Raw genomic sequence first — 60,948 nt, forward strand, 5'->3', positions numbered from 1 at the left:
TTGCAAAAATCTCTCTTGCCAGGTCAGACTGACACTCCGACAGCGTCACACTTAACAACGCTGGGCTTTGTTTGGGAAAAAGGATAGGAAAATAATAAGAATTAGTGACTATGTTATATAACCACGATTATAAATGAGAAGAAAGGTTCGGAAAAGGATTAGAAAGACGTGATTGTTGTCCTAGTGGACTTCTATAAAAGAAAGAAGCTTCAAACAGCATTGCACTGAGATCTGAGGGAGTAGGATATGGCCCGTAGTTCAACAAACGAATGGCGGATAAATTAACAATTAAGATTGTAAGGCTTTTCAAACATCTAGTTGGCGAAAAAAGGTGTGCAGTCTATTACCTTCTCTAAAGAGGTCCTCCTGTGCACTAATGAAGTTTCCTCAAGGTCAGCAGGGAAAGCCCGGCAACACTGCAAAAAATCTCTTTGCCCAGTCAGACTGACACTCTGCATAGCTCACTTTAAACCGGGCTTCTTTGGGAAAAAGTAGGGAAAATAATAATTAGTGACTTTATTAAACCAGATCAATATGAGAATGTAAAGTTTGGAAAGGTTAGAACACGTGATTGTTCCTAGTGATTATTAAAAGAAAAGAAGCTCAAAACACATTGCACTGCAGTGAGATAAGGTAATCGTCTAGTTCAAAAAATGAAATGGGATATTACAAGATAGAATTTGGTAAAGGCTTTTCAAACATTATTGTGGAGAAAGCAAGGTTGCATTCTTATTTACCTTCTCTAGAATGGTCCTCTGTGCCCTAATGAAGTTTCCTCAAGGTCAGCAGGGAAAGCCCGGCAACTGCAAATGCTTCTTTGCAAGTCAGCCACTGACACTCTGCAAGCTCACTTGTACCGGAGGGGGCTCTGGTTTGGGGAAAAGATAGGAAAAATGAATAAATTACTGGACTGTTATTATAACCAGATCAATATGAGGAAGAAGTTTCGGAAGAGATTAGAACACCGTGATTGGCTAGTGGGACTTTTAAAAGAAGAGCTTCAACCACATTCAGCCTGGATGAGGAGTAAGGATATGAGTACTGGTGTCAAAATACAAATGGGATATTACAAGAAGATGTAAGGCCCCTGCAAACATCTGTTGAAGAAACAAGGGTTGCATCTATTTTAACCTTCTCATAAGAATGGTCCTCTGTGCCCTTATGAAGTTTCCTCAGGTTCAACAAGGGAAAGCCCGCAACACTGGCAGTCTCCTTTGCCAGTCAGACTGACACTTCTGGCCAATGGTCTCACTTTAACCGGGACGCGGGCTCTGTTGGGAAAAGAATAGGCGAAAAAATATAAATTAGGACCTTTATTAGAACCAGAGTCATAATGAGAAGAAAGTTTGGAAAAGGATTAGAAAACAGCGGGATTTTTCCTAGTCGGAATTAAATAAGAGCTTGAAACACATGCACTGCGATGATGAAGTAAGGATAGGTGGTCTGTGTTCAAAAATGAATGGGGAGAGAGTTACCGAAGAATAGTTAGAAGGCTCAAAACATCTATTGAGAAAGCAAGGGTCATTCTATTTAACCTTTCTAGATGGTCCCTACTGTGGCCCTAATGAAGTATCCTCAAGTCCAGCAGGGCAAAGCCCGCACACTGCAATATCTCTTTGTCAGTCAGACGACAAGCTACTGGCAGCTCAACTTTACCAGGGGCCTTTTGGGAAAAAGATAGGAAAATCATAAATAGTGACTTTAACCAGATCATATGAGAAGAAAGTTCGGAAAAGGATTAGAACACGTGATCAGGGGCCGCCATTAGAATCACGGGCCCGTAACAACAAAATTTTCAAGGGCCCCCTGGGACCCCGCCCACCCCAGATCCCGCCCCTTCACCACCCAGAATCACAGCACTAAAAAAGGTAACCCCCCCACACACAAGTTATAAAAGCTATTGATGGTCAGGGCCCTTTTTATAAGTTAAAAAAACTGTGGCACCAGGGCCCCCAAAAAGTTTTTTTTAAAAAAAAATTGGTGTCAGGGCCCCCCTACAAGTTAAAATAAATATTTGGTGACCAGGGCCCCCCAATAAGTTAAAAAAAATTGGCGCCAGGGCCCCCATAAAAGTTTTTTTTTAAAAAAACATTGGGCCCCCTTACATGTTAAAAAAAATTGGGGCCCCAGAGAAATTTTTTTTAAAAAACATTGGTGGCAGGGGCCTATAGAGTATTACAATAATACATTGGCAGGCAGGGGATTTAAAAAAAAAAAATTGGTGTTCCGTATTAAATCGTGGCTTCAGGACTTCAACTTCTTTCGTGACTTCGGGTCTTTTCGCTGCTTCAGGACTTTGGGTCTTTTTCGCCGATTTTCAGGACTTCAGCTATTCGGCTTTTCAGATGGAAGAGGTGGCTCGGCTTCACCGTGGTCAAGGGGGGCCCTGCTATTTCAAAAAGTGGCTCCAATGGGCATCCACACATAGGCAGGGTCAGAGTGGCCCCGGCGGGACACCATGAAAAAAACCTGGTGGGCCCCCATCGGGTCAGATCCCCCTTCTCCCAATCCCAATTTGAAAATAAACATTTCCTGACGTGCGGCAACTGGCGCGCATGCACAGTGATGCACGGTGTGCTGGGCAGCGATGTCAGCGTTTGTGCGCCCCGGTGGCCCTGCGATAGGTGAGGAGGGGTAGGGGGGCCTGGATGGCAGTCCTGTTGGGCCCCAGGCCCAGCAGTCCAACCCTGGGCACTGCAATAAGTGAGATGGGGAGGAAGGGAGGCGAGGGGGGTTGGACGGCCGGCGGGGGGGCCCTGGATGGCAGTCCCGGTGGTCCTCCCCAGTCCGGCCCTATACATAGGGGCAAAAGGGGGGGGCACTTGTCCCCCCCGTGGATGTGCCTTGAGTGTGTGAGGCAGAGAGAGGAAGGAGGAGGGATGAGTGGGGGAGACCCTGGGCTCACATTTTGGGACATTGGGAGAACAGACGCCCCGGCTGCTGCACTCTCTCTCCTAAGGAAAAAATACAGAATCGCCTTTACTCACTGATTTAAGTGGCTGCAGTGACGGCTCCGTCCGTGCTGCAAATACTTGTTGAGTTGCAAACTCCCCTCTCGCTCGATCCTCCCTCCTAAGCCCTCAGCCCCTCCCTCCTCAGCTCAGCCCCTCCCCTCTTAGCCCTCCTCCGTGCTCAAGGCTGACATGAAAACCCTAGCTCATAAGCTAAACACAGAGCACGGAGGAGGGCTAAGAGGGGAGGGCTGAGCTGAGGGGGGAGGGGCTGAGGGCTAAGGAGGGAGGATCGAGCGAGGGGGGAGTTTGCAACTCAACAAGTATTTGTAGCACGGACGGAGCTGTCACTGCAGCCTCTTAAATCAGTGAGTAGAGCGAGTCTGCATTTCTTCCTTAGGAGAGCGCACGCAGCCGGAGCGTCTGTTCTCCCCCACTGAAAATTTTTCTGCGGACGCCTCTGCGGGCCCCCCTTCAGGTCCGGGCCCGGTACAGTAGTACCCTCTGTGCCCCCCTGATGGCGGCCATGCACGTGATTGTTCCTAGTGGATTTTAAAAGAAGAGCTTCAAACACATTGCACTGGATGAGGAGTAAGGATATAGTCTAGTTCAAAAATGAATGGGATATTACAAGATAGATTGTAAGGCTCTGCAAACATCTACTGGAGAAACAAGGGTTGCATCTATTTACCTTCTATAGATGGTCCTCTGTACCCTAATGAAGTATCCTCAGGTCAGCAGGGAAAGCCCGGCACACTGCAAATCTCTTTGCCAGTCAGACTGACACTCGGCAGCTCACTTTACCGGGCTCTGTTTGGGAAAAAGATAGGGAAAAATATAAATTAGTGACTTTATTATAACCAGATCAAATAAGAAGAAAGTTTGGAAAAGGATTCGAAAACGGGATTTTTCCTAGTAGGATTTTAAAAGGAGAGCTTCAAACACATTGCACTGGACGAGGAGTAAGGATATGGTCTGTAGTTCAAAAATGAATGGGATATGACAAGATAGATTGTAAGGCTCTTGCAAACATCTATTGGAGAACAAGGGTTGCATCTATTTACCTTCTCTAGAAGGTCCACTGTGCCCTTATGAAGATTCCTCAGGTCAGCAGGGAAAGCCCGGCACACTGCAAATCTCTTTGCCAGTCAGACTGACACTCTGCAGCTCACTTTAGCGGGCTCTGTTTGGGGAAAAGATAGGGAAAATTATAAATTAGTGACTTTATTAAAACCAGATCATATGAAAAGAAAATTCGAAAAAGTTTTGTGTGTGGCTGAGCTATCCACAGAAGAGGAGAAGACATATGGATTTAAGGGTATATATTAATATGTTGTAATGAACTTCTTGTATATGAGTGATATCTCTAAAGTGAGCACCAACCATTTTCTGTTGTCTGGTTTGCTGCAGCCATTAATGTGGATACAGTCTTAGGTTCTTGTGGTAACATGGATGTTCTTTAAAGTAGGTGTGGTTGAAAAACAGGGAGTGGCCAACACTCACTTCCATTATTGGCTCTCCTTCACACATTCCAGATAAATTCTGGCCCTTGCTACCACAGAAATTGGACAGAATTGTCCTAAAGTAATGTCACAATTTCCCACTTGCTACAGTACACCTGAATTAATATTAGCCATACCACAAACATGTTTATAAACCTCAGCTGTGGTTGTGATCTGGTGGTGAAATGGGCCACGGCAAATCTGAAAACAAAATTCTACATATTTCATCAGTCATGTGAAATAAATTGTATTAAATATGCATTCAACAGCATGGGCAACATTTCTATAATACATTTATTTGAGAAAACTGGATCCTTTAGGAAAACTTGAAAGAAAAGCTCTTGACCTTGGTGTCATTGGAGGGATTAAAAACTAGTGATCAGCTTCTGTATAGGTTTTGGGGTTCATGCAGTTATGGCTGCAGGGCATATTTTGTACCAGGGTGCAAGGCTACCATATACTATTACTTATGGTGTATATCTTTAAAGGTGTTAAGTAGTTTATAACTTAAAGTGGGTTGTACAACATATGTAAACTGCAAAGCTACACTAACAAAATGTAACAAACAACAATGCAAGCACAAAACTATGATACAATCACAAAAATCAAATCCAATCAGGCAAACTAATAACATAACAAAATATCCAATCAGACAATATGGTTAGCTGTCAGAATACAAAGTAAAATGATAAAATGAAGAACTAAAAAAAGAATACATTTGTTTTTGTGGATGCATGTGTGTGTGTGTATCTAAGGAAAAAAGCGTGTGAATGTGTGTATAGGTGTATGTGTATAAATATGTGCAAAAAGTGTGCAAAAAATATAAAAACTTTAAGATTAGTAAAATGTTCAGTGTATGTGTGTAAATGCATGTATGTGTCTGTGTGTGTAAATGCATTTTGTATAGTCTGCCATGGAGACAATGGAGTGAAATGATGTTTGTATTGACCTTTTCTTCTTTTCCCTAAAGGTTACTGATGTTGATAAAGGAATATATAATTATGATCACCATAAGCTTGACCTTGATGTAGTATGGTGACTTGACAATTTTAAAGGTCTGGCCTTGGGCTAGTACAGTTCCCAAAACATAATCATCAACATTTCTAGCCTATTTCTTTGCTCATCTTTACTTCTCCTTTAAGACTTTTAATTACATACCCTGAATATTTCTAAGGAGCATTAAGAATAGCTTATAGTTTCAATTAGCTCAACCTCAGGACAGGATAATAAAATGTTTTGTTATATAAAGTCTGGTTGCTAGGGTCAAATTACCCTAGCAACTATTCACTGACTTGAATAAGTGACTGGAATACAAATAGGAGATGGCCTGAAGAGAATGATGATTAATACAAATTAACAATGTCAATAAATGTATAGCTTTAGCGTATTTGCTTTTTTAGATGGGGTCAGTGAAAAGTTGCTTAGAATTTGCTATAACATAGTAAAAGTTAACTAAAAGGTGAACCACCCCTTCAAGATGCTATAGGTAAAAAACTAGAAGTCAATAAATCACAAAAGAACAATTTCAAACTAGATGGTGTCGTTTCTGAAGAAACCACAAGATGTTGGCTTTGAAACGCAAGAGGTGTTGGGGACAGTCACCCCTGGTGTATAGAGAGTACACAAAGTTGGTAGAATCTGGTTTAAAACTGTGAAAATTGAAGCAGATCAAATTGTACCATTAAAATCAATCCAAAAACCTGATTGGCTGTTTTTGGCTCCACCCACTTTTAAAATTTGAATCCCAGTCTCCCTGTGACCGACTGTGCCAAGTTTGATGTCCCTGCCATTAACTGTCTAAGAATGGCAGCAACTTATATATTGACATTGATTAGCAATAGGTAACATTTGATTGGCTGTTTTAGGCTCCACCCAGTTTTCTGAATTTTAACCCCAGTCACCCAGTCATGGTCTGTACCAAGTTTGGGGCCTCTGGCTTTAAAACTGTGAGAATGGCAGTATTTGAAACTTTGACATTGAAGTCAATAGGTAAAATCTGATTGGCTGTTATTGGCTCCACCCATTTTTCCTAAATTTTGACCACAGTCACCCAGTGAGTTATTGTGCTGAGTTTGGGACACTTGGCATTGACGCCGTAATAATAGCAGCAATTTGGCGTTTTTCATTAGGGTCAATGGCTGAAATCCGATTGGCTGTTGTTGCCCCGCCCCCTTTTTTTCCTAATTCTGAACCAGAGTCACCAAGTGACTAACACTTTAAGGTTTCGGAATCATGACATTTAACATGTAAAAATGGCAGCAATTTTATGTTTTTCTATTGAAAATCAATGAATGACATTTGATTGGTTGTTGGTGGCTCCACCCACTTTTCCTAACTTTGAAGTGCAAACACCCAGTGACCACATTTGTGATATTCGAGGCCCATGACATCAATAACGTGCAAATGGCAGCAATTTTAATTTTTCCCATTGAAATCATCAAAGAAATCTGATTGGTTGTTTTTGGCTCCACCCACTTTTCCAGATTTTGATCCCGGTCCTCCAGTGACCAACTGTGCCAAGTTTGAGGACCCTCCCAATAACAATCTAAGAGCGGCGACAGTTGTAACTTTTCCCATTGAAACAAATGGCTAATATTTCATAGGCTGGGGTAGACTCCGCCCACTTTTCAAAATTTTAACCCCAGTGACCCATGGTGCCAAGTTTGGGGTCTCTGGCTTTCACACTGTGGGAATGACAGTGTTTGACATTTTCTCATTGAAGTCAATAGGGAAAATCTGATTGGCTGTTTGTTGCTCCGCCCACTTTTTGGAGTCCCCAAAATGTGACAGAACTCTTCAGGTTGACCCCATGACTAAGTGACCCAAGTTTGGTGAGTGTAACTTTAATGCTGTACGAGTGGCAAAAGTTTCAAATTTTCCAATGAAAGTCTATGGGAAAAAATGGGGTCTTTGGGGGGCCGCCACAGGGCCATGGAGGGTGGGATTGCTTAACAGACCACAAGCAACCTATTCGGGTATGAGCTGAACAAGTGTGCAAAGTTTCATAATTGTACTCCTAAAACTCTGGGAGGAGTAGCGTTTAGAAAATTGCTAAAATTTCATTGGCTCTTGGTAGCTCCGCCCCCCTTGGGGTGGCACCAACAATACGTGTTCCGAGTTTGGGGAGTGTAGCTTCAAAACTGTACGAGCGGCAGCGATTTGAAGATTTTCCCTGTCAAAGTCAATACGAAAAAAAGGCGTCTTCAGTGGGTGGGATCGCTTACTAAAGCACAAGCATCGTACTTTGCTATAAGTCGAATAGGTGTGGAAAGTTTGGCGCTTGTACCCCTAAAACTGTAGGAGGAGTAGCGTATAGAAAATGGGGGGGCGCTAATAAGAAGAAGAATAAGAACGAGCTGAACTAGTAGATCAATATGTTGGCTTCTTCAAAGCCAACATAATAAGAACCTTCTTAAACATAAAAGAATGGAATTGGTTTACTATGATGCCAAAAAAATGTCTTATGAGATGAGCAGGTCATTTCTCATGGTCACTGTTACCAATGCCATTAAAGGTATTGGACCTGTTATCCAGAATGCTTGGGACCTGGGGTTTTATGTCTAATGGCTCTTTTCATAATATAGATCTTGATCCCTTAAGCCTACTAGAAAATCATGTAAACAATAAATAAACTCAATTGGTTGTTTTGCTTTCAATAAGGATTAATTATATATTAATTTGGATTAAGTAAAAGAGAAAAAGGAAATCATTTTTAAAGATGTGGATTATTTGGATAATAATAGAGTCTATAAGAGATGGCCTTTCCGTAATTCAAAGCTTTCTGGATAGCGGCTTTCCAGATAATGGATCCCATACCTGTACTATTCTTTCCAATATCTGTTCAGCATGACACCTAATTCCTTTACGCCAGCTCATCATGACCTAGTTCACAATTGTCGATAATCATTCATACAATGTCATTGTTGCACCTTAGTTATGTCACAATAGATAATCATTCATACAATGTCATTGTTGCACATTAGTTATGTCACAATAGGAAAGCTGCATTTGTTTGTACTTTGTCTTAGGTGTGCTTATAGCATATTGTTTCATTGTGAGTGAGACAGGCTTTTACAAGAAAGACAATTAGGTTCTACAGACACTTGGAAAAGAGATTTGATCAATGTACCTTCACTGGAGGGTCCATAGTGCCTGGATTTCGTTTGGATTTCAATCTTTCTTTACCTCAGAAGGCAAGGTCTCACACAATGCAGATCTCTTTGTCAGTTTAACTGACGCTCTGCAGCTCACTTTACCAGGCTCTGTTTGGGAGAGCCTGGTAAAAGTTCAGCTTCTGCAGAATCTGTATGCAACAACCCCTATTGGGCCATTTCTGCCCCACCCGCCCCTCCAATACAATAAGATTGCCCTATTTTTCATTTTGTTCTTACCTCTTAGTGAAGAAAACACCTTCAGTTATTCTGAGCCAGCCCAACTGTCAAAGGGTCCCTAACATCCTAGAAGCTGACTGAAGCCAGTTCATTCCAGTCAACAGGAAGTGAGTTTGATTCACAGCTGTTCAGTCAACAGGCAGCACTTTATGACATCATAGTCACCTACAGTGACTAGGGCATTGTAGTCTTTATATAGTTATATATCAATAACAATAAATGTGTAGCCTTACAGAGCATGTGTATATTAGGAAGGGTCAATAACCCCCATTCAAAAGCAAGAAGAAGAGGAGTCAGAAGAACAAGACAAATAGTTTAAAAAAAAGGTCAATTGCAAAATTGCTTAGACTTGGTATAACATACTACAGGTATGGGATCCTTTATTCAGAAAGCTCAGAATTAAGGAAAGGCCGTCTCCTATAGACAAAGTCAGACTGGGGGGCCCGGGCGTGTGTGCACTGCACTGCCCCCCAGCCAGCGTCACACGCGACCCTGCCCATAGACTTTATTTTATCCAAATAATCCACATTTTTAAAAATGATTTCCTTTTTGTGTGTAGTAATAATAAAACAGTAACTTGTACTTGATCCAAACTAAGATGAAAGCTAAACCAGCCTATTGGGTTTATTTAATGTTTACATGATTTTCTGGTAGATTTAAGGCATGAAGATCCAAATTACAGAAAGATCCGTAATCTGGAAAGCCAGACTTTGTTGTATGTATGCTCCATGAGCTCAAAATATTATAGCGGTGGCACTCTAACATGACACTTGATTACTCTTTTCAACAAGAGTTACAACAATGTATATATAGATGATAAATGGAACAGTAAACCAACAGGAAGAGGAGTGGGTAGAAAAGTAAAAGAGGTGGGCCCCAGGCACCCTGCCCGATTGCCAGCAGTCACTTAGACAGAGCGAGGGGCATGCACTTTTCACCTACCCAGCCCTAAAGCCCTGTGCCAGAAAGCAAAACTCAATCTAGGGAGCTCCTCCAAAATGGTTTCAATTGGGCCTGCAGTTGGTAAGACTGGCCCTGGGTCTATCTGTATATGTAATTGAGAAGTACAATCTATTCATAAGATCCATCTAATGAAAGGATTTTGCGAATAAGCAGATATTTTCCTGCTCAGTGACAAAATAAATCAATTAAATTATTTTTTGTAATATGTAGCAAGTTGTCATTAGAAATATGAGCATTTTAGTAAGTGGCATAAAAAGTACTTCTACCCCTGCTTCCAAATCAGAAGCCCGTAGTAATGATTTTTTCCATGTTCTCTATACTTAGGGCCATTTTAAGGCTTTGGTGGGCCCTGGGCAAAGATGTAATTGGTGGGCCCACCAATAGTGCTGCATGCAGCGCAAGAAAAAAGAAAGACAATAACCACACTGTACCAAAACATAAACCAGACGTGCCAGTATAATTACTGCAGAAAATGGATCATCAGCATATTAACCCTAGTAGCACCAATATAATAATATATAAGTAAGCATAAAGTAAAATCGATAACAGGCATATTAACACTAGAAATGCGAGTATAATTACTATAGTACATGCAGCATATTAACCCCAGCTGTGCCAGTATACTCACTGTAGAGATGGCCAATAAGCACTCTATTAACTCCAGACATGTTTTTAAATGTAAACGGCCTAAACTTGCCGTTAAAAACTAACCTGCTCTGTAGAGAATTTAAGTCAATAGGTCCTAGTATTATATTTATTCAAGAGACCCATCATCATAAAGTGGACTCATGGAGGATCCATTCAAAGGAATTACCAACAATAATTGGGGCCTCTGGCATAAAGCCATCAAATTGTCAATAGAGCAAACGGTTGAAGACTAAAAGGAACATTTTATTATCATCGTCATCATCATTTATTTATATAGCGCTGTCAAGATACGCAGTGCTTTATTGTATGTGGAACCCTGGGTAATACTCCTATAACCATCTTAAATGTCTATCTGCCAAACAACAGACTCTTACACACTCTTAGAAGGATAATTGCAAAAATTTGTAGTGAAAAATTTAGGAATCTAATAATCGGAGGGATTTCAACATGATTTTCTCACATGATAGGCTAGGGGCTAGGTCCTACACAGCAACATACACAACGAGCTAAAGATCAAACCTCCCAACAATTTTGCATGCTAATGTGAGCCAACTATTTACAGGATGTCTGGTAGGCCTAGCATCCCACTAACAAGGAGTTCACCTTCTCTCACCCACACCATGTCCATACACACATGGATCTCCTCCCTAACATGGGCAGATTATGCGCCTATTAATAACAATACCGATAAGTGGCTCAAACAGTCCCATAACTTCCTAAAAACCATAAATATTTCCAAAATGACCCCGCAAGGGTGGAAACATCTTAATGCCACTATAACTCCTGAAGAATTAGACTCAATACTAAAATCTATGCCATCAAACAAGTCCCCAGGCCTTGACGGTCTTCCATATGGATATTACAAAACTTGTATTTGCTAAAACCTTAGCAAATACATGCTTAACCATTACAATAGTTGGTTGGAAGGGACCCCTATCCCTAAACATGCCTTAAAGGGGTGGTTCACCTTAACTACATTTTAAAAATAAAATCAATAGTCATTAAATCATATTTTCAATTTGGCTTAATTAAAAAAAATGGATCGTTTTCAAAACAGCTACCTGTAAGAAGGTAGTCGCTTCTCTCTGCCCAAGCCAGAAGGATTTCCAACCAGGGCCGCCATTAAAAATCATGGGGCACCGTACAACAAAATTTTTCTGTACAACAACATTTTCGGCCCCAAGCCCCGCATCCCACTTACTCCACATCACAGTTAAAAGACCACACAGACATCAGCACTAAAAAAGGTTCCCCCCTCACACACACACAACTATTGGGGACCAGAGCCCCCTATAAGTTAAAAAAAAATATTGTCGCTAGGGCCCCCCATAAATGTTTTTTTATTAAAGCATTGGTCCCCCCTTACAAGTTAAAAAAAAATTGGGGTCTTTTTGGCTTCCCAACTGGCACAGATACCACCTTTACATGTGCAATACCAACCTCCATTGTGGGTTGAACTTGAGAACACCCTAGCACACCCATTTTCCGCTGAGGCGTTAGTGTGCACCCCACAGAAAGATAGACTAGTGATTGTAAGCCCCAGCTTGTCGCACACACTTTCTCTATGGGACATGAACGCTATAAAATATGCTCTTATCTCCCCTCACACACCGGTGGCTCCAATCATTCGCAATCCAATGAGACTTGCTCACGTTCTTACTGTCAGGGGACCATATACAGTGTCTTACCTAAAAGACTCACTCGACCTTCCGGAGTCAGAAGTGTTTAGGGCTACCCAACTCCTTCACTGGGTTACGGAGAGGTGGAGGCTGTTTCCTCAGGATACGGCTTCTCAAACATATTTTGAAAGATGGTGCTACAATGAATCTATCCCTCCCAAATAACACATCGTTATTGTACCGAAATATGCTGTTGCCAAAGGTGGCCTCTAATCTCCAATATGTAAAACTCAGGGAAAAGGAGTTGGGTAGCACCTTGACTGACGAGGACTGGTTCAGGGCATGGTCAAACTTGAAACACAGCTCAGCCAACAGAACAGAGGCTGGTTATAAGGTACTCACGAGATGGTATCTCACACCGTTGCGACTTGCTAAGATTTATCATTTACCGAATGACCAATGTTTCCGGGGCTGTGAAATACCAGGCTCAATGGGCCATATATGGTGGTTGTGCTCACGAGCAGTTCGATTCTGGGGGAGAGTATATCAATTAATTTTCTCGGTCCTCGACATTAACCTACTGAAAAACCCATACGAGGCCTTGATGGGTTTGCCACCAAAGGGAGTTCCGAAACTAAAATGCAAGTTGCTGAATCATATCTTTTTAGTGGCTAGGCAAACTATAGCCAAGTCCCCGTCTATAAACTACAATATGTTCAAAAATAAGATTGATTGGATTTATGTAAATGAGCGTTTAACAGGGCTAACACTCGACAATAATGCAAAAAATATGGGAACCTTGGGTTAGATACAGATTTGGAGATGCACCATCAGTGTAGACCTAACAAAAAGAGCTCCTTCAATCATTTTACTCCATCCGGCTTAGATAACTAGGACAAACGTTGGGACTGTTTGGTTAAAATTTATGTTTATTTGTAATACAAATTACGTTATTGAACGACACGGTGATCTTTTGATGTCGATTACAAGTACAATACAGGGTCATTTCAGTAGGCTTGTTATGTCATTTGCAATAATGCAAGACTTTGATAATGTCTAGAAACAACTACTCAAATGTTATATAGCTTGTAACCACAAATTGCTTACAGGTAATTAAACAATGGATGTTATTGTGACACTATTTCCAGCATATGATGTAGCGAACAGTTTGCTTTCTGGATATTGTGATCACTGTTGTTGGGCTTGTGTAATACTATGTATAATATGTAATGTATATGTATAAACATCACTGATGATATGTTTATAAAAAAAAAAAATAAAAAAAAAATTGGGGTCCCAAAGAATATTTTTAAAAAAAACATTGGTGGCAGGAGCCTATAGAGTATTAAAATAATACATTGGCGGCCAGGGGATAAAAAAAAAACACACACATTGGTGTTCAGAGGAATTGAACTCGTGGCTTCAGAACTTCAACTTGGCCTCCTTTCGTGACTTTGGGTTTTTCGTTGCTTCAGGACTTCAATTACAGCTGTTTTTGTGACTTCGGGTCTTTTTGCCTCTTCGGGACTTCCGACTTTCGGCTGTTCTGGACTTCGGAAGGAGGTGGCACGGCTTCGGTGCTGTCAAGGGGGGCCCAGCTCTTTCAAAAAGTTCAGCACTGTCAGGCCCCCCTTCAGGCCCGTTACACTTGTACCCCCTATGCCCCCTTGATGGCGGCCCTGTTGCCAACACCTTGACTGTATATGGTCCTGTCCACGTCAGAATAATGATCAGTTCAAAATAGACCCCTCTTCAAATTCTTCAGTTCCAGAAACCAGTACTGGTTTAGGCAGGGCCGCCATTAGAAATCACGGGGCCCCAGACCCCGCCAACTTCACATTAGTTAAAAGACCACACAGACATCAGCGCTAAAAAATTAACCCCCCACACAAATTATAAAAAGCTATTGATGGTCAGGGCCCTCTTATAAGTTTAAAAAAAAATTGAAACCAGGGCTGCCCATAAAAGGTTTTTTTTTTAAAAAAAAAAAAAAAAGCATTGGTGCCAGGGCCCCCTTACAAGTAAAAAAATTGAAAAATTTCTCTTCAATTCTCTGTTATTTCTTTGGCACTAAAAGATTTGTGTTTTTTTAGGGAATTTTAGCTCTTTAAATGAGATAGGAAAGGTAACCAAGAGACCACAGTCCCCAGTGTACTACTTTATCCCTGTGCGGGGTCCCAGGGCCTAAAAAACACCCAGGCAGTAGTTTTTGGAACTTCTACACCTCTACACTATTTTCCTTTTCCAACTTTTTTTCCTTAAATGACTTGGATCTTTTTAACCCGTTAATAGACACTGGGATAATCCTGCAATATGGTAGAACAAGTAATTTAAATATACACCTAGGAGTTCTATGCAGTCTGAGACTGCAAACAGGGTGAGATTAATATAATCATTTTTATTTTTTCACCTGATCATTCCCTGGGTGGATGCTTTACATTTTCCTTTTTCTTGAATGAATTTTGAATTTTTTAATAGCATCGAATTAACATATTACAAGTATTTATATGTAAATTATTCTTATCCTAGCACGGGCAACTTATTCTAAATAAACTATTTATTAGAATATTAAATCAATTTATTGATCAAAGGATTGGTTCATTGTACATTATGTAAAGCTTTACACAATCAATTAATATTTAATATCTTTAGAGAGTGTGGGGGTTTACTATGTTTCTCCTTTTTTCAAGTAATAATTTGATTGTAAATGATGCAACCTTATGTACAGCGCTACTGAAAATGCTAGTGCTTATGAATAAATGTTAAAAGCTGCAAATGGTAAAGAAATGCAATTATCACCAAAGAAAAATAAGTTTTCCCCAAAGTAATGGTCCCCATTAAGTGGCTTGCACACAACATATTGCTCACCAATCCCATTGATGTTACTCCCAGTGGCCTCGAATTTCGAAGTTTTTTTTTTTGCTACTTCGACCATCGAATTGGCTAATTCGAACTTCGACTATGACTTTGAATTGAACGATTTGAACTAAAAATCGTTCCACTATTCGATAGTCGAAGTACTGTCTCTTCGACCACCTACTTCGCCACCTAAAACCTACCGAGCATCAACGTTAGCCTATGGGGAAGGTCCCCATAGGCTTTCTAGCCAATTTCTGATTTTGTTCGATCGATGGATTAAAATCCTCCTAATCGTTCAATTCAAAGGATTTAATCGTTCGATCGATTATTCCATTGATCGAACGAATAGCGCTAAATCATTCAACTTCGATATTCGAAGTCAAAGGATTTAACTTCGATAGTCGAATATCGAGGGTTAATTAACCCTCGATATTCGACCAATAGTAAATGTGCCCCCTAGTGTTTATTAATAGATATTTTAAGTGTCCATTACCATATAATCCCCAGCAATATTATACACACTATGTGCTGGAACTGGCCCTTGCAACAAATATCAAGTTTCTATCACAACCAGGCGCCCTAGGCGGGCCACAACGCCGGCTCAGTTCGTGCTCGACTGCGCATGCGTGAAACTTCGATCCATCGCGCATGCGTGAAACTTCGCTCCAGTGTGCATGTGCGAAATTCTCTCCAGCGTGCATGCACAAAATGTCGTGTGCGCATGCGCAGAATCGCATTTACGCAAAGACACCAGCGGCAGTCGGGGAGAGACGGGACTCGACACGGGGTAGGCGACAAAGCAGGTACATGATTGGCACCCCCTCAACTTTGCGCCCTAGGCACGTGCCTACTCTGCCTACCCCTAGTTCCGGCCCTGATCACAACTATTCTATCAGATTGATTAGTGACCCTATACTTACAGTATATTCAAAATATTCCTTTGTGTGCCCCCAGCTAGACCATGCACCCTTTAATTACACATGTGTGGCATACTTGAAGTGACTAGGCTGCCACATGTAACAGCTCATTTACATTTCTAAAGTGATTGGCTCATTTACATATTAATTGCAGACCTAATTTGCATTTTTAGGTTAGCATTCCATTTACATTTTAAAGCAAGCAGCCCATAAGGCGTTTGCCGGAACCCACAGATTGCCAGTCCAGGCCTTGCCCACACAAGTTATTTACATGGTGCTTCCATAGTTTGAGCTGTCCTATGCACACTTGACTTGATGACATGCACAAAACTCCTCCCGCCCACCTCCACTTGCCACTGTTTTTACCTATAAATCCAGCAGGGCAGTACACGCTCAAAAAGATACTACATGCTATCCTGCTCCCTAGACACTGCTAACCTAGGCACAGGATCTCAAGTGGCTCTGGGCCCTCATTAACCAGCATGTTTTACCATGCCCCTTGTGTGTGCAAATGATCAACACAAATGATCAACTAGCAGGTAGGTAGGTTTTGCTAGGACAAAAGTCTGAACTTGTATCTATTTTCCCAACCACAGCGACTATGATACAAATTCACCAATCTTTTTACTGAGAAGCAGGGGTGTAACAATAGAGAAAGCAGACCCTGCAACTGCTGGGGCTAATGAACTATAGGGGACCCTGTGCGACTGATAGCAGCTTCAGTACATCGAAAAAATATCTTTATCCTGAAGTGTAGGGGCTCAATGTTTTTGCTGTGTGGCAGTTAATTGAGGGGCAGCACAGGGGTGATACCTGACGAAGGGGGAACGCCCTCCGAAATGTTGTGTGACGCAATAAACACACCAGGGGTAGGACCCTGGTTTAATTCGCTCTGTGTGCCAGCCTGTTTTATCCTCATATTGGATGGTTGGGAGTGCCGTCTCCCTTAGGCCTTGTGCACCAGCGGAAATCATTTGAAGGGCCTGAGTGTGAACGTGACCTCTCTACACTGCCTTAAGTTTAAAGCCACCTGCCATTGTCACACTTGCTCTGCATTGTCATTGCTTGATACATATATATGTAAGTTTTTAGGTAAACTGTGTTGGTGTTGGGGGGATGATGTTGCTGTGAGGCCCAGTAACTGAAAAGTTCATGTAGGAGACGGTCAAATACTTCCAATAAATAGATCACAATAAAAATAGATATGGTGTTGCTATGATAAGTAGTTAATAGAAATAGATAAAAATTATCAATGTGCTAATAAGTCATTGGTATTCAGTGGCATTTTCCCATCACACTCTATACTGTCTTTGCTTGATTTGTAAGCTTCTACATAAGTAAAGTAACTTTCTAGGCAAATCAGTGAAGTTTTCGCACAAGTTACGTAAATTGCACAAGTTTTACTATAACTTCAAATGCAACTTTCACAGTGCGGCCTGGACTCCCTTCGGTGGACGATTTCTCTGCCCCCCCAATGGCAGCCCAGCTCCCTTGGTTAGCAGCAAGTATGTAATTTCAAATATACAGATTGAAGCAGTAAAAGGCATAGGAGGCTCACCGGGTTTTGTTATATAATATAATTTGTTATATAATTTTGTTTTGTTTGAGTAATAAGGAATGAGAAAGCTTCATGCAGCCATTACACATCAGCAGGGACTTGCACACTAACACTCTTAGCAGTTATGTTAGCATGATAGATAGTACTGGGGCATGTTTACTAACATTGGAGATAAATATCTGGAGAGATTTCTGGAGATGTTGCCCATAGCAACCAATCAGATTGTTGCTTTTGTTTTCTAACTTGGCTGTGGCTGTTTTAATCTAATTGCTGATTGGTTGCCATGGGCAACATCTCCAGAAATCTCTCCATATATTTATCTCCAATGTTAGTAAACATGCCCCTAGGTATGATAAAGCACACATCTTGCACACAGTGGCATCTAAAGGTCACTTCCCTTTACAGTCATTCACCAGTTCTAATAGTAACATGAGAGCATTCGTTTTTAAGCCTTGATTCAAAAACAAGTTTGATTACCCTAGGGCTCTTAGGGGGTAGGCATAAAAAGCACCTGCCTAGGACGAAACAATGGGGGGAGGAGGCTGGGAACATACCTTTTAAAAAGTCTTCGGCCTGCCCTGGTTTGGGCTTTTCACCATGCATTCAACCCACTCGCACATACGGGGGTGAGGTGTCCGGCTGGGTTGTCCAGTCAGCTAGGCCCACCCCTGCTTTACCCCTCAAATCAAATGTATTCAGTGACATTCAAAATTCCACGTGGCTTCCTTTAGGCCAGTATGATTAACAACCCCCATAATTGAATTCTCAGCATCCATGGATCACAAGGTGCAATGGATTATTACATAATGCCTGCTGGTCTAAGTTTAACCCTTTCACTGCCAGCCAATGTGGTCGCTTTGGTATTTTTATTGCCAGACTATTTTTGAACATTTTGCACTCTTTCACTTTTGGGGCTTTTCCTGGGGGGGGGGGTGTCTTTTAGTTTACCCAGGAAAACAATTCTGTAATTCCAGATACTGAAAAATCAACACATTTATAGCATTTTTTGGGGGGACAAAGGTACAAAAAAGTGTGTTCACCCCAGAATACCATATATTTTTGGAAAGTACACATTCCCTTGAATCTAAATTGGGTATGCCTGTCTTTCTACTCCAAAGTATCACGTTGCAAAGCTTTCCTACGTTTTGGTAATTTTGGTGACATTTCCGAAAATCACCTCAAAACTTTTGAAGCATCTTATCTCCCACATATCATTAGATACCAAGGTAAAACATCCTAAGTATGAACACCAGGAGTCCACTGAACAGTTTGATGTCCAATATGTATAGGTGTACCTAAGCACGTGGTATATAGGGGTCCCAAATGAAGACCCCCATATGGTCTGTCATTTCAGGTACTGCAAAATCAACACATTTACAGCATTTTTTGAGGGGCAAAGATAGAAAAAAGTACGTTCACCCCAGAATATATATATATATATATTTATATATATTATAGATAGTACAGATTCCCCTGAATCCAAAGTGAGTATTCATGTCTCTCTACTCCAAACCACCAAGCTGCAAACCTTTCCTAATTTTGTTGATTTTGGTGACATTTCCAAAAATCACCTCAAAATTTCCACCTTGAAGCATCTTATTTCCCACATACTATTAGGTACCAAGATAAAACACACTAACTATGAAAGTCTGGGGTCCGCTGAACAGTAGTATGTATAATATAGTATTATGTATAATATGTATAAGTTTGTACATATAAGTATGTGGCATATAGGGGCCCCAAAATGTAGATACCCCATAAGACCTATGAGTTCTGTAATTCCAGATACTGCAAAATCAACACATTTACAGCATTTTTTGGGGGCCAAAGGAAGAAAAAAGTTTGTTCACCCCAGAAAAACATATTTTCGGAAAGTACACATTCTCCTGAATCTGAAATTGTTGACTAAGGCAATGACCAGTTATCTGTTCATTCACCACCTGCACATCAAATATTTCCAGCAACAAGCGTCCTATTTTATGTAAGAAAAGTTTAATTTTGCAGTTGTGCCATGAATTCCATTAACCCTTGTTTATCTTGTGTGTAAGAACTTTCTCCCTGTGCGTACTGTGGGAATTTCACTCAAATGTTAACCTTAGCAATAAACGTATCAAAGTAGAATGCCAATGACAACTAGGTCATTTTAACAGAAATCTGTATGTTTTATTCACAATGGAATTTTTCCACAGAACATTAATGTGTAAGTGTGTAGTAGTACAGTAACGTACAGTTCTTGAAGAATAGTTACAACAGCCTGTTCAGCCAAGTCCTGCTCTTTAAAAAGATGTTGTAGCCCCCACTTAAAGGACAAGTAAAGTTAAACTAAAGAAGTAGGTAGAAATGTTATACATTATGTTTTGGGTGTCTGTACCAGCCCAGGGCAACCACAGCCCTTTAGCAGTAAAGATCTGCCCCTGTAAAACTACACATGCTCTATGCTGCTGTCACTTACTGAGCTTAGGGACCCACTCACAATATACAGTACACATAGAATAGAAATGTCACAATATAAGGCTGATTAGAAATTAATACAGATAATTACTACATGGCAGCACAGAAACCAGTGCAACTAGCATCAGAATTTAATAGTCAGCCCTGTAGCATCAGCTTATATTACAGGCCAACCTCATTTTCTGCTGGTTATTTTGTGACGGCCCCTAAGCTTAGCTTCTCAACAGCTGCTCAGAGCCCACTGAGCACTGGCTTATATTATATTTTCGCGATAGTTCCCCTTTAATTTTCTTCTCAATGGGGACATTTGTGCATTATATGCTGCCCTAGGTGACTGCTCCAAGGCCAGCTCCCCTTACCCCATTATATTTTCTATGCTCCAACTAGGGCAAAGAGGGCCAAATTAGGGGAGACTAATTTCTGGTTACAGAAGACGAATATGGGCAATTAAATTACCAGGGGGTGTTCTGCATTCCCTGGTAATTTATTGCACACTGCTGCCAAAGGCAGGATTCATCTTGCCTCATGGAAGGACCCCCTATTGCTCTTGATATTGCAGTCTAAGCATTTATGGTTTTTATTGGCTTTCCCCTTTACTGAGAAACATTCTACAAATCATGCAAAATGACAAATAAAATGAGCATGCACACCCATGTGAAGGTTCTGTAGTTGATTGCTTGGTTATAAACCTTGGAGATGGACAAAAAGCTTGAAGCCGCCTTCTCAGGGAGCTACCAAACAACTCATATGTGGTTTGAAAGCTAAAACAAATAGTGTTCATTTGATACAAACAGTCTGAAACCATCTACATACATATCCATAGGCATGTACTCACAGTGGTGTACTCGCATGTATTTAGTCTTTCAATGTAACTTAATCAAAAGTTTAACTGGACCATGACAAATTTGGTGTATTTACTTGTATAAATGTAAATAATGCTTATACACATTATAACCTTTCTAGGAATTTTCAGTGCCACTGTGCCCTATGTTTTTTCGCCATGTTATGTACATAGATTCAGTACCTAACCTCTGGGTTTTTAATGGGATTTCTGCTTGACTGTGTAAAAACTAATACAACGTCAATACTCACTTGTATGTCATTTATATAGCTACCTGGGACAGCAGAGTGTGAGGTATACAAAATTCCAGGGGGATGTGCCCCCCCTTGCCCCTATTTGGCAAGACACCCATGTAAGTGGGGCTTATAATAAGGTCCCGATCACATTCACACAGTAGGAACAATTTTTATCAGTAGTCCATTAACCTGGTTGTAGGTTTTTGATGTGTGGGAGGAACCTGAAGTACCCCGAGGAAACTCATGCAGACACAGGGTCAACTTACTAACTAGATAGTGCCCAAATTGGAATTAAGCCAGGGCCCCAGCGCTGCAAGGCAGAAATGCTACCCAATGAGCCATAATGCTGAAAATTACACAATAATGCATTCTGTCTTAGGCACCGAATCCACTATTTTTGATATGGCCGGCCCCCAGAATACAGAACAATAATACAGATAATAATTATTTTTACTTACTATTTTACTTCCTTGTTTTGCGACAAAAAGTCACACATTTCTCTCCCCACCCCTAATTTGCATATGCGAATACAGATTCGGCCTGGCAGGCGGAATCGGCCTAATCCACACCTGCTGAAAAAGCCCAAATCCTGGCCACATCCCAAACTGAATCCTGGATTCTGTGCATCCCTGTTCCCTTAGTTCAAAGGTTATTGTCCCTTAAAAGAGAGTATGTTGTTCATGGTCTTTGTACACTTGGTGAGTCCCGAAACATGTTGAGCACTAACAAGGAAGCAAGGCAAAAATTCGACCTGCTCCCAACCAGCACCTGACCTGAACCCAGCAGTCACCTTAATTTTTAGACCAGTGCAATATTGGACTGGGATGCCAGGGCCTATCAGAATACCTTGTGAGCCCACTTTTAGTTCTCCTTAAAGGAGAACTAAACCCTAAAATATAATATGGCTAAAAATGCCATATTTTACAGTATATACCGAACTTTTTGCACCAGCCTAAAGTTTCAGCTTCTCAATAGCAGCAATGATCCAAACTTGTCACAGGGGATCACCATCTTGGAAAGTGTGCGACACTCATGTGCTCAGTGGGCTCTGAGCAGCTTTTTGAGAAGCTAAGCTTAGGGGTTGTCGCAAATTATCAAGCAGAAAATGAGGCTGGTCTGTAATATAAGCTGATGCTACAAGGCTGATTGTTAAATTTTCATGCTAATTGCACTGGTTTCTGTGCTGCCATGTAGTAATTATCTGTATTAATTACTAATCATTCTTATATTGTGACATTTATATTCTATGTTTACTGTATATTTTGAGTCGGTCCCTAAGCTCAGTAAGTGACAGCAGCACAGAGCATGTGCAGTGAATCAGCAGAAAAGAAGATGGGGACCTACTGCAGCATCTTTTGGGACACAAATCTTCCCTGCTACAGGGCTGTGGTTGACTTGGGCTGGTACAGTAACCCAAAACAATGTACATTTCTGCCCTACTTCTTTAGTTAAGCTTTAGTTCTTTATAGAAATAGGGAATGACCATGAAAGAACAAACAGTTAGAAGTAAGAGGGCCCACTGACAAATGGGCCCACCTGGAGTTTTCCTTGTATCTTGGTGGGCCAGTCCGACTTTGGACCTGTCCGTGACCTGCCCATCTCTTATGTCACGAAAGGTGGCGGGGCAGGGCAAGCATGAGCCTATAAATGGAGGCTGCCAGAGCCGAAAGTGGGCAGAGTAAGGTCATGGGCAGGGACAGCAGAAGAGCAACCCACAAAATGGGCACTGAAGTCGGCCTGTACTCGCCTGGGGGTATCAGGCTGTCCCGCACATCACTACTCGTTTGCAATGCCAATATTAATACATTGTTTAGGTGGTGACCGTGCATAAAATTACCCAAGAATATCAAGCGAGCATGGAATATTTGCACAGCATAGCACGACAATGCACTGCGGGCTTTATGTAATGCTGTATTTGGAAGTCCTGCACCTAACAATGACCTGTGATGGCACTGAAAAGGGTGGAATCTTAAAATTTCTAGTGCAGACAAGGATAATAATTAAGCATTTATATATGCCACCCTATAACCTTGTCAACATGCTAACATGGTAAAAAAATCTCTATATGCCACCACAAAGAAAAGGGTAGTGGTGTAACTATGAGACCAGCCCCCCTCCTACCAGTACACACATTGGGCTCTGGGTGACCCCATCTCTTGGTCCAGCCCTATATCCTGGCCCAGTCAGGTATATTTCCTCTGAGGCTACCAAATTATATAATATTAATGAATTTAAGGTCAATACAAACTGTGTCATATTGGGCGTCCAATAGGCCCACTCACAACTGCTGTTCCCCCGGTAGTTACACCACTGATCCAAGTGCACATCATCTATGGACTTTCAGCTGTCATTACTGAAAAGAAATCAATAAATATCATTTACTTTTCCAACAAATATTCTCATAAATGCAAGCACAAAGCAAGTTATGAAAACACTATATAGTTCGTGGTATAGCCCCAGAGGCATTGGATGGCGCAACATCTAACCTTGAATGTTGGGAGACTTTGCAAATGTGTTTTCCACATTTAAGAACCTTGCTTACACATTTTTTGCCTCCAATATTTGTGGTATGAGGTTAACGCCAATCCCACTGCATGGACAAATTAGTGCTGGGAGGTGAGCAGTACACTGGGGTGCAAATCTACTGCGGGTGCAGTGCCTCCTTTATACTATTTCATCTATGCCAAATATTTCCCTGTATTGATGGGAGTCTTTTTTCTTCATAGGTTCTGCCTATGATACAAATCTTGCCACAAATGTTTCCTATCTGCATACCTTATATCTGGCATATTTTTTCCAATACTGTGATTTTTATTATTGAATAATTATTTTAATCATTAAAATCTTTATTTCATTTCATACACCATACAATCTCTCTGTCTGGGGCTATAACCCTAAGCACATTCTGATTTAAAGGTGTTGTTCACCTTCAAACACCAGGAAATTTTGGGCAACTTCATAAAACCGAAGCAACGTATATGCCATCCTGCCGGTGATTAGCATTCTTGCAGACAAAAGACATTTCGGGGAGATTTGTCGCCCAAAGTACCGAAGATTTGTCGTTTGCCAAGTAATCTCCCCATGTGTACCACTAGTGATGGGCGAATTTGACCCATTTCGTTTCGCCAAAAATTTGCAGCCGGCGAAAAAATTCTATGGGTGTCAAAAAGGAGATTTTGTGTACTCACCGTTAAATCTCTTTCTCTGTCGTCTCAGGGGGACACAGGGAACAGCTGGGGTTAAGCTCCACCCTCCGGAGGCAGGACACTTGTATGAATAATCAAAAGGGGGCGTGACCTAGGGACTGGCTTAACCCAGATGCTACGCCAACCTATTCAGTTTTTAAGTGTCCTGCTAGGAAGCTAGACATTTCCTATTCAGGAAGAAAAGAAGATTTTACAGACCAGCTCAGGCTGGCAACAAGGGGTCTCCCAGGAACAGGGCTACCTGTCTCCGTAGGAGAGACCTCCTTCGTGGGAATACATACCGGGGTCTTATCCTAGCCCTCTGGCTATATCGACCACCCATACATCCCTGCTCCTGATAAGGAGGCAGAAGGTTTGGCCGGTGTGTGTGTGAGGTGATGTGAATTCTTCCCTATACTCTATATATAAGCGCTGCTTGTTGGGACTTGCCTGCCATTTCCCCCCCGCCTTTCTCCCCCTCAGTACCTCTGCAGTGGCCATCTGCACCTGTTCGTGTCTCCCAGACTCTGTCCTTAATGTACAGGCTTTTCTAGCCTGGGCTCCGGGGGAGGTGGGAGAGAGGTGTGGGAGCAGTAGAGAGAAATCTCCCTCCTCTGTGTTTCCGGCCAGCCGTTTGTGCGCACTGAGCTCTACACGCAGGGTGCGTTCCAGGCACCATTTTTATTTGTTTGCGCGCCTAGGTGGAACGCATCGCTCAGTTCAGCGTCGGCTGCGTTCCAGGCGCCATTTTGGTCTGTCGCGCGGGATTACAAGCGCGACGCCTGCACTTGTATAAGTTCCGGAATACAGACTAAAGCAGACTCAGCCAGTAACACTTCTCACACCTAATACTTGTTAGGTGTTTATCCACACAACAGCAGCAGCACTGTTTGACCGAGTGCACCATAAATTTGCCAGGGTCAGCTTCATCCCTCACACCTGCCTAACCTGCTCAGTGAGTACCTCAGACACTGCCATGGCAGAAGGTAAGTCAGGGGGTTTATTCCCAAGACCGGGGGGAGAGCAACAGTGGCAGCAGCACAGGTCACTTATTTTTTGTGTACTAAGTGCAATGCAAAGATCCCAGGGGGTCAGGGTGAGCCTCTCTGCAGACCTTGTTCAGTGGGGCAGGGAGTTGCTCCAATTCCAGGGGTTTCAGCCAATCCTACGGATTCTCAGGCCGGGATTTCCAATTTAGAGGACCCATCTCCAGATGAGGTAGCTGGAACTTCTTCAGACCCTCCAGCTCCACTCTGGGCTATCCAGCTGTCTCAATCACTGGCATCCCTACAGAGTTTACCCTCCATCGCAAATAATTTGGGTAAAGCTTTAGCCAAGCTGGGTCAGAAATCCAGTGGGAAACGCAAACGAGTAGACACTTCAAGGGTTGAAGCTAGTAATCTTACTCCCTCAGACGCCTCATCAGCGGAAGCCGACTCATCCCAGTCAGAGGGCGAACTACCTCTATCCGAGGTGTCTTCTGGGGAGGAAGAGGATGAATGCGAAGACCATAAGGGTCGTGAACCACAACACGACATTGATAGGATCATTAAAGGAGTACTAGAAGTCCTCAAGATTACTCCCTCAGAACAGCAACCTCAGACTGCTAGTTTATTCAAAAGACAGCAAAGGTCAGCACCAGTCTTCCCTTCTCATGATCAACTCCTCGCCATCATACAAGAGGAGTGGAACTCTCCAGAACGAAAATTCCAGGCGACCCGTAAATTCTCCAAGTCCTATCCCTTTTCCAGGGAATTGGTGGACAAGTGGTCCATGCCACCAACAGTTGATGCTCCAGTCTCCAGATTGTCGAAAGCCACAGCACTACCAGTCACTGACTCGGCAGCTTTTAAAGATCCATCTGACAGACGTCTAGAGGGATTTTTGAGGTCTCTGTACTCATCCGCAGGTTCTACTCTTCGGCCGGTGCTAGCCTCTTCCTGTGTGGCAAGGGCCATACAAACATGGGCTGATTCCCTTATCAAAGACATTCAACACGGAGTCTCTAGATCGGAACTTCTTGCCACAGCACAGTTGATAGCCGAGTCTTCAGCTTACTTATGTGACGCTACCTTGGATGCGGCCCAGATTACTGCCCGCACCTCAGCTCTCTCGGTAGCCGCCCACAGAACCCTCTGGCTTAAGAGTTGGGCAGCGGACATCAGTTCAAAGAAGTCATTAACCTCACTTCCTTTCAAGGGGCAGCGACTTTTTGGCGAAGAATTAGAAAAAATCATATCACAGGCTACGGGGGGAAAAAGTACATTTCTACCCCAGAGCAAAAGCAAGACCAATCCTTCCTACAGACGCGGAAAATTTTTTGTGTGGCCAAAGTGGACGTTACAACAGACGCAGTAGTCCTCCCCAACGTTCCCACTTTAGATCAAAGAACAGTGACAAGGGACGTCCTACATGTAAAACCAACAAGTTTCACAACAAGCCCACAACTGACAAGTCCACATCAGGTTGACGGGGCATCCCCTCCAGAGTCACAGCATCCGATAGGGGGCAGGTTGCTTCAATTCTGGGAGTTGTGGAACCGATATTCATCAGACAGTTGGGTAAACGAAATAATTTCAGAGGGCTACCATTTGGACTTTTCTTCTCTTCCCCCCAGAAAATTCCTTATGTCCAGAATCCCGGTCAATCCAGCCAAGGCTCAAGCCTTTTTGGAATGCATATCCAATTGTTCTGGAGAAATTTTCCGGGTTTTACTCCAATCTATTCCTAGTGCCCAAGAGGGACGGATCCTTCAGACCTGTTCTCGATCTGAAATTCCTCAACAAGCACATACGCTCAGTACGATTCAAAATGGAGACCCTGCGCTCTGTGATTCGAGGAATGGAACCAGAACAACTATTGATGTCCCTAGACATCAAGGATGCGTACCTTCATGTGCCGATATGGCAACCTCATCATCGTTTCCTGAGATTTGCCTTCAAGAACCTCCACTACCAGTTCGTAGCCCTCCCCTTCGGCTTGTCATCGGCCCCTCGGGTATTCACCAAGCTCATGGCGGTTACGTCTGCCTGCTTGCGAATTCAGGGGGGTTCAGTGACACCCTACTTGGACGACCTTCTTCTGAAGTCCAGAACATTGGAGAAGGGCAGAGCAGATCTTTGGACGGCGATCCGATTACTCCAAGACTTTGGCTGGACAATCAACTGGGAGAAGTCCAGTCTATTTCCCAGCCACCAGATGACATTCCTGGGTCTAGAATTCAACACCCTCACCCAACGGGTGACCTTACCTTTGGACAAACAGTTGAGGATCAGAGACCAAGTTTCCAAACTATCTCTCATCCAGAATCCAACTATACACATGGCCATGAGGGTCCTAGGATCCATGGTTTCGGTCATAGAAGCAGTCCCATTCGCACAAATTCATCTACGCCCTCTTCAGAACAACATCCTGTCTGGATGGAAAAGGGGTCCTCTTTCCCAGATGATCAAATTTTTTCAAGCAGCGAGGGAATCTCTACAATGGTGGATGCAACAAGACAATCTATCAAGGGGCCAATCCTGGGCGATTCCGGATTGGAAGGTAATCACGTCAGACGCCAGCCTTCAGGGCTGGGGGGCAACATGGGACAATCTATCCGTGCAGGGTACATGGTCCCTCCCAGAATCCAAGCTTCACATAAACATACTGGAGCTTCGGGCAGTGCGACTGGCTCTTCATCACTGGTCAAGCTGTTTGCAGACAAAATCAGTGAGAGTTCAGAGCGACAATTCTACCACTGTGGCTTACATCAACAGACAAGGTGGAACCCACAGCAAAGCAGCACTAGCAGAAACTCAGGAGATTCTGAGATGGGCGGAACTCCATCTTGTAAGGCTGTCGGCTATCCATATCCCAGGAGTGAACAACACAAAAGCAGATTTTCTCAGTCGAAACAATCTGGATCCAGGGGAATGGGAGCTTCATCCGGAAGTTTTCTCAGATCTTGTCAGTCAATGGGGACTACCTCAAATCGATCTAATGGCTTCCAGAACCAATCACAAGGTGAAGAGATTCTTCTCCCACTATCGGGATCCTTTAGCAGTAGGGGTGGATGCCATGACCCAGACTTGGCAGTTCGACCTAGCCTACATTTTCCCACCACTACCCATGTTGCCTCGGGTCCTCAAGAAGATCAAAGTATCGTATTCCACAGTGATTGTGATAGCTCCCTTCTGGCCCAGGAGGACCTGGTTCTCCGATCTCCAAGAAATGTCGGCAGCACAACCAGTTCGCCTTCCATCCAGAATGGACCTCCTGTGTCAGGGACCCATAGCCCATCACAACCCGGGCCTATTTGCTTTTACGGCATGGCTATTGAAGCCGACATATGGCGAAGACAGGGCATAACCGAAAAGGTTATTGACACAATGTTAAAGTCACGCAAATCTACATCGTCCAAAGCCTATCACAGGGTATGGCGCAGTTACTGGAACTGGTGCAGGGAAGCACAAGTACCTTTTCTCGAGTTGAATATCCCAAGAATCCTATCCTTTCTACAGCGAGGTTTCCAGATGGGCCTCAAATTGAGTTCCTTGAAGGTACAGGTTTCGGCATTGTCGGCTCTGTTTCACTCACGCCTAGCTCTAGAAGACCCTGTGCACACTTTTCTGCAAGGAGTAGCCCATTTAGTTCCTCCATTTCGTCCTCCGATTCCTGGTTGGGATCTCAATCTAGTCTTGGAAGCCTTACTGGATCCCCCTTTCGAACCGTTAGGCACAGTTCCTGAGAAGTGGCTCACCTGGAAAACAGTGTTTCTAGTGGTGATTACTTCAACCAGAAGAGTTTCGGAACTGAGTGCTCTCTCATGTGACCCAGCTTATCTAGTATTCCACAAAGATAAAGCAGTTCTACGCACAGTACCATCCTTCCTACCCAAGGTTGTGTCCTCATTCCACATAAACCAGGAAATTGTGGTACCGTCCCTGTGCCCGGAACCTAAGAACCCTAAGGAGAAACGACTTCACAGCCTAGATGTGGTCAGAGCTCTTCGCTGGTACTTGGAAAAGTCTAAGTCCTTTCGACGTTCTCAAAGACTGTTTGTAGTTCCTAATGGGCCTCGAAGAGGCATGGCGGCATCCAAGTCGTCCATTGCTAGATGGCTGAAAGACACCATACGACAAGCTTACATTTCCAAAGGACAATCTCCACCAGAGCATGTCAAAGCACATTCCACTCGATCAATGGGAGCTTCCTGGGCTTGGCTCAATTCAGCAACCCTGGATCAAATCAAATCTTCTGTTCACACATTTTCTAAATTCTACAAAATATACACCTTTTCCTCTTCGGAGGCTGCTTTTGGCCGAAAGGTGTTACATTCAGTGGTACAGTAATGTACCACAATCTCTTCGCTCCCACCCTGCTGTTCTTGGGGCTGCTTTGATAAGTCCCCAGCTGTTCCCTGTGTCCCCCTGAGACGCCAGAGAAAATAGGATTTTTGATACTCACTGTTAAATCCTTTTCTCTGTAGTCGATAGGGGGACACAGGGCTTCCCGCCCCGCGGCGAGATGTTGACCACGTTGGTCCATGAGGGAATACTCCCTGAGTTACCAGTTCTGCTAGTTGAAGTTTTATTCCTATTGCTTAGCAGTCTCTTTGGTACAAACTGAATAGGTTGGTGTAGCATCCGGGTTAAGCCAGTCCCTAGGTCACGCCCCCTTTTGATTATTCATACAAGTGTCCTGCATCCGGAGGGTGGAGCTTAAACCCAGCTGTTCCCTGTGTCCCCCTATCGACTACAGAGAAAAGGATTTAACGGTGAGTATCAAAAATCCTATTTTCTCTTCAGTCGCTTGGGGGACACAGGGACAGTGGGGTATAGCTGGAACCACTAGGAGGCAGGACACAATAAAAAAAATAGAAACTTGACCCCTTCTCCTCCTGCTATACCCCTCCTCTGTAGGCAGAGACACTCAGTTCGTACCAAAGGAGAAACAGGAGGTTATTAATAATCAACAAAAAATCTGATAACTAATTACAAGAAAAACCGAGTCAACCAAGTCTGAAGCCAAGAGAAGGCCTCTATCCAGGGAGGGAAGCCCTGTGTCCCCCAAGCGACTGAAGAGAAAGCGATTTAGGGCTGGGACACACTGGGCGATTTGGGGAGATTTAGTCGCCTGGCGACTAATCGCAGCGACTTTTCTCCCCGAATGCCTCCCCTCGCTCTGCGCCTGGCTAAAATGAAAAATCGCCTGCGCTAATCACACGCGGCGATTCGTTTTCCGAAGTCGCCCAAAGTTGCCTCACGAGGAAACTTCGGGCGACTTCGGAAAACGAATCGCCGCATGTGATTAGCGCAGGCGATTTTTCATTTTAGCCAGGCGCAGAGCGAGGGGAGGCATTCGGGGAAGATTGGTCGTGGAAAGTCGTGCCGATTAGTTGCCAGGCGACTAAATCTCCCCAAATCGCCCAGTGTGTCCCAGCCCTTAACGGTGAGTACACAAAATCTCCTTTTCTCTAGGTCTGCTTGGGGGACACAGGGACAGTGGGGATGTACCAAAGCTGTCCCCTGAATCTAGGGCGGGAAGTAGAGGGCTACGTGGAACCAGCCACTGCAGGAATGAAATAAAAATAAAAGAGCTAAATAAATAGTAAAATACTCCTGAATGCAGGAGACGGTCCTAACCTCATGAGGACACAACGAATATAGGGGTATAGCAGGAGGAGGAGGGGTCAAGTTTCTATTTTTTTTTATTGTGTCCTGCCTCCTAGTGGTTCCAGCTATACCCCACTGTCCCTGTATCCCCCAAGCAGACCTAGAGAAAAGGAGATTTTGTGTACTCACCGTTAAGTACACAAAATTTTTTTTGACGGACAGAACCTTTAAAGCAACAGTTCAGTATAAAAATAACTGTATATAAAAACTGGGTAAATAGATAAGGCTGTTTCTAATGTTTCTAATATAGTTAGCCCAAAAATTTAATTTATAAAGGCTGGAGTGATTGGATGTCTAACATAATAGCCAGAACACGACTTTCCTGCTTTTCAAGGGGGGCCACATGGGACATAACTGTTGGGTGAGTTTGCAATGGATTCTCAGCATGCAGCTCAAGTGCCCTTTCCCTCAAGTCACTGATTGGAAACTGCCTGATAACCAATACCCTAAGTGGAAACCAAGAGAGCTGCAAAGTAGGAAGTAGTGTTCTGGCTGTTATGTTAGACATTTTCTAAATATTTTCCCAGTTTTTATTTTTACACTGAACAATTCCTTTAAGATTTTGGGATGGCTGTGCAAACCACCATTTAACTTGGGTGTTGGTGCAATAATGCATCTCAGTTTTGAAAACCCGATGGAGCAGATTTACTAACGGGTAAAGTGGCCGTCTTTAGTGACAATACACCAGAAATCCGCAGGGACATCTGCAATTTTCTATCAGGTGTAGAGGACAATTCACTAGAAAAAGAGACTGCCGCTAGCGCAGTTTCGCTCAGGCAAATGATTATTACTTCGCAAATTCACTAAAGTGCAAATTTTCTTTCGCCAGTTTCCTTCGCCATCTTAGACCTGGCAAACTTATAAGATGAAGCTACATCCACCTCAATCATCAAAACTACTCTTGTGGCTGGTGAGTTTTTTTTATTTTTTTCTATAACAAAAAATTATTGAATATATATGCACTCAAGGGCCACCCCACTAAAGCTGCTGTCCTAGGCATGGGCCATGGGTGCGTATCTATAAAGAATGCCCTGATTTTGCAAAGACCATCCTAGGCTATTTCTGTATGTGGCCTGGTAATGGTGGCTCAACATGGGGTCGAGTGGCTCCCAAAAATATTGTGAATTGTGTAGATCCTACATCTCTGACTGGCTTAAATTTATATTCAGATTTGCCTAAAAGTAAGGATTACACCCAAATCTGATTTTTGCAAAAAGTAGACATTTTGCTAAAGCTCCACCAAATTCTGTATTCAACATATGCTTTATGTTTTTTTTCTTTTTTTGTCAGTCCTCTTAGATTTTGAGATAGAATTGTGAAGATAGCAAATATTCAGCCTTCTCTTTAGGAAAAATTCTAAAATAGTTATTTTCTGTCTAGTTAGATGCAGATGAGTTCAATCCTAAACTCAAGGAAATGGTAGCATACCAACTTCTGAAGACACTGTATAGCACCACTTCGAGTTAGGTCCATAAATAATATTTGGACAGAACTTTATTCTAATTTTGGTTCTGTACATTACCACAACAAATTAATGAACCACTTAGATGCAGTTGAACTGGACTTTCAGCTTTTATTTAGTGGGTTGAACAAAAAGATTGCATAAAAATGTGAGGAACTAAAGCTTTTTTTTTTAACGCAATCACTTCATTTCAGGGGCTCAAAAGTAATTAGACAATTGACTCAAATGCCATTTCATGGGCAGGTGTGGGCAATTTCTTTGTTATGTCATTATGAATGAAGCAGATAAAAGCCCTGGAGTTGATTTGTGCTTGTATGAGGAAGATTTTGCTGTGAACAGACATGCGGTCAAAGGAGCTCTCCATGCAGGTGAAACAAGCCATCCTTAAGCTGCAAAAACACATCCAAGAAATTGCTACAATATTAGGAGTGGCACAATCTACAGTTTAGTACATCCTAAGAAAGAAAGCACTGGTGAACTCAGCAACACAGAGAGACCTGGATGTCCACGGAAGACAACAGCGGTGGATGATCGCAGAATAATTTCCATAGTTAAGAGAAACCCCTTCACAACAGCCAAGTGAACAACACTCCCCAGGAGTTAGGCGTATCGCTATCCAAGTCTACCATAAAGAGAAGACTGCATGAAAGTAAATACAGAGGGTGCACTGCAACATGCAAGCTTGTAAGCAAGCTCATAAGCCTCAAGAATAGAAAGGCTAGATTGGGCTTTGTTTTTCCAGAACTGTGCTGTCTTTTTTAGATTTTATTTTTTTAGCATTTTTTGGACAAATGAAACCAAGATCAACCACTACTAGAATGATGGCAAGAAAAAAGTATGGAGAAGGAGTGAAACAGCTCATGATCCAAAGCATACCACATCATCTGTAAAACAGCGGAGGCAGTGTGATGGTTTGGGCATGCATGGCTGCCAGTGGCACTGGGACACTAGTGTTTATCCATGATGTGACACAGGACAGAAGCAGCCGAATGAATGGAGGTGTTCAGAGACATACAGTCTGCTCAAATCCAGCTAAATGCAGTCATATTGATTGGGAGGCTATTCATAATGACCCGAAACATACAGCCAAAGCAACCCAGGAGTTTATTAAAGCAAAGAAGTGGAATATTCTTGAATGACCAAGTCAGTCACCTAAACCCAATTGAGCATGTATTTCACTTGTTGAAAAATAAACTTCGGACAGAAAGGCCCACAACCAAACAGCAACTGAAAGCCAATGCTGTAAAGGCCTGGCAGAGCATTAAAAAGTAGGGAACCCAGAATCTGCTGATGTCCATGAGTTAGAGACTTCAGGCTGTCATTGCCAGCAAAGGGTTTTCAACCAAGTATTAGAAATTAACATTTTTTTTCCAGTTTTTTTTCATTTGTCCAATTACAAGTGCTTGTGTTAAAAGGCTTTACTTCCTCACATTTTTATGCAATCTTTTTGTTCAAACCACTGAATTAAAGCTGAAAGTCTGCAGTTCTACTGCTCTGAGTTGTTTCATTTAATTTAAAATTCATAGTGGTAATGTACAGCCTCATTTGAGGCACTCTGAGGTAACAGTGTGGTATACAGGTGTATTCTATGGTCAAGGAAATTGGCCTTGCTCAGTGGGTCTTCCCACTTGAATTGGTCTGTTTATATCTTGCCCGAAGTGTTAGGTTTTTGTCCTAAATTACACGCTATACAATATAATTCTCAGTACTTTAGAGGGGCTTATTAAAGTTATATTTTAGGGGTCTTATACCCTTGGGGAGGTGCAGTTCTACAGTCGTAATTACTCCCTGAGTTTTCCCCATCTATGTCAGATATCCAGGCGTTTCCATACAATGTTGTGTGCTCTACCTGTTGCTACAGTACAGTGTCAGGTGCAAAACAGCAAATAGTCCACAAAAAAAACCCATAAGAGAATCCAAAAATGCTGTAGCACACATCAGTTAATGTAATTCAACTTTTTTCAGGTCTAGACAATACCTTCAGTTTTTGAGTGCTATATTTTGGACTCCACTAATCAAAAATAGAATTCCAATACAGTGAAACCTCGACTTTAAATACCCTGATTTTAAGTTCTCGCATTTTACAATTTTTTTTTGTGGTTCCACCAATTTATAATGCATTTCAATGGTAGCATTTCCCTGATTTTATAGTTGTTTGAAAACAGCTTAAGGTTACATTTCCATTCATATAAAATCAGCTTTGGTTACTAGGCTAAAAGGACAAGGATATTTACATGGATGGATTTCCAATGTATTTGCCCTTCCCAGCAATTTTCCTTGACTGGGCTCCTTTTAGGGAGAAAAAAAATTGAAGCAGCGCTTCTTTGGAATTGTTTATACTATCTTTACTAATAAGGAAAGGTGGTACTACCACAAAAAACCAAGTCAAAGTTTGTATTTCCAGCAATAACAATGGAAGAATTCCACAATAACCCAAAATGAGTACTGCACATATGCCTGAGAAATAACATAACCGAGATAGTAAATACGGATTGGTCAGCAAATTATTTCAGAATGCTTAAAGGATAAGTAAACCTTTAAAATAAGTGAATGTAAAACTGATGAGGGGGCTATTCTAAGAACTTTTGTCATTTATATTCATTATTTATTTTGTTTACATTCCAAGATATTAAGGGATACATGTACTGTTAATATGAATGAATTTTGTTACAACAGCGCCACCTGCTGGTCAGTTTCCCACCAGTCTGACCAGCAAGTAGTCAAGGAAGTTGTCAGGAGAAAGAAAGAGGCTGATGTTCTTCTGCTTAGGAAAGATCTGAGAAAGGTTTATAATTTTATTCCTAAGCAGAAGAACATCAGAGCAGCCTCTTTCTTTCTCCCGACAACTTCCTTGACTACTTGGTGGTCAGACTGGTGGGAAACTGACCAGCATGTGGCGCTTTTGTAACAAAATTCATTCATATTAACAGTACATGTATCCCTTAATATCTTGGTATAAAACAAAATAAATAATGGATGTAAATTATAAAAGTGCTTAAAATAGCCCCCTCATCAGTTTTACATTCACTTGTTTTAAAGGTTTACTTATCCTTTAAGCTTGCCCTGGCAGATTTCCTTTATGATTTAACGCTTGTATCCTTCCTTGATTGATGTTTTTATGTAAATCTGTATGTTCGGTGTATAGTCCCATTAATTGTACAGCATGTTAGTGCTTAAGAAATGTGTGACAGAGAAGCCTCAAAAACAACACAAAAAATAGAAAAGATCTAGAGTGTTTCTTTTTATTTTTTCTTAACATTTAGATCCTTGATGGGTAAAGCATCTGAAAACAAAAAAATAGACTGGTCAGAAATTTAAATCAAAAATGCATGGTAAAAAACGCAAGACTTTCAGTATGATTTAACCTTTTATAAGCCAGCAAAGATCTACAGTGCATGCACAAAACTGCCATGACGTCATAATTGGATAATATGAATTTCTTAGTTTTCATTTAATAATAACTTAAAGTGGCAAAGCGAAGCAAAGGCAGCAGACATATAGTAAAAGTAGAAATTCAGCAGTTATACAATTGCTTATTAAGACAACTAGCCTTGCTTGTAAGATGACAAGCCATCTAGCTTCAACATGCATACAATTAGAGATATTTTCTTTTGCACACAGTGCTCTCAGGTGCCCAGGCCAAAGTAAAGTCCTGAAGGACCGGCCTTGGAGGGGTGTTGGGAAAGTTATCCTCAATTGTAAAGTGGTGGTGTTATGACAGAACTCAAAACTTGGCTTATGGGTGTTTGGAAGTAAAAGGCCAACAGAAAGAGTCACATTTGCACCATGGGCCATGGCCGCATTGGCACCGTCTCTTTACATTTTGCAAATAATTTTCTTTTTTGAACAGGAAGTTGGTCTCTGGCAATAATTTTAGTGGAAGCAGCCACAAACACTGAAAAACTGTTTTCACTATAGGGGCAACATATTCATAAACATTCATATACAGAGTTTAAGAAAATTATTCCCTTCACTTTTCACCAATAAAAGCAATTGCTTACCACACGGATTCTGTGCCCAATGGCTTTAGCTGGGAGGTTAGAGCGGAACTTAGCACGGACCATTCCACTGTTTCCATGAGCTCTGGTCACCTTTCCCCAGATCACACGAGTTCTGTTGGGCTTTCCACCAGGAGTCACTGTGTTACTAAAAAGAAAATAAAAAACAAGTTTAATTACACCATAAAGCTCAAGGAGCACATTTAGACACACACGTTTGTCTCATTTTAGGAAACAAGGCAGAAGTAATCTTTGAAAGGAAAACCATTTCTCATTTCCAGTTTAAATATTTTTCTGCTACTTTGGAGGTGAGCAGACCACTTATACGCCTTATTACTAAAATACAGATTTTGCACATACCCTACATACATTCAATGAAGAATAGTGCAGAACCTCAGCTGATGCAGGCTCTAGCTCTAAAGTGGTTTATTTGCTCATAGTATATTCAAGCCTTACGGGTAACAGTAACAATCTTTTGAACAGTATAACATCTTAGCAGGACAGCAAACAGTTAAAAAATGTACAGACTCTAAATGACTAAATACAAGCACTGAAAATAATCAAATCCAATTTAGGAGCTTCTTTGAAGGAGAATATGGCAGAAGCAAATCCATTTCTAAGAACAATACTTTAGTTAATTTTGGATTGTATTTAGCAGCTATTGTACAGCTGTATGCAAGTTCAATACTTAAGTTGTTGTTCGAGTTGTTTTAGGTTTTCCAACATGTAGTTTAACTTTGATTTACCAAAGGACGCAGTTTATATTTTTGAGCCATAGCAATGATGAATACCTTGTATGTTGTGTACTTAACTCCTGTCAATCAACATGGAAAATACATTATGTTATGAACACAAAAGTTTTAAAGTAATTGACATACACTATACTGTTAGCATGCAGTGGTAAGAGCACGGGCACACGAGAAGATTCAGGCGCCTGATCTCCCTGAAAAGCCTTCCCACCGGATAGAATCTAAATCGCAAATTTTCCAAAATTGCCTCACTATTCTAGCCGACGGGAAGGGTTTTCAGGAATAAGAGACAATTAGTCGGCGTGCAATGAAATCTCTGTGAATCTTTGCATGTGCCCCTGCCCTAAAAGCCGATGAGTTTGAACAGGTTACATAAATAACAGATAATGTCCAACTTATTACATGTAGTGCACCAGTTTTTTCTCATAAAAAATGTTGATGGGCCTGATTAAATTAAAACCGTGTCATAGAGTGAAGTCTAGATAGAGTCTTTCAGCAGACTAGGAGCCATAATAATCTTCTAGAGGGCCAGATATAGCCTGCGGGCCTCCAGTTTGACAGCCCTGGTGTATATCATAAGGCAATAAATTAGTCACTTGCTTGTATCAACAAGTGCAGCAGCATTCTTCCATTGTATTTCTAAAAACCCTTGCAGTAGGGGGAGAAGCTGGTAACAGCCACCCAAGTTTGCAGTTTAGCACAGTGGATGTTTTATCTGCTGTTTTAAATTGCTATCATCTTGTGGGCTGAGCTATTTTTCTTATAGTGAAAAATCTTAAAATGAACATGCTTTCTAAAAATGCTCAGTCAAAATATCAGTTTAGGTTAACCTGCAAAATGTCTATCTGCAATAAATATTCTGAGAGGAATTTATACATTGCTTGTGCAACAAACTCATCCAAAAAAGTAAAATCTTAGGTCAAAATATATTGTATAAAATACAAATGTTGCTTTGAAAGGTGGCCTATTTACTCAGCAAGCAAAGAACTTCTATCCCTAACCCAAGAATTTATTTGTGATGAGGGTCCGAATATAAAGACTAAATACAGGTATAGGACCCCTTATCCGGAAACCATTACAAAATGGATGTCTCCCATAGACTCCATTTTATCCAAATAATCCAAATTTTTAAAAATGATTTCCTTTTTCTCTGTAATAAAACAGTAGCTTGTACTTGATCCCAACTAAGATATAATTAATCATTATTGGAAGCAAAACCAGCCTATTGGGTTTATTTAATAATTAAATGAATTTCTAGTAGACTTAAGGCATGAAGACCCAAATTACGAAAAGAACCGTTATCCGGAAAACCCCAGGTCCCGAGCAGAACGGGTCCCATACCTGTACTAACAAAAAAGCCTCATATTTTAGATTTTCTATTCTTCTCCAGACTGAAGTCAGCTCACCATAAAAAAATCAATCTACATTACACTAACTGCCTCTGATGCTAAAACATCAGTGATCATATACTTCCATTTTTATAAAAACAAAATAAAGCATTGGCTGATCAGTCATTCCCTGTGCAAGTCATCGACAAAAGAACAGCAAATAATTCAAGTGATGGACTCCCAAAAGTACAAGATAATTACTTTTTTGCTTTGTACACGTAGGCACATCTTTTTCCCAAATAGAATTCGGTTTCATCTCGAGCATAGACTCCTTCAACTTTAAGAAGAGCTGTGCGCTCCCTCTGGTTACGAAGGCCTCGCTTGTAGCCAGCAAAAGTGGCTTTGCACCACAATCTGAAAAAAAAAAAATTACAAAATGTTATTAAACACAAAGGAACACAAATCTCCAATACCTTTAGTTTAGAATTAAGTTTAATATCTTTTTCCACAATAAAACGATACTTTGCATTTCAGATATAAAATGTACGCATACATAGATTTTCAAAATGCCCTAAGAATGCAAAAGAGCCGACATCATGATATATATATATATATATATATATATATATATATATATAGATAGATAGATAGATAGATAGATAGATAGATAGATATATTTTTTTTTTACACATCTCCAAATACAGTACAGAATAAATACAGTTATGGGATCCTTATTCGAAACCCCATTATCCAGAAAGCTTTGAATTCTGGAATTGCCATCTCCCATAGACTCCATTTTATCCAAATCTAAATTTTTTTTAGATTTTATTTTTCTCTATATTAATACTTGTACTTGATCCAAACTAAACTATAAATAATTCATATTGGAATTAAAACCAGCCTATTGGGTTTATTTAATGATCAAATGATTTTCTAGTAGATTTAAGGTACGAAGATCCAAAATAAAGAAAGATCGGTTATCTGGAAAACCCCGGGTCCCGAGCATTCTGTATAACAGGTCCCATACCTATATACATATATACATATAGATTTAAATAATTTAGGTTAACATTAATAAACCTTATGTCTAAGCAAGTCTTAGAAACTGGAAGAAATATAAAGAAAAAGGTATAGGATTTGTGTCTGCATTCTTCATGACAGCAACAACTAAAACTCCATGTCAGGAGTACTGCAGACTTGAGTGACAAGTAAAGAATTGCTTTTTTGTCATTCAGTGTTAAAAGAATTCATTCTTATACATACCTTCCAGACATTTTGTTCTCCTAATGTCCAGATGCAGGCAGGACTGTAAAACAAAGGGATTGAGGTTTTGACATTCTAGTGTAAGACTGCACAGCTCTTGTGCTTAAAGGGAAAGGAAACCTAGTTGGCGCAAAAACCCTCCCCCCCTCCCATGTGTTGCCCACACTCCCTCCTCCCCCCTGGCCTACCCGTCCCGCTGGGCAAATGCCCCTAACTTGTTACTTACCCTTCTGCGCAGGTCCAGTCCAGGGAGTTCACAGACGACATCTTCTTCCACGCGATCTTCTTCCTGCTTTGACCGGCGCATGCGCAGTAGGAGCATTTCGCCGGTACGATCTACTGCGCATGCGCCAAAAGTCACTTTGTGACTTTTGGCGCATGCGCAGTAGATCCGTACCGGCGAAATGCTCCTACTGCGCATGTGCCAAAACGCCGTTCAAAGCAGGAAGAAGATCGAGTGGAAGAAGATGGCATCTGAACTCTCTGGACTGGACCTGCGCAGAAGGGTAAGTAACAAGTTAGGGGCATTTGCCCAGCGGGACAGGTAGGCCAGGGGGGAGGAGGGAGGGTGTGCAACACACGGGGGGGGAGGGTTTTTGCGCCGACTAGGTTTCCTTCCCCTTTGAATCACATTTAGAGTTTGATTCAATGACTGTCCTTAAAAAATGTCACAGGAGAGAGATATAGATGAAACCTCACAAATACAGTACAATGCTGCAACTGGTGCCTAATAATGCTTCAGTTTGCTAATGTTTACGCTGTTACTATGGTCAATATGAAGTCATAAGTCTTGTGCTGGGAAAGCCTGCAATGAGACCACATGGTGTTTGTGCCCAATGGAAAAGGTTGTAGACACATACCTGACATTTATAACCAGTAACAAACACCAATATAAAGATATGCCAACTTCAATACTTAATATAGCATGGAAGAAAAGAGGATGCCATCAGCTCCACTCACCTTTAGGGCAGAGACACACGTGGAGATTTGCGGAGATTAGTCGCCTTTTCTTCGGGTGACTAACCTCCTACGTGTGTCTCTGCCCTTAAAAGGTAATTTGGTGAAGAACAAATTAAAAAAGAAAAAAAAAACAATTAAGCTTGCTTCCATCTTAAAAGGAGTCTTTATAACAACGTGAACATCTGCATGGATTAGTTAATAAGGTTCAACTCACCCCAACACCTGATGTTTTCTATATGACTGAACTAAATGAAAGATAGAGACACCCCGCCCCCCAAAATCAGTTTTCTGGTTAGCAGGCACCAATTTGTAATGTAACCAGCCAGTATTTTCAGGGATATAAAATGTATATCTATATCTGGTGATATTGTAAACTAGACATAAACAGTGCATCTTAGCATAAACATCACCATTGATCTCATCTAAGCCTGTCACTAGCGTGATCCACTCATTTCAATCTAGGGGCCACCTTGTAGTTAGTCTTACCTGTAATTTTTAGGTACCCCTTGTAGTTAGTCTTATCTGTGCACACTACAGGCAAATGGACCTGTACTAAACATGTACAAGGGATCCTGGGAAATACAGATAAAATGGACCCAGGGGTTGAACCCCACACCACCAACACACTGCCTGCCCAGTGAATAAGGCTTGTTCTTTGAGTTTAAAGAATAAAATCCACGAATAGATCAGTATCACACTTACGACATGGGGTTAGGTGACTTGTCTCTATAATGAAGTCTAAAAGCAACCCCTTTCCGTATAGGACATATGATCACCACATTCTCCCCATATACATGTGAATTGTCAGCAAAAAACAGGCTCTGGGTTCACATCACCAGCCTCCTGTATTTACCCGAGTCAGGAAAACATGAATTAGTCACACACGCCAGCACTTAGCGGCCTGAACAGACTTTCAAATGGGACTGACGTTCTCTAAATGAACTGTACGAATAAGTGGCTGCAGAAAAGCTGCACACAACAAGTCGCTTTCCCAGCACGTTAGTCGGTAGCATTTAGACAGAGTTATTCGCTATTAGGTGCCAAATTAACTTGTAAACAAGATAAGCGGTCCCAGCAAGAGTCAGGGAAACTTTGCCACAACTTTCATTGCAGCAATTATATAAAGTATCTGCACTACTTGCACAGCTACAAAATAAGCCGGGAAATACGCTGAGACAAGATTCCAATCCTACTGAAGTACAATCCTCTCGTTATCACAACCATCCGCACGGCAAATAGCCCTCAGGTAGACTTTTCCGTTCATGTCGGTATTTGCCACATACGACACGTGAAACTGTAGATTTTCAGCATTAATTTTTCACTATTCGCTAAGCTCACCCGCACTGGTATCCAAGATGGAGGAAAAGGAAGGGAGAACGCTTTGCATGATGGGTAGTTAAGAGCGTAGAATACCTGAGATGCCCATGCAGGGCCGGACTGGGAGTAAAAAGCAGCCCGGGCAAAAAAAATCAAAGCAGCCCACATGTAAACACACAATGATTTTGTACTCATCCATTTGAGTGATACTCAGAGTTCCCTGTATAACTCAGCCTGCAGCCTTGTGCCTTTAAATGGTCACAGAACAACCCCTCAGTGACTTCTAATATCCTTATCATTTACAGTAGGGGGGTACATCAGGGCCGGACTGGGAGTATAAAGCAGCCCGGGCAAAAAAATCAAAGCAGCCCACATGTAAACATCCACTCATATATTGGGGTAAAACTGCAAAAAATGATGTGCATAAAGAGCTGCCTTTCTCACACACTTAAGTGTAATTAAGTGTAATTAATGTAAAGTATGTTAAAGATTCTATAGCCTTGAGCCTTTATATGGTCACAGAACCCCTAAGTGACTTCTAATATCCTTATTTACAGTAGGGGGTACATTATCCCTTATAATACATGAGTGATACTCAGAGTTCCCTGTATAACTCAGCCTGCAGCCTTGTGACTTTATATGATCACAGAAAAACCCTTCAGTGACTTCTAATATCCTTATCATTTACAGTAGGGGGTACATTATCCCTTATAATACATGAGTGATACTCAGAGTTCCCTGTATAACTCAGCCTGCAGCCTTGTGACTTTATATGATCACAGAAAAACCCTTCAGTGACTTCTAATATCCTTATCATTTACAGTAGGGGGTACATTATCCCTTATAATACATGAGTGATACTCAGAGTTCCCTGTATAACTCAGCCTGCAGCCTTGTGCCTTTAAATGGTCACAGAACAACCCCTCAGTGACTTCTAATATCCTTATCATTTACAGTAGGGGGTACATTATCCCTTATAATACATGAGTGATACTCAGAGGAAAGAGTTAATGGATTCAGTTTGGGAGAAACACTACTTGGCAAATCTGTGCAAGGGATAAGCTGATAAAGGAAGGGTCTGGGGGAAGCACTAGTCAAACACACAGACATCTCGCAAAGCAGCCTGCCCACAGCTCTGTACAGATTTCTCCACACTGGCTCCCCAGATGCTCTGGGAGACAAAATATGGGGAGAATAAGTTATATGGGAGTGGACTTACTATGTTTTGTGCCTCTCCTGCCGCCTGCCCAGCTACATCATGCCCTAATATTTCTTTAGAAAGCTCCTGCTCAATTCTTGGACTCCACCCCCAAGCTCCGTGCAACAGTCCCAGGCACAGGCTGCCTACTCTTGTGCCGGTTTTTTTCAGATCGTTACCTTATCTGCAGTCAAGGCAGAGGAGGGAGGGGGGTGGCTACGGTCCTCATGGCAACTGTATGTATACACTGGGTGTTCCCGAAAGTCAGGTAACTAGCACATCAATGTTCTGAAAATATGTATTGTCATTATATATAGCTGTTTGATATATGACATTGTACGTGACTGTAAATATACAGCTATATAATATTTGTTCTACAGTAAATGTTTATTTACTTGGCTGTATTGGTTATAACACTATATATATATATATCAGGACTGTTACGGGAACCAGGGCAAGAAATGGAGGTGAATTATACAGATTTGCTAGTATTGCAACTGTAAAGTAATACAAGTAGGATAAAGAGAATTATTTATATATATGTATATATCTTCAGTTGCAACTATCGCAAAATTAAAAATTTGTAAAAAGAATTGTTGCATCAAGTAATTAAAATGTCTAAATATAATGTATTAAAAAAAATGTATAGTTTTTAAAATATTCCAGTCATTATAGTGAATCTATTTCTAGCTGCTTCTCTTCTACCTGCCTCTGGCCAGCTCTGAGGTCGGGTCGTGTTTCTCTGCATAACTGCTCTGTCCTCTCTCTCATTGGCTGTTCGTGCTGTCAGTCAGTCAGTGCTGTGTAAAGACACATCGGTAGTTCAGTGGCTTCAAAGGCTCCTTCGTTCCGTTCCCTTATTGATTCATGAAGAAACTCCTTCTCTCCCCCCTGAGCCAGTCCCCCCTGCAGCCAGCACCCCCCCTCTGAAAGCAGCACCCGTAGTTTGAGAAGTTTAAAAGCTCCGTGTTTCTCAGTAACCTGCTCTCCTTCTGCAGCTCCCCCTCCCCTTTCACTAAGTATGTGGAAATAAAGGTGGACTGGTAACTGGTAACTTTCCTTACAACTTTTCTTCCCTGCAGCATATAAGTCTGTATGTGAGACCTGAGACACGCGAGTGTGCTGCTCCAGTTTGATTTTGTTGCTTATCTAATACTCGTCATGTGTCTCAGGACTCACATACAAACGTAAATGCTGCAGGGAAGAAAAGTTGTGAGGAAAGTTACCAGTCCACCTTTATTTCCACATGAAACTGAACATGAAAATCAGCAACCCATAGTCATTGTCAATTGTTTGTTTGTAGTTGCTACAAACTAAAGGCTTTGAATTCTGACACCTCCAAACCATGCAGGTCCTGAAAAATCCTTAAAAGATGGCATTGTCTATGCTGGATGTGCTTCGGGTGTGCACCGTACTGGAGGACAGCCTAGATCAACTCTCCGTTCTTGGATACATCATGCCTGTCTCTTACCATGGCCGCAGTGATGTTAGTGACCATAAATAGTTGGTTGGGTATTTTTGCCTTTCTCTAAGATAAGTCTGTTTATCTGTAATAATGTCTTGTATCTCATGTTAGATAGTTGGAAATGAAATTGGAAAGATTCTAAAAACACAAAGACAACTGGAAGGGCAATTCGAAGACCTCATGGGAAAACAAGTAGAAGTTCGATCAACCTCTGCTCCCCTGTCCAGTAGATTGTTGAATCTGACAAAGCAGGTGGAAGAAACTAGTATAAATCTAAAACTAAGCAATGAGCAGTTTACTCGGGCAGTGAGACAGAGCCCTCTAACTGCTGATAATCTGAAGAAGGTCCAGGCTGACAGGTGAGGTAGATGCTTCCCTTTGTATATACTTGTAATAGTGACTAATCACTTTTATTACCATAATGATGTGCTGCTTGCTCAGTATTCAGGCACTTCTTTGGCTAGGCCAATATACAGTCAACTAAACACAGAGTCCATGCAGCATGAATTTATGTACCCATGTCAGATGCAAGAAAAACATTTATCTGCCAAAAACATTGGAATATTTGTAGTGATTGCTTGGACATATAGGGGATAATATTCTCCCTGTTCTCCAGTAGAAGTCCCATAGAATGCCATACATTGTATTAGAGGAGAATGATGATAAATTGATAATCTGAGTTATCAATTAGCAAAATTAGGCTGTAATTTTGTTTAATTGCATGACCATTTTTTGGGAGTGGGATGTCAGTAATGTACCTAGAATTACTGCAAATAGATTATATTGTGCCTTCTCTCTTTTCTTTGTTCTAATAGGCAGTTTGCAGCAGATGTCATTGCAGAGATGTTAACTGAGTTGGAATCATCAGGATCATTTCACAGCCTCCAGCAAGCTGTTGCCAATGAAAAGGAAAGAAAGGCTAACTTTTATAATGTCATAACCAGGTAAATCTGTGGAAATTGTGACATTTGATTGATTGAAAGGCCACCGTTCACTTCATTAAAATGGGCATGCCTTCCATCAGAAGCAGCAAGCAGGTGGAATTGTGTTTTTTTTTTTGTTGGAGATAGGAATAGGCCTGGGCAGACAAGATGTGGAATTTCTTAACAGTGAATATAGGAATAATGACAAATGCTAAATATTTAAAAATTAAGCACAAAATAAGGTCATAATTTAGTAACCGTAACAAATCAAACATATTCTTTCATCATTCTACCCAGCCAGACTTACCAGGAGGTGCCACAGTGTAACATGCAATACCCGCCACTGTCTGACAATCTCACGCATGCAAAGTCTGAACTCACAGGGATGTTTATTAATTTAGTATTTTTTATTAGACTATCTTGCAATTAGCATGTGCTATAGTTATATTTTCGTTCATACTTCCTAGTAGTATCATATGACTTCAGTATCCATGAACCCAAGAGGACTCAAGGGGGTCAAGAATGATATACAGTTTCCTTATACTTGCATGTATTCTGCACATCCCCTCCTTATGCTTTTTTTCCTCTTCTAATGCTATTCTCTACTCTGCCTTCTACTTTGTATCTTCCACATGTACTTTGTCATTCTTTCACATAAGTTTTCTCTAAGTCATCTTGGGGGACACAGGGACAGTGGGGTATAGCTGGTACATCCAGGAGGGCAGGACACAACAGTAGGAAAAACTAGCCCCTCCTCCACTGGCTATACCCCAGCAGGCGGAGCTTAGAACAGTTTTTTGTTGTGTCCTCAGGAGGATAGGACGTTTAATTTTTACTCTCTTTATTATTTTAATTTTTGTCAGTTGCTTGACACCAGGGAATGCCCAGACCCTCTACACTGAGCAGAGGTTACACATAGGCATTCCCCAACGTGGGACCTGACTCCGGGGTCCTAAATCATTCAAGACCACCCAGTCTAATGCTGGTTTCCCCCCTTAGGTGGAAACTGACTGGCCGGAGGACAGAGGAGAAGGTTACAGGACTCTGTAAGTATTGAGCTGTCCTTCTCTCCTCTCATATCCCCTCTCCCTGCCTTTAAGGAGCGAGGTCTGTATCTAAGGGGCCATTCCCTGCCCCCAGGCAGCAGAGTGTGTGACACTGCCTGCATTTTCTCCCTCCCCCTCCAAGTGTGTTCTCACAGTATTGGGGTAATCCCTTGCTGTATTACCACAGGGAAAGCAGTTTCGAGTGCAGAGGGGAGGTGCTGCTCATACCTGGCAGCAGTTGTAGGGGGCACGGGAAGGAGACATATAACGCGGTTGTCTGCGGCCCAGGGGGAATTCCCTTATAACGAACTGCGCTGTTGTTAAGACTAGACCGCGCCAGCCTTTGGCGCCTTTTCGCCCCAGTTCTCGCGCGATGTAGCGCGCTCCCTCAATCATGGCCGCCATCTTGGATTCCACACCGGAGCCATACTGCGCACAGTAACGCAGACACTAGCTCCCGTTCTGGAGGACATTTAGAGTTACTGCGGGGCTAGCTTCCTCTGCGGTTCCCTGCGTTCAGGGGAGAGCTCTCTGCAGGGGGCACCTACTCACAGGGGACTCCCCAAGTGTTAGGAGAAGTTGCAGCAGCGTTTTTTTCCTAAGGACACCCTCCTCTGCTGACCCCTCACAGCACAGTCGAGCTAAGACAATTATATATATATTAATATATATTACATAGTCTATATATATATATATATATATGCTGATCTGCATTACTATATATCATGTCTGAGGGATCTGTTGACAGGCTTTTTTCCAAGGGAGCCCCTATGCAGTAAGTGCAAACCACCTGAGCCTGATCCTGAACCTCCAGAACCTGCTCCTCCCCAGGAAGCACAAGAATGCCAGGGGGAATCATCTTCTCTGCACAGAGATTCTCCACCGACCAAGCAACCTGCCACTCCAGAGTGGGCATCACAATTAGCTTCTGGAATACCAAAGCTAGCCCAGTCACTAGACAAACTACTTTCTCATCTTGACAAACCTAAAGGGAGAGTTTCTAAACGCAGGGCTCCTTCTCCATCCGAGAAAGAGAGTGACTCCCCTCCTAGATGTTTTTCACCATCCCTACTGGACTCCGGAGACGACTTTGATCGCTCTGAAGGTGAGCTTTCATCTGACTCAGACAAGGAGGGTGACGAATCACACAAACATTCTTCTGAGTCGGTGGATGCCTTAATTACATCGGTACTTGACCCAGGGGCATCATCTGACACGGCTAAGAGCCTGTTCAAATGTCATAGTAAGACTTCACCTGTTTTCCCGTCTCATTCTCAACTTGATCAGATCATACAACAGGAATGGGATACTCCAGAGAGACGTTTTCAAACAAATAGAAAATTTCAGAAGCTCTATCCATTCCCTAAGGAGCTTACAGAAAAGTGGTCTATGCCACCTTCAGTGGATCCGCCGCTTTCCCGGCTCTCTAAGAATACCGCTCTCCCCGTCCCAGATGCCTCGTCTTTCAGGGATTCTATGGATAAGAAGCTAGAGAGCCTTCTACGCTCTTTGTTCTCAGCCTCTGGCACCTCTCTACAACCTGTCCTGGCCATGGCTTGGGTCAGCAGGGCGATCCAGTCCTGGTCAGACGCCCTACTCACCGCTATTGATTCCGGGGCACCCCGCCATGAACTCTCTCAATGTGTTTCCCAGATCAAGGAAGCAAATGATTACATGTGTGAGGCTTCACTCGATGCTCTTCAGGTCATCAGCAGATCGTCGGCACTTTCTGTGGCAGCTCGCAGATCTCTTTGGATGAAACTGTGGTCAGCAGACGTTTCCTCCAAGAAGTCTTTAACCTCCATTCCCTTTAAAGGCAAGCTTCTGTTCGGACCTGACCTGGATAAGATTATCAGCCAAGCGACAGGGGGCAAGAGTACCCTTCTGCCTCAGCCTAAAGCTCGTCCCTCATTCCGCAAAGGAAAATTTTTTCGTGGCTCCCAAACCAAGCACACGAGATCATCACCACCTCGACAGTCCTTTACGAACCGAGGACGTTATGTTAGTAAGCAGAGACCTCCCTGGCAGAGCAAGAAGCACACTCCCAAGGCTGGAGACAAAACTGCCTCGGCATGACTGCGTCCGCACTACGGCAGTCACAGGACCGATAGGGGGCAGGCTCGGCAGTTTCGCCGAAGTATGGACCACATTCAATCAAGACTCTTGGATTCACGAGGTAGTAACCCGAGGTTACCACCTGGAATTTTCCTCAACTCCCCCTCATCGTTTCTTTATGTCCAGACTGCCACAGGACCCAAACAAAAAGACAGCTTTCCTAGGAGCAATCTCAAGCCTTCTAAGAGCGCAGGTGATCGTTCCTGTACCGGTCACAGACCTTTTCAAGGGCTACTATTCAAACCTTTTTGTAGTACCCAAGAAAGATGGATCGGTAAGGCCCATTTTAGATCTCAAGGAACTAAACAAATTTCTTCGTCATCGAAGATTCAAGATGGAATCTCTCAAATCAGTCATTGCGGCGATGTCTCCGGGACAATTTCTGATTTCTCTAGACATAAAGGATGCCTACCTTCATGTTCCCATTTTCCCTCCGCATCAGAGATATTTGAGATTTGCGTTCCAAAACTGCCACTACCAGTTCACAAGCCTTCCCTTCCGTCTAATGTCTGCCCCAAGGGTCTTTAACAAAATCATGGCAGCAGCAACAGCAGTGATTCGCAATGCCGGAGTTTCCATCACCCCTACCTGGACGACCTGCTAATCAAGGCATCCTCCTTTTCGGAAGCCCAGAGATCTCTCCAGATATCCATGGACAAGCTCCAGCAACTAGGCTGGGTTCTAAACCTAGAGAAATCTTCTCTAGCGCCCAGTCAATCTATGATCTTCCTCGGCATGCAATTCAATACGCAAACACAGAGGATTTACCTCCCTCAGGAGAAGGTCAGTCATCTTCAAGCCTTGGTAAGGTCGCTTCTCCAGAGACCTCAACACTCAGTCAAGTTCTGCATGAGGGTGTTAGGGGTCATGGTGTCCACTATAGAAGCAGTACCCTTCGCCCAATTTCATCTACGGGAGCTCCAGTGGAATATTCTGAGGGTGTGGAAGAGGAAATCCCTCCTTCAGGAGATCCGACTCTCCTGCAAAACAAGAGCATCTCTCCTTTGGTGGTTGGACAACACCCATCTGTCCTTGGGAAAACCCATGGGAGAACCAGTTTGGCGCATCCTCACGACAGACGCGAGTCTATTCGGCTGGGGAGCGGTTTTCGAAGGCCACTCTGCTCAAGGTCAGTGGAACTCACGGGAGGTGAAACTGCAGATCAACCTACTCGAGATTCGTGCAATCCGTCTAGCCCTGATCCATTGGCAGCAAATTCTACAAGGTCAGGCTGTAAAGATACAGTCCGACAATGCCACAGCGGTGGCTTATATCAACCACCAGGGGGGCACAAGAAGCAGAGGAGCACTAGACGAAGTCAATCTCATTTTCAAGTGGGCCGAGGCTCACCAGGCCCATCTGTCGGCCATTTACATACCAGGACTGCTAAACTGGGAAGTGGACTATCTAAGCAGACAATCCCTAGACCCAGGAGAGTGGTCATTGAAGGACGAAATCTTCCTCAAGATAACAAAGAGGTGGGGCACTCCAGAGGTGGATCTCATGGCGACCAGGCACAATCGAAAGGTCCCAGCATTTCTAGCTCGATACAGGGATCCACTGGCCATAACAGCCGACGCTCTAACAGCCAGGTGGCAATTCCATCTGGCCTATGCCTTTCCACCCCTGCCTCTCGTACCCAGGACTCTCAGGAAACTTCAGCGAGAGAAGACCACTCTCATCCTCATAGCACCAAGATGGCCTCGGCGTTCCTGGTACACGGATCTTCTCAACATGTCTGTAGCAGAACCTTGGACCCTGCCGCAAGACCCGGACCTTCTAACTCAAGGATCGATCCGTCACCCAAACCCAGCAATTCTAAATTTGACAGCGTGGCTTTTGAAACCATGATCCTAACCCAAAAAGGGTTTTCAAAGGCAGTAGCTAGTACTATGTGCGCAGCCAGAAAGCCGGTATCGGCAAAGACTTATCATAGAGTTTGGGCCACCTACCACCAGTGGTGCATTCGTCAAAAGACGCAGTTCAAACGATTCTCCATTCCTAACATTCTGGAGTTCCTGCAAGAGGGCCTTTCCATGGGTCTATCCCTTGGCTCTCTTAAGTCTCAAGTCTCTGCTCTATCCGTCCTTTTTCAGAAGCGAATTGCTCTGTTGCCTGATGTCAAGACTTTCATGCAAGGAGTAACACATCTGGCTCCTCCAGTTCATTCACCACCTTCCTTATGGGACCTCACCCTAGTCCTACGAGCACTTCAAGACCCTCCTTTCGAACCATTAGGATCTGTACCACTTCTCTGGCTTACCTGGAAAACTGTTTTTCTTCTGGCAATTGCCTCTGCAAGACGTGTTTCAGAACTCAGCGCACTGTCATGCAAACCGCCCTTCCTCGTTTTTCACCATGATAGGGCGGTCCTACGCACTATTCCATCATTTTTGCCTAAGGTAGTATCTGAATTTCACCTGAACCAGGAGATCACAATACCAACCTTCTGCCCATCTCCTTCCAATCCTAAGGAGAAGGCATTACACACCCCGGATCCTGTTAGAGCCCTAAAGTTCTACCTTCACAGAGTCCTGGACATTCGCAAGGTGGACTCTTTACTTGTCATCCCTTCAGGCCCCCACCAAGGAGGGGCGGCCACAAAATCGTCCATCTCACGCTGGATAAGACAAGCGATTCAACGAGCCTACGTGGCACGTGGCAAAACGCCACCAGCCAGGATCACAGCTCACTCTACTAGGGGAATGAGCACGTCCTGGGCGTTCAGGAACCAAGCATCAGCAGAACAGCTGTGCAAGGCAGCTACTTGGACCTCTGTCCACTCCTTTTCAAAATTCTACCATTTTGATACCTTTGCGGCTTCTGACACTCGTTTTGGCAGAAAGGTGCTTCAGGCCGCAGTGGTTACTTCCACCTAGGCCTCACTCTCCCACCCGGAGGAATTAGGGGACAGCTTTGGTATGTCCCCACTGTCCCTGTGTCCCCCAAGATGACTTAGAGAAAAGGAGATTTTGTATACTCACCGTTAAATCTTTTTCTCTTTCGTCACTTGGGGGACACAGGGCTTCCCTCCCTGGACTGAGGCCCTCAATTTTTCTGTCAGACATGTTGTCTGTTTAATTCTAAGTTTTACAGTTTATAAAATTTTACCTGTTGACTTTGGAACAAACTGTTCTAAGCTCCGCCTGCTGGGGGTATAGCCAGTAGAGGAGGGGCTAGTTTTTCCTACTGTTGTGTCCTGCCCTCCTGGATGTACCAGCTATACCCCACTGTCCCTGTGTCCCCCAAGTGACGAAAGAGAAAAACAGCGAGTATACAAAATCTCCTTTTCTTCTCCTTGTCCAATGTATTTTTCTTCTTTTACCATTATTTTGGGTTACCCTTTCCAAATTGTACCATTCTGCATTCCTTTCTTCCATGTAGCTCCTATTCCAAATTACCTCCAGGGCTGCTCCTGCCATGAGGCAAGATGAGAACCTTGCTTCAAGCCTCAGGTGGCAGTAGCCCCAGGATTACCCATTACCTTACTTGCCTTGCCTCCAGATCCAAATATACAGTTATATAGTTTAGATATTTTCCCTTCTCTATCTTATGCCTTTCCTATTTTCCACTCCTCTCTTGACTGACATCCAGTCCCCCTGCCCTTTCCCAATGACTTACACTCCTTACCTCTATGTTAGTTTTTATAGGTATGCAGAGGGCATGTGTGCTCCTGTAATTAATTCATTATTGTATTGCAGCCATTAACCCTGTCCCTAAGTAACAACCCCAATCTTGCACTTGCTGCCATTAGTACCTGTTGCTCTTTCTCCAGGGTGCCTCCTTTTTCAAGTACTTTCAGTTTTTTCCATTTGAATAAAATTCACTACAATGCTGGCAGGAGCAAACCACAACACTACTGGGCACTCAACAGCCGGCTGAAAACTGCACTCTGTGTCCTTTTAAAGTTGACTTCTCCTGGCATTGAAGAGCATAGTACTGATAGGAACATGAACATGTTGTGGGGCTTCAATAAGAGCAGAGAAAGCGCTAACAAAGTCAGCTATTTCGTATTTAGCAGGTGCCGATTGGGTAGTGCCAGTTTAGTTGTTTATAATGGAATTACTGAGGAGACACAACAAACCTGGTGAGCTGGCAATTGCTTGAAAATTCCAGTTCACCAGCTGCAAAAAAAAAAAAAATGGAATAAAGTCTATGAAGCATTTTGATGTTGGTAGAAGTATTGTTTAAATAAGTAAATTGCAGGCACCAAAGTACAACTACATCTCCCTTTCCCAAGGGCTGGATACATTTGCCATGAAATTATTCATAGGGGTACAAAGTGTAAGCATGGCTTTAACCATAAAAAATAGTTTTTATAACTAGCAATTTATTATTACATACAAAGAAAACAGCATATAGTGGAGTAGGGAGTTCCAGAGGTTGTATATAAAGAAAATTAGAAAAAAAAGCTCCATGTATAGAAAGTACTGGTTACATCATACAATGGGTAAACAAAATAAACCAAATTAAAAAAAAAACAAAGAAAAGAGAACAAAACGACATAATAGTGTAACAATGCAAGGCATATCTAGATCACAATCTTATTATGGGCATTTCAGCTGCTACAGTTTATTGACAAGGAAACATGATCTCATGGTGACCAAATGCCAGTATGGAGGTCTAGTTTATCATCTAGGAGGGCTGAAAGGTAATGCATAGATTGAATACATTTAAGCCTATCAATGACCAATGTGACAGAAAAGAAGGGGGCTTGCCAATTGAAATGGTTCTTTCCTCCAACTAACACCAGTAGCATCCCTGAAGTATCCATCATAGTTAACAATTCCACTATCACCCCCTCTCCCCAGGCCTGGTGCCTTGGGGTTATCCTAGATTCTGCCCTGTCATTCACTCCTCATATCCAGTCACTTATTAAATCATGTCACTTCCACCTAAGGAACATATCCAAAATACGATCATTTATCACCCAAGACGCTGCCCAAAATTCTTATTCACTCTCTCATCATATCGCGTCTAGACTACTGTAACTCTCTTTTAATTGGCCTCCCCCTCCAGAGACTGTCACCTCTCCAGTCCATAATGAACACTGCTCCGAGGCTCATACACCTCAGCCACCGCTCCTCCTCTGCCTCGCCATTCTGTTAATCCCTGCACTGGCTTCCGTTACCTTTCAGAATCAAATTCAAATTAATGACACTGACTTTCAAAGCACTTCACAACTCTGCTCCACCCTACATCTCTGAACTCATCTCTATATACTCACCCACTCGCTTACTACGCTCCTCTACTGACCTGCTACTCAACTCTTCTCTCATTACCTCCTCACATGCTCGCATTCAAGACTTTGCAAGGGCTGCACCCCTCCTCTGGAACGCTCTCCCACGGTCTGTCCGACTTTCTCCCAACCTTTATGCTTTCAAAAAATCTCTGAAAACTCACTTCTTTCGAGAAGCCTACCCTCACTCTGCTTAACTACCAAACGCAACACCACATACAGTACCACATTTCTCACCCACTTACTTCGATCTTACCCACTCCCACACCTTGTGTATTACTCCCTTCCCTTTAGACTGTATGCCTATGCATAGTGCCTTCCTCACCTTTTTGTACCTGTATTGATTGTGATGTTTGTTACTTCATATATTCTATGTATGTAATTTGTGTGATGTAGTTGTATAATCACATTTACTTTACAGTGCTACGCAATATGTTGGCGCTATATAAATACATGTTAATAATAATAATAATAATAATAATGTAAAGCAATGACCCAGCGGGAAACTGCCAGGATTTGAGAAACATGTTTGCGTGGCCGTAAAGCAAGTTTAGGATAGGGTAAGGATAATAAAGCTGATTTTATTATTATTAACATTTATTTATATAGTGTCAACATATTTTGCAGCGCTGTAAAGTAAATGTGTTTATACAACTAAATCACGTGAATTACATACATAGAACATATGGAGTTACATATATTACAACCAATACTGGTACAAAAGGTGAGGAAGCCCCTGTTACAATCTAAAGGGAAGGGAATAAGACAGAAGGTGTGGGAGTGGGCAAGATCAGAATTAAGTGGGTGAGAGATGTAGTACTGTATGTGGTATTGCATTTGGTAGTTAAGCAGAGTGAGAGTAGGCGTCTCGAAATAAGTGCGTTTTAAGAGATCTTTTGAAAGCAGAAAGGTTGAGAGAAAGTCGGACAGACCTCGGGAGAGCTTTCTAGAGGAGGGGTGCAGCCCTTGCAATGTCTTGAATGATTAAATAGTAGGTTCAATGGTTACCCCAATAATCTAAGAGGCCATTTGATAAACTTCATTCCAGAGGGCTGAAACAATAGGGCAATGCCAGCAAGCGTGAAGGTAGTCTCCTCTAACCGAGCAGCCCCTACCATAAACTGTAAGATTTTTTAGGGTATTGATGCTCATTATAATTATCTCTGTTTGCATTTTCTCCAGAGAAGAAAATGGGAGAAAGAAAATCAAATCACTCCAGAAGCAAATACAGGAAGTCAAACAGGAGAAAGAACTGGAAATGCAGGTATGATGCCAAGGGCACAAATTCTAATATCAGAAGTTCTACATTTCATTGTACTAGTACTAAGGTTTTGTGTCATGTTCTGTAGGTGTTGTTTCATGGCCCTCTAATATTTTGTAATTTCCAATGCCCAATATAGTCTGCTTTTCTTGTGTCATCTGAAACTCAAGTAATTGCTTGCCTTTTTTCCCACTGAACAATTCATAGCATTTTTTTTATATATGAAACTCGTTTTTCCAAGATTTTATATTATAAGAATAACTTCTTTCCTTAGAGCCGCAGTGAACTTATTGCTCACCTGAAGGATCAAGTGCAAGAAATGAAAGCCAAAACTAGCATAGAAGGCAAGTATGTCAAGAAAGACACAGACCTGATGATCTCCCAGACTCAAAGAAAGTGCGGCATTGCAGAGGCAGAGCTTCAGACTGAGCTTCAGGTTAGCAAGAGTCCAGAAACCACAAAACAGCACTGCATACAAACTCTATGGCTTACTTAGAATCAAGTGTCCAAAATTCACACTCAATATGTAAATTGGCATCAGCTTTGGTAAATTGCACACAAGTAGTGGCCATGGTTGAATTGTAAAAATGGAGGTGTACATTGCATCAGTTCTGAAGTGGAACAAAACTTCATTAAGTCCAAGTCAGATACTTGTGTAGGTGAAAAGCAAAAAGGGGTTACCTTTAGCTAGAACACCTTTGCAGGGCAGTTGTTGAGTCCAGAGTACCTTGCACCTAATGCAACATAGCAGATAGAAGTAGGATTTTAGTGTTAAGTGCAGGTAAATGGTGATTTTACATCCGTTTGTCATTTTGGAGCATTCCACTACTGGTATGATAGTATTATTTCACCATGTGATGAATGTGTGCACTTTAAAAGACATTATACGTATTGGCATTTATCATTGTACAAGTTGAGATTAAAGGTCTCCCCAAAACTTCAGAAAGATAAAATTCTGTATCCATTATGATCCCAAAGGTCACTCTACATGATTGGCCTCTTCTTAAATGCTGACTTTGCAAATATTCTTGTTATGGTATTTACCTTCTAATGAGTTAGAAAAAGACCATAAAATGTAAATACAAATTCTTTGTGGGAAACAATTGCTGATATTAATAGGCTTTTTTTTTTTTTGCTGGCACCACACAGGTTCTTGTGGAGAACAGGGGCATGGCTCAATAAATAATTGTTGCAGAAGGGAATTTTAGGTGTGATGAATGTTTATATATTGTTGTTCTTCTAAAGTATAGTTCTTGACATAATACAATTCCTGCTTGTTTCCAAGACTAACAATTGCCAACAGCTGATACTCACTTTCGCTTCTCAAATCAGCGTGGGCAGATTTGTTGACAGGAATTGAATGCATTTGCACCCCCATTGCCCCTAGTTTATACATTCTTTATAATATTGTCTAAAGAGATTGAATAACCAACGGCATGACCGCACAGTCAAGTTATTTTGTTATCCTGCTCTAACTTAATTTATTTTACAGAGGGTCAAGGAAAAAGTGGATGAGGAGATAAGAGTGCACATAGAGATTGAGAATTTTCTCAGGCAACATCAACAGGTGAGTGACATGCACTTGTTGATATAAATCAGTGGGACAATTACACTTTATTCAATGTTGGCAGGCCAAATTGTATTAAAGTTACAGTGCCATACAAAGAAGGGCTTCTGACTCATGAATAAGTTGTGGACCGGGTCATGTTTGGGAGGGATTGGGTTAGGGTCAGGTGCAGGGCGTATTTTTGTGGACCCACACATCTCTAATTCAGCTGATAAACAAGCCACTGCTAAAAACTAATCTTTAGAAACCTTATTATTCATATAAAGCACACATATTCTCCAGCCCTTTAAAAATGATACATCATGTACATTAGTCCCTGTCCCAGTGGAGATTACAAAATAAGGTCCCTTTCAAATAAATTGCTTAACTAGCACACAGCTTTTTCTCATACTCTGTATCACATCCATTAATCCTGCAGATTTTTTTTCTAGTAATGTATGGCTAAAAAATGCAGGCCAATTATAAACCCCTATGCTCACATCAGCCATCCTCCTTGCCTGCACCCAACCCCATTCCATTGGCCCAGGTACACACAGAGTTTGCATCTATGACTTATATCCTAATAAGTGACATATCAAAGAATCTTTGAAGAAAGAGGAGGAGTGGCTGCCCTCAATCCCTAACCCCAGCTCTGATCAGAATCATTTTAAATAATATAAAATATTAAATATTAAATCTCTTGATGACCTGACTGGGATTTCACTATTACCTAAAGGATAACTAAATCATAACTAAAAAATGTTGTACATTATGTTTTGAGCTTCTGTACCAGCCCAAGGCAACCACAGCCCTTTAGCAGTAGAGATATGTGTCTCCAAAGATGCCCCAGTAGCTCCCCATCTTCTTTTCTGCTGATTCACTGCAATGCTCTGTGTTGCTGTCACTTACTGAGTTTAGGGATCAACTCACAATATACAGTACACATAGAATATAAATGTCACAGTATAAGGCTGATTAGTCATTAATACAGATAATTACTACTCCTTAAACAGCAATTTGGCAGGTTTTAGGTGGTGAATTTGAGTTCTTAAAGGGCCAGAGTATGATAAATCTTAAAAATCAAATTACATTTTTTAAAAAAAACCTGGAAAATTCTAATTTCGGGTTCTCAATTTGACCCTTGATAAATCTGCCCCTTGGTGATAGTGGAATACACCACCTTTTTGGTAATGGCTTATAAGCCAATTATGATAATGAGGTCTGATTCTCTGGTGGGATCCACGGCCCCCATCTTTATCTTCATCTTTTTCCATAACAAATCTATTGATGAGAGAAGACAAAGCACAAACTAATGGGGAATGTCAGCCAAATAAAAAAAAATGTGGCATCGAGGGCTTCTGTATATATTCTGATCTTTTCCTGTGGGTTTTGAAGGAACAGCTGGTCATCCTTTAGTTACTGCATTTCAGCATTATGCAGCACTTGCATAGGAAACCGTTACATCAACTATATATAATATACCACTACTAGGAACTGGAGCAGAAGCTTGAATACTGGATGGAAAAGTATGATAAAGACACAGAAGAAAAACAGGCTGAGCTAAATTCTCTAAAGGCCTCCAGAGCACATGACCTCGCCCTTCTGCAGGAGATGGCCACAAAGGTATGTAAGAGAGTGGAGGAATTAAATTCTGCATTATGTAACATTTCAGCAGCAATATCTTCATCTCTTTGTGGGAAGGTATGGTTATCCGTCTGGCCTGTGTCAATATCCATGCTGGTGTCCCTGCATTAGACACAAAAAGCTCCACTAGACCCCGCAACTCCCCGCTGATGTTGATGGCCAAGCTGGCCCAATTATCATGCTATATTTTCTCTCTGCAAAACTTGTAACCATGTGGTGATGGACCTCTCTTCTTCTAAAATTTGCAGTACAATGCTGGTCCTTAGTACGAACGTTTTTTTTCCCCTATGCATAAATCATTGTTCCTTGTACACTCTAGCATGGCACAATCCAAAACTAGATTGGGTTCTAGAAATCATGTAATCATTTGGACTGAGAAGTGTTGACAGCATGTATTCATACCAAAATCCATGTTTATTTTCAGTCTCATTTACCTTAGTAGAATTTTTAAAGCTTCCAGTCTCTTTCAGTGTAAAGACTTTGAGAAGGTGATAATTGAAGATCGATTGGAGAAGGAGAAAGCACAGCGGCAGAAGATACAGGAAATGAAGGAATTAACAAGCGTCATCAAAGTAAGAAACTCACCTTTTCTATTAAAGGGGTGGTTCACTTTTCAAGTTAACATTTAGTATGTTATAGAATAGCCAGTAGTTCTAAGCAACCTTTCAACTGGTCTTCATTATTTTTTTATAGTTTCTTTTACCTTTTCTTATGACTCCTAGCTTTCAAATGGGGTTCACTAACCCCATTTAAAAACAAATGCTCTGTTAGGCTACAAATGTCTGGTTATTGCTAAATGTTATTACTCATCTTTCTATTCAGGCCCTCTCCTAATCATATTCCAGTCTTTTATTCAATCCATGCATGGTTGCTAGGGTAATTTGGACCTTATCAACCAGATAGCTGTAATAGTAATTTGCAGAGCTGCTGAATAAAAAGCTAAATAACACAAAACCACCATTAATAAAAAATGAAAAGCAACTGCAAATTGTCTCAGAATATCACTCTCTACAATGTACTAAATGTTAACCCCTTTAATATGTTACTATAATCTTAAAGGATAAGTAAACCTGCAGAAAAATCATCTTAAAATCCCAGAAATAATCTCCTTGAAATGCATTAGAACATGAAGGGACAGTGAGAAAAAAAAAAAAAAAAAAAGCTAAATCCGGGAAAACGTAAAATCAGGGGAAGAAAAATCGGGAATAGACTGTAAAGGTCTTCCATATGAGTGCAGCCTGAGGGGAAAAAAAAGTACACAATACAGCAATGCAATAAAATATAACAATGTGACGATAACTGCCCAATTTAGCCATTACATGGATCATCTTAGTCAATACTACCCGCTTTGCAAAAAAGAGCTCAGTGATATTACTCCCCCCCCTTGTGGCCACTGGCTGATCCTTCCTAATGACACATCTCCCCAAAATGTTTTCCCACTTGCAATAAAGCAAATCACCAATGGGAAAACATAGGTGGCACTTTGTTTATTTAAAGTTGCCTTGTGAGGATCAATTGGGCGGCTTCAGAAAAAAGAAGAGCAACTTAATCAGCCCATTAGCTCACTTTATTCAGCTTTGAAAAAGGGAACTGGATGTTATAAAATGTTCAATCTTCATTAGCCAATGGAGAGAACACCTTTACACAATTCCTGTTTATACAAAAAGTTTACAGTATAGCTTTAATTGGCTAACACAGTACAAAAAAAACTCAACTTGAGACAATGAACAAATAAACACAGGCTGATGAACAATATCCCGAATTATTAGCCATGGGAATAATAAAAGTAGTGACAATTAAAACACAGGTTTATATATTATCAGTAGCATAGTGTGCCTGCATCTAGTAAGCCACTAAGAAGATGCACAAAGTTTTTCTTTCTTTATTCATGCAATAGAGAAATCCACTTCATAGTTATATAGAGGCAGCTCAGATATATTATATTATAGTCATGAAATGTAAATAAAGCTGGGCTGTGGCAGGTGCCTGAGGGTACCATATATTATATATATATGGACAGTACACATGGCATCACGATATGCGGCATTAAATTCTGTGGTATAGATAGATATAAATAGACAGAGATATAAATAGATAGATGATAGAGAGATTTATATAGACATATAGATTTACTGCTGTGAAGTTCCATTAGTAAAAAAAGACCATAACATTTTTCCGTATCTGTTTAGCTCCAGGCATGGTGGAGAGGTATGATGGTGCGGAGAGGTTTGGGAAGCTACAAGAAAACAAAAAGCAAATCGGGCAAGGAAAAAGGCAAGAAAGGCAAAGCCAAAAAAGGTGGCAAAAAGAAATGATCTCTTCCTTGTTTCTTCCCATCTGTCAAGAAGCATACAATAATTAGCAAATGTACAGTTCACAAGGTTCTAGTGAAGAATAAATGATATTGATAGAATAAAAGGTGCTATGAACAAAAATATGCATGGGTCATTTTGTTACACAACCTCATAACGAAGCATTAACACATACCACACAAAAATGACAACTTAGCATGTTTAAAACTGCAGCTTTTAATTCAAATTACCACAGTTATTGCAGAACATGTCCATGAACATAGGGCAATTTGAATAGAAACTACTACATATAGTAACATTTATATATATATTTTAACATTCTTAAAATACGGAATGTATTTACAG

General features: G+C 41.9%; 2 protein-coding genes across 5 annotated transcripts; one reads left to right on the forward strand and one right to left on the reverse strand.

Annotated features, from left to right (window-relative positions):
* Positions 1–31,613: 31,613 nt before the first annotated feature.
* LOC121393772 (dynein regulatory complex protein 9-like) lies at positions 31,614–60,726 on the forward strand. 3 transcript variants are annotated; one of them, XM_041563215.1, is made up of 10 exons: positions 43,235–43,320; positions 44,404–44,538; positions 44,629–44,876; positions 45,333–45,461; positions 55,023–55,104; positions 55,376–55,537; positions 56,594–56,668; positions 58,139–58,270; positions 58,762–58,863; positions 60,481–60,726. In XM_041563215.1, exons 2-10 carry the CDS (start codon positions 44,425–44,427, stop codon positions 60,604–60,606), a joined length of 1,170 nt encoding a protein of 389 aa, XP_041419149.1. In that variant the 5' UTR covers positions 43,235–43,320; positions 44,404–44,424; the 3' UTR covers positions 60,607–60,726. The 3 variants fall into 3 exon arrangements, with proteins under 3 accessions (XP_041419151.1, XP_041419149.1, XP_041419150.1); XM_041563216.1 differs by having other exon boundaries at positions 43,267–43,288; XM_041563217.1 differs by lacking the exons at positions 43,235–43,320; positions 44,404–44,538 and adding an exon at positions 31,614–31,687.
* LOC121393773 (60S ribosomal protein L35a-like) lies at positions 35,492–43,230 on the reverse strand. 2 transcript variants are annotated; one of them, XM_041563218.1, is made up of 5 exons: positions 43,074–43,230; positions 39,578–39,620; positions 38,576–38,728; positions 36,241–36,385; positions 35,492–35,522 (listed from the first exon to the last, which is right to left on the reverse strand). In XM_041563218.1, exons 2-5 carry the CDS (start codon positions 39,586–39,588, stop codon positions 35,499–35,501), a joined length of 333 nt encoding a protein of 110 aa, XP_041419152.1. In that variant the 5' UTR covers positions 39,589–39,620; positions 43,074–43,230; the 3' UTR covers positions 35,492–35,498. The 2 variants fall into 2 exon arrangements, with proteins under 2 accessions (XP_041419152.1, XP_041419153.1); XM_041563219.1 differs by lacking the exon at positions 43,074–43,230 and adding an exon at positions 41,876–41,900.
* Positions 60,727–60,948: the final 222 nt, after the last annotated feature.

Source organism: Xenopus laevis, chromosome 5L, assembly GCF_017654675.1.
Source record: "Xenopus laevis strain J_2021 chromosome 5L, Xenopus_laevis_v10.1, whole genome shotgun sequence".
Lineage (NCBI taxonomy): Eukaryota > Metazoa > Chordata > Amphibia > Anura > Pipidae > Xenopus > Xenopus laevis.

Coding starts and splice junctions, on each gene's coding strand:
- LOC121393773 (XM_041563218.1), bottom strand. Junction 36,386..38,575: donor TACGTGTACAAAGCAAAAAA/GTAATTATCTTG, acceptor TTTTCTTTTTAG/TAACACAGTGACTCCTGGTG. Junction 35,523..36,240: donor TTGGGCACAGAATCCGTGTG/GTAAGCAATTGC, acceptor TTTTGTTTTCAG/ATGCTTTACCCATCAAGGAT.
- LOC121393772 (XM_041563215.1), top strand. CDS start 44,425: ATGGCATTGTCTATGCTGGATGTGCTTCGGGTGTGCACCGTACTGGAG. Junction 45,462..55,022: donor TTTTATAATGTCATAACCAG/GTAAATCTGTGG, acceptor CATTTTCTCCAG/AGAAGAAAATGGGAGAAAGA. Junction 55,538..56,593: donor AGCTTCAGACTGAGCTTCAG/GTTAGCAAGAGT, acceptor TTTATTTTACAG/AGGGTCAAGGAAAAAGTGGA.